This window comes from Cupressus sempervirens, chromosome 1 (assembly GCF_028749045.1).
Source record: "Cupressus sempervirens isolate cs-2001-9-10 chromosome 1, ASM2874904v1, whole genome shotgun sequence".
NCBI classification, from domain to species: Eukaryota; Viridiplantae; Streptophyta; class Pinopsida; order Cupressales; family Cupressaceae; genus Cupressus; species Cupressus sempervirens.
The window spans coordinates 572833435-572905523 of NC_143118.1; the positions used below are offsets into that span (position 1 = coordinate 572833435).

Sequence of the window (72089 nt, forward strand, 5' to 3'; positions counted from 1 at the left end):
TTCTTACTTTTTCAAATGATACATGTAGTCCCCACTTTATTGGAAGCATGTGTCCACCTCATGCACACAATAAAGTAGAAGAAAAAAAGAGAAAGAGGTAAAGATTTTGGAAAAACTACAAGGAGATTAAATATCACCAAGCTGAAGGACAAAAGCTCCCAAACCAAGAATATTAACTATTACATTCAATTGCAAGGATATATAAAAGAACAACAAAATCCTAAAGCTTACTAAGATTCCAAGTCAACTAGTTGAAGAGACCTCACTCAAGAAAATGTCTCAATCTCAAGCATCGTGTTGTAAAAGCTATAGCAAAAGCTCAAATGGTCACTTGAGAAAAGAAAGAGCAAAAATAAAAGATAAGAAAATACTCAATGATTTATCCCACTAGCATAGCTATAAGAGTATGAAAAGAAGAGAGAAGGGCCATGAATCCAATAGTCTAGTAAGTTATCTTATCCAAGTTTATTTTGTATGAGAGGAGGAGGAGGACGAGAATGAAAGAATGTAGAATTTTGTTATGCTAGTTCCATTCATCCCAAAGAAATAGTGAAGGAGAGTTGATGGTGTTGATTCCAAAAACTATAGTTTCTTTGAATCATAAGGATATGCCTAGTTCTATTATCAAGTTCAACATTTGACTTTGGCCTATGAATAATATTAATTTAAAACACAAATTCTCCTGCACTTATGACTCTACTAGACCAAGGTGAATATATCTAATCACCAATTATATCTTTAAACTTGACTATTATTTATAGAAAACATATAACTTCCATCTTGTAGGTCCTACTCCTAGTTGCAATCAACTTGGAATACAGCTAATCTTCTATTCCTATTCTTACCTTTAATTTCATTATCTCCTACTCTTAGTCCTCATACCTTTATTTGATTTTCCTACTTCTTCTCTACTTCTAACTCTAATATGTGCTCCTAGTTCGTCTTTATCTAATTCTTTCACTGCCACTTCTACCTTCACTCCTAGTTTTTGAATTAAAAGTAGGCAAAACTAGGGGGCTGACCCTTTAACAACAAACTAACCTACTATTAGTAGATAACCATTAAACAAAACTACCCCTTACAACTTAGTAAAACAAAAACAAGGTTTCGATTCATAATTAAAAGAGTATCAGTAGGCCTAACATACATACTGCTTGTGTAAAACCATAAAAGCTATAGTAATATATAAACAAAGGTTAACATTAGAAATTTTGAGATTAACTATTATAAGAAAAAACTAAAATGAAGAAAATTCTTTCATATCTCCATCAGTGGCTGTGAGCTAGCCACAGCTACGACCACTCCACTATCAACAGATTGTCGCAGATGAGGAGGTGTGTCCGACATAATGAGCTGCATGTCATACAATACACATTACATCTAACATGAAACATAAAATAAATATAATCAAATGAATTAAATTAACATGAAACACCTATACTTGTGTAAAGCTCGTATGATGTCTATGCTCTGAGTCTGTGGTAAAGGTTGAGGGTCCTGTGGAGAACTGATGCACATGCATAATTTTTTTTTGTCAATCCTTAATATGATTACATAATAAATATGTGTATTAATAAAAATTATTAAATCGATACATACCTCAAGACTCATGGAAGGGACAAAAAATGGGCCTGGAGGATCACTGCTTGGCCCAACAACACTCTGACCCTGAATTTTGAACAATGTCAATAGATGCTAATTAATTAATCATTCACTATACATATGAAATGTGATCAAATTAGTAAATTATAATTGTAATTTACCTATGTGTCAATGCCAAATGTGTCATTCAGGAACTGATCGGTGACAAGCCCATCATCTGCACCATCTCCAGCATGAGTGCCAAATGTGCATAGGGATCCGCATGAAGTGCACATGTGACCATGACACACAGAAGGCTCTCCCTCAACTAATGGGCTCGTGGAATGGATGAGGTTTTGCATCAAAGCATTAATGGTCCCTAGAGTGTTGGCCTCTACATTTTCCTTCACAACTGAAGGCATAGTCACATGCTCGCACTGTGGCTTGACCACAGGTGCCCTAACTACATTAGGGTCACGATGTGCTCTTGGCCTCCCAAATAATGACCCCCCACCTCTACACTGGGAGTCTAATATATCAAAATAATTGGGGATCTCCCCAAGGACAAACTCACAATATAATTTCTTCAAAAAATACATGGGGACCTCATGATTGTTGCAAGGAGAGGCATCAAAAACCATCCACCATCTATCCCAAAAATTATTTCTAATAGAATCATGTATGCACCAATGGATGGGAAATTGTTTAGTACCATCTCTAATAGTATTTTGTTCACCGGGTTTTCTAAATAATGCACATATACTACCTTTTGGTATTTCTTTTTTTTTAACATCTTCATATGACAATTTATTTGCATAAAATCTTTTTTGTTCATCCCTCTTAACCTGCCAAATATCTAACTGACCACTGACTGAGGCTATCTGGGTGTTAATGGATTCAAGGGATGATGCCAATTGAGCCCTCATTGGATTGGTTTGTCCAAATTCTTTCAACCGAGCAATGAGTCTTTCTAATTCAATTTTGCCTCTCACTATTTCATTTATTATATTTTCTTGTGTGCCTGGTGGAGGTCTTGCAATTGGTTCGGGTTGTGAAATTTGTTGTTCTTCTTGAGGAGGGTTTTGGTTTTGAGGTTCTTGAGGGTTTTGATGTTCTTGTGGATTTTTTGGTTGATTATGAACATTTCTTGATAAAAAATCAATTGAAATCCAAATAAATAAACAAATCTAAATGAAATTTGTAAAAACCCTACAAAAAAATATAAAAAACTTACAAAACAATATGAAAAATATATCAAACAATGCAAAGTTAGGTTTATATCACTTACGACATCGTCATGGGTGTGCTTGTGGTCTTGGATTTCATCGACGAGGAGGCATTTTGGCAAATGGTGGTGAAAATGTTAAGTCTTCAACTCGAGTACGCGTTGCTCGTTGTAGGAGTAGAAGAAAATACTGATGAAAATGATGGGCTGCGGGTTTGCAGCCCATCATATATACTTTTTATTTTTTAAATAGCATGTACGCTCTATTTAAAATAGGAAAAAAAAAACTACTTGTCACCTTTTTGGCACCACAACTCAGTACATATACCCCTCAATATCTTTCATAGTGAGTTCATGATGAAGATTCATCATTTGGTCAAGTGTATCCATCTGCATGTTTGAGATCCTTGTCAATTTAGTACATTTTTCTTCAAGTCTGTTTGCAAGATTTCTTTTGTCATCTTCCATCATGACTTTATCCTCAACTGCTCTTTTCTTTTGTTCAGTGATTTCACATAACATTATGGCCTGAGATTCATGTTCCATCTTGAGAGATCTTATCTCATTTGTTTGAACTTTTTTTTTCTCCATCAGTTCTGCTATTGCTACATCAAACTCTTTAGTATCTCCATTGGTACACAGTTTTGTGGTATCAATCTCCTTATAGTTTATATCATTTTTAGCTATAGCTATATCCTTCCTTCTCTTCAAGGATTTTTTTAATTCCTCCCTTGCTTCCTCTACTTTGTGTAGAGCCAATTGCACATCAATCACTTGATTATCAATAATCTTCCCAAGTTTGAAGACTTCCATCTTTAGATCTTTTTCTCCAAGTTGTTAGACTTCTTCTTGTGAGAACCTTGTAGCTATGATACCAATTGTTGGAATATAAACATATCAAACAGTTATGAAAAACACATAAACATCACCACATAGCACTTGAGATTTTGGTAACCCAGAAACCCTCTAGAAATAAGAAGGTAAAACTGGGGTGGGGATGATACCCACAAAAATTACTGCAGCAATAAGGTTTAACCACTTTTGATGGTCTGCCCTGTTAAAGGCCTACCCTATTAAAATCTTTACATTGTATCAGTAGTGACCTGGTTAAAGGATTTCAAACACTTTACAATAAGTGTTACCCTGCTAAAGGATTTTTTCGCCTATTTATAGGATTTACAAAATAGCTGCTAAGCTAACCTATTACCATAGGATTTTCTTTCTAATACAATTGCTGGAGAGTATTAGGTATAATAAACCTGATAACTTACAATCCTTCGATTGCTGAATATAGGCACTTGATCTACTTTTTCTGATCTTGATCCTCTGTGATTTGATACTCTTCACTCTGAGAATTAGTTTTCCTTGCACACCCTCATCCATCCACCATGGGGTTCAATGTGATTTTGTCTTCCTTATATAGAAATTCAAAGACTTAGGGTTAAGTATGGATCTACGATCCATATTGAATCTCTATTTCCCACTTATTCCTTGCACATTTACAATTGGCTTCATGCCTTCTCCATTTTTCTTATTGGCTGCATGTTGATTGCATGGAAAATACAAAAGATTCGATCTTATCTTTTAATCCTTCAAGATTCATCATATGTCAGCCATAAAAATGATTTACATCTAAATTTGTAATGTTACAAACTCATATGTGCATTCTGTGTTGTTCGGCACTTATTGATCTCTGATACTCGACACTTATATTAAACTAGCTTACTCGACACTTGTTGTATTCCTATATTGCTCGACATCGTCTATGAATCGGTACTCAAATGTCACTCGACACTTGTATCGTGCTTGGCACCTGATCTTCACTCGACACTTGAAGGCTGCTCAACACCTGAAGATCACTTGACATCTAAAGGCTTCCCTAACTTGGCTCATGTTGTGGCTTGACATACATGGTGTACTCAGCTCCCATGTAGAAAGTGATTAAGTGTGTTGGTACTCAAGTGTCAAAAACCATTTTGAGACTAACAATTGTCATGTTTTAATATTGTCTTATTTTTTATTACGTTCAAAGAAGGTTTTGAATGGCCCTTGAAACCTGTAAAAAATAGTTGGAGGACAGTTGATAGACAATTTTTTTTTTTTTTTTTTAATTCTTGTTTTTTTATTTTTATATATAATATTTCCACTACAAAGCATTATATTTTTATATTTTGAGCATAAAAATATTTTAAGTTTGCGTTATCATTAATAATTTTTTGTTAGTAAAATATTTTTATTTATTATTAAGAATACAAAGTTATTAAATGCTTAACATAAAAAATTTCTTCCAAAAGTGTATGGACATTGATTAAAGCATAAAGGAATTATGTAAGATATTTTAGTTGTAGTTGTCTTGGTAGACATGGTTCCAAAATCAAAGCATAGACAAGGCATGCGAACCATTTGACAAACTTGTAATATTGTTATTAGGATTTAACTGCATAGTTTTTGAATCAAATTCATTGACTCATGTTTCACGAGTGTTAGTTCACACAAACCCATCTCTCATGAGAATGAATGGAACACTTAGCCTTCATTGGATATAGGTGATGCTCACAAGGGCAAAGCACTGGGACTTTTGAGGAGGTCATCCTTCCCAGTACTCCTCCAGCTCAAATGGACTTAATTACATAGTTTCTTGCATGGTTAAACCCACATAAAAATTTCACTAAGTGTGGTGCCATATGAACCGTTCATTAGAAATCCCCTTAACCTCATCAATTAATAAGTAGGATCTATTGAACATAGCAAGTTAAATTGTGACAACACTATCAGGATTCGATTGTGAAGTTTTTGAGTCAAATCCTTTAACCCAAATGCTTGAAAGAAATGTGGTCATGGCATGTAATCTAATTTATCTGAAACAAATGTTGTCTCATGGCAATCAATGATTGAAGTATATGCATAACATAGGTCCGATGAAAATATAGATAGAAAAAATGTAGGGACATATGCATGCATACTTTTATAATTGAGAAAATGGAGTTGGTAGGTATAAAGATTTTAGAACCCTTGCCAGCATCCTCCTTGTCTGTGCCAAAACAAGAGTTTCAGAATAGGGCATGAACATCTCTCAAAGCATACACAAGGCATGTGATCTTTTTGATTTGATGGCTGAATTTTTTTTTGTCTCAGGGCTTACAATGATTTTGGAATATAATAGATTTAACAAAAAGCCTCTAGACACATTCAAAAACAAATTCCACAACATTTAGTAGTATATTGGATGCCTGTATTGAAGGGGAGCATTGGAACAAATTATAGACATATCCATTAAAATACAAAGTATAAGTGAATTTTTTGATGTAGTTGCAACTTCTCTGGTAGACAGTAATGCTAGCTTTGGAAGCATGGACAAGGCATGCGAATAATTTGCATACTCACATATACACTAAACAGAGATACACAATCAGACTGAGGCTGAAATGGAGATGCAAAAGTATTTAATTTTCATCCTCACAATTACACACACACACACACACACACACACATTAATTTTGACATTCTCAATATAGTTTATGACTATAATCAGAGTGAATTCTATATATAGTTTATGACATTTCTTTGAGGCATTCTATAAAATAGTTCACATGCCTTACCTATGATTTGACATTTTGCATGCATCCTGCACTCTCTCATCTAGCTAATGATGGATTACAGAGAGTGATTTGAAATGATGATGCTATAAAATACACACAATCAAATAAAAAATGAACTTATATGTTTAAGTTGTGATTCTCCCCATAGACATGCATGCAAAATTAACAATATCAGATTTCCAAAATCCATTTGTAATGCAAGTTCATTTTGGATTTGATTGTGTGTGTTTTTTAGCATCATCATTTTAGATCACTCTTTGTAATCCATCAGTTAGATGAGAGAGTGCAGGATGCATGCAAAATGTAAAATCATTGGCAAGGCATGTGAACTATTTTATGGAATGCCTCAAAAAAAATTTGACCAAGCATTGGTCAAAATTTTGACCAATGCTTGGCAATTTTCCACCAAACATTGGTCAAAATTTTGACCAATGGTTTGTAGTTTTCCACCAAGCATTGGTCAAAATTCCAACCAATGCTTGGTAGTTTTCCACCAAGAATTAGTTGAAATTTTGACCAATGCTTTGAAGTTTTCCACCAAGCATTGGTTGAAATTTTGACCAATGCTTGGCAATAATTGCGCCAACGATTTTGAAAGTTTTTGACCAACATATTGGTCAAAATTTTGACAAGAAATTTTTTGACCAATTGGTTGGTCCAAATTTTGACCAACCTGGGTTGAAATTTTGACCAATATTCATCAAAAAATGAGGTCAAATGTACTAGTGAATAGTCACTAAAACTTGTTGGTAGTTTCCAACTTGATTTGCAACATCTTCTTTAAGAAGAATTCCATCATAAAAGTATAAAAATGTTTTGCTATCACTATAGTGTACTTCTAACGTAGTTCTTCAAGAGCTAGTGCTATTTCCACAGTTTCTTAGTCATTTCTTCTATCGGCACATTCTTTGTCTTGGGGAGAAGGAACATAACGAATGTGGACATTATAAGAACCCAACTAGTGAAGAATAGGAAGAGTTCATATTTGAAATGGTAGAGCATTGAGAGGAATGCTTGTGCAATGACAGATGTGAAGACAAGGTTTATGTAGATCATGATGCTTTGTTTGGAAGATCTAGTCTCTAGTGGAAATGCCTCGCTAGGAGTGAGCCATCCAAGAGGTCCCCATGACCATGCAAAATTTGAGATGAATGTGTAGACCATGAGCACTATCACAGTTGCTGCACCATGAGATTGAGCTGTGAATAACTATAACGCTATTGTATTGAACCAATTATCGATGAGGAAGGCTATATCAGCAAACATGCTCTCACAAAATGGAGCATTGAATGTGCTAAGACAGAAAGGTTAATGTTGGTAAAAGATTCACTAATTATTCTCCAAGTATACTCTATAGTGCAATGTACAATGGTCATGTCTAATTGGGGGTTTTTTTTGGGCACTATGTACACTTTTCCTTGAAAAAATAGGCTCATAGTGCCCTACTATTGGATTTGTGTCATGGAAAAGTATTGATGGTATAGGATAAGTTGCATCTCTGTTAAAATGTAGATATGGTTTTCTATGTGTTAATGACCAGAGGCATATAGGGAGATTCAACCATTGTCCTAGCCAATGAACATAGAATGTGTCACCCCAAAGTCCTATTTTACCATCTAGATTTCTTCTTGCTGCTGAAATTCGCATCCTATGTAAGTAGGTGGTTGGATCATGTACAACATCAAAATCATACAATGTTAATGGGTGTAGTTCATGTTGTAAGCATCATAGAGCAATAGGACAATCATTATGTACAAAGTCCAAGAAATAGTTTACAAGTACATTGCAAAGCTCGTCAGGTGTGTATTGGCCATGAAGCAACACATATATTGTGTTAAATAAGCTATCACCAATAGTGTATTCGAATGAGTCAATGCATAAGAAATGGTGATTTTCTAGAGCTTGATCAATTGATAGTATGTGTGGTTGGCAAGCTAATTTGAATGATTTATATGTCTCTACACTAATAGGATTTTCTAGGTTTTGTTTTGTTTGGTATGATCTCTTTGGTGCCATATTGCTTCTTAAACCTGAGGAGGTATTAGAAACATGAGGTTTAAGCAAATAGAAGGCTGTTGCAGAGAAAGCATTCACAACTACAAAGAAGATGTTGTAATACTTATATATTTATTTGTATTTGCAAATGAGGTTAACTATGAAAAATATGCATGTATGAATATGATTGTAGGAGGAGTTTTATAAAGATCAATTTTATGCAAATAGAAGGCTATTGTAGAGACAATGTTCCCAATTAAAGAGAAGATGTTGTAATACTTATGTTTTTAGTTGTATTTACAAATAAAGTTAACTATGAACAATATGCATGTACGAATAAGACTATAGGGAAATTGTCTACAAGCATATATAGATACATCATTTTGGAGAAAGTGTAAGGCTATGAGAATGCACAACTTACCTGGAATGTTGTAGATGGATAGGTTGAGCAAATGTTGCGAGCATGAACAACCTACAAAAAATCACAAAACATGTGAGATCCTTAGTGTGTTTTATTAGATAACACGTGAATTAGGGATGCTTAAGTTAAATTTAAAACTAGCAATCAAATTCTAATAAACAAAATGACTGTATATACTAAAGTAGCCAAGAGAACTAGTTGACAAGTAACCATGTAGCTACAAAAAAATGGGTTGAAGGGGATCCTAAATTTGATTTTGGGTTTTGAAATGTCCATGGTGGAAAATACTTTGAAAGAAATCTCAATGTGCTTAGTTGAGTGAATAATGAAAATATGACATGGGAATTCTATATGCAGGAAAAATAGTAGACAAAGGAAGAGTGTATGGTTTCTAATGTTTTGAATATACATCAGTATTAAAACTAAACCAGATTGAACTAGAAAATGTGATACCACATATCTAGTATCTAAACGTGAGAGAAGCATAGATAATAGTTGAAGGGAGAATTTTATTATCTTTCCAAATACACCCTGACAACATATATTTCAATTAAAAGATGAATTATATAATCAGTCATGTCCTAGATTCCATATGTTATATTGTACCAATGGTATCTTAATTAAATATTTATTCTCAAAATGATTTCCATAATAATTGTTGCATATATATGATAAATAGAAACATCGATGTAGATGCAGCCTGGAAATCTGTAAAAGATGGATATTAATTCTAGGCTAGCTCTATTGTGGTTGTATCTAATCCTACAATGGATTACTTATTATCTATAACAATTCATGACATAGCTCTCTAGGTCAAAGTTGTTTTGTTTGTGGCCTATCCTTTTTATAAAATCCCCAATAAATGTATTAAGTTTTATCACTTTACTGTCAACCTAGGCCTCCTCTTATCACATAAGGTACTCACTCCCAATGTAAGAAAAGATTCATATATATCTAGGTCTATCTCAACAACATATTTATTCGATATTTAATGGAATATTAGACCAAGAAAAATATAATTGTAGGTACTTGTTATAAGAAGAAAAAAAATAAAAAACTGTTTATAAGTCATGACATAGCTCTCTAGGTTAGAGTTGTTTTGTTGTGGCCTATCCTTTTCATACTAGCCCCAATAAACTGGGCCTCCTCTTATCACATAAGGTACTCACTCCCTTTGTAAGAAAAGATTCATATATATCTAGGTCTGTCTCAACAACATATGCATTCAATATTTAATGGAAAATTAGACCAAGAAAAAAAATTGCAGGTACTTGTTATAAGAAGGAAAAAAATAAAAATTGTTTCATTGAAAGTAGTGAGCTTATTTGAGAAGACATTGGTAAAAAAAAAAAATAAAGATGGACTTTACACTTAAATTTACATTCACTTTAATATTAAGTAAGAATCTGTAGACCAGCTGGAAAAAAATGTGTCTATAGAAGAGCATATCAGCTTTATATGTTCATCATGATGTACATATACAAAAAAAAAAGTCATAATTAATATAGATTTCCTTTTAATGGAATTGGCTATATATACACATGCTGACATGTCAACTTTCAACCCAAATTAGAGATATGATTTCTTGAGCACAGTTCAAATTTACCATGAGATACAATCTAATAATTTGCATTGTATTGATGAGGGGAAATGGATGGAACAAATGGATAAATAGATACCCATACAAGTTAAGAAGAATAAGGGGAAATGGCTAGAATGAATGGATAAATAGACACCTATACAAGTTAAGAAGAATAAGTTCTCAAACACCCAAAATTTAAGAATATGGTAAAACCCATTGGACAAGAAAAAGAATTCAGAAAAACCTGAAATTTATTATTAGAAGTTTATTTATAACAGAGAAAGTTGTTATGTCCAAGCAAAGAGCCATGGTCCAGTGTTAAATTTCCATGCTAGTGTTTTAGGGCACTTCAGGGTATAGATTTTTTTTCACATTCAACAATTACCATTCTTAGCAGAAGTAGGGACATAGGTAGGTAAAGTTATGTCTTTTACTACATTTTATGTTCAAACATTAAAAAGAAGCTAGCCATTATGCTGGCCTATGCAAAAGATTATCTCTGAAATTATTTTCTCATTTCAAATAATTTTTGGAATACTATATTAACAGTGCTAAAACTCATGCAAAAAAATGAGACTTCTAGTACTAATTGAACTATTTGCCTCCATTTTTTTTTTTGCCTAATTGAGATTTTAACAAACAGTCACCATACTACTCATCCAACCCTTAAATACACCCATGCAATAACTTACCATAGCATATTATCTCGTAAAATTTCAAGATAGGCTTGTAAAATTTCAAGACAGGTTATTGTTGATTCTTTGATTTATAATTTTTATGATAGTTTTAACTTTAGAACATTATATGTATGTTCTATGGTATTTTGAACTAAAGTCCTATTTTTAGGTTGCAAACAACATGAAAAACAAGCTCCAAAAATGGAAAATTTATGAATTTCCAGCACTTTGGCATAAAGTTGAAAAATAGACTTGAAAAGAGCTCCAATAAAATCCTTGTATACAACACAACACTTAGCCCATGCAGAAATTATCACAATAAGCAGTTGACCCATAGATTAGAAGCTAAAAATTTGTATGAATGGATACCTGAAAGCTATCAAACCAAAAAGGGGTTTTATTTGGTAATTATCAACACTTAGTTGTTGAGATAGCACCGATTTGTGGAAAAAGGGTTTCAAGCCATTTTGCACCCATGTCTCAGAAGTTTAAGCTATACAACCATCTACATTTTCTTATTTTTATTTTCACAAAAATACCTAGATTTGAATCATAGCCATTAGAAGTACATTCGTACTGCATACCTAAAGACTAGATCTATTGGAGCAAATGGAAATGAGAAGGATAGGTAGGGACCATATGAAACAAAGGAGTAGAAATTAATGAAAAAAGAAGATTTGAAGAAAAATACCTTTCAAACCATGTTGAGATTGAGAGAAACTAAGAAGTAGGAGACGTCCCAAAAGCACAACCAAAAGCAAAGGAATTTTTCGAAAAATTGAACAACAGAAACAAAATAGAGAAAGAAAGAACTTCCAGCTTAATTTTATTGAATAGTAAATGTAGATTTATACAATTGCTTCACTCAACAACAACATTCCTAAATGACTGCTAATTAGATTGACAACAAGCTACTTTATGATTGAGAACACACACATAAACTTGACACTAACCGAAACTTATGAGCATCTAACTCAACGCATCTACAATAAGAACTTGATTCAAACTAAAACTCTTTGACTCAATCCTAAACTAAACTTGTGTTTCCAACAACTCAACAAGGCTTGCCACATGTGCAACGATTATTATTGACTACCACTAGAACATTTACTCTAACAAGAATTTCTAGAATGCTAAAGTAGAGAAAGTGATGATAATAAAGGAACCTCATTGCAAACGAGTCTTTTGAGAAAACAAGCAGTTGCCATGAAAATAAGTAGCCCCAAGAATGTCAGCGAGGCATGCATAGGGCATGTGTTGTGAGGTGTGCAAACAACATATGGAATGGAATCTAGGCTTTTTCAATGTAATTTGTGTTACAATATAACAAAAAGACTACTAGGAACCAATATAAATTAATGGGAAATCAGACTAAAAATGATGATAAATGAAAATGCAGGATAGATTTTAGTGGCCTTGCTTTAGCCTTTTCTCGAAACTCGAGGTAGCAACTAATTGAGAAATTAGGTGTAAACATTAGTCCCCTGCTATGGGTAGAAAGGACTAATAAAAGGATACAAACTAACTACCTGGAAGTTATAAAAGTATAAAGGGCTTTATCTTAAACACAAGAGAATAGATAATTCACGTGTCTTAATCAGTAGTAATAACACACAACCATGAGAGAGAAATACCTTACCATAGAAAACAATTATCTTTAATAGAAACAAAGACAAAAGATTAACATTTTTCTTGATGCCTAAGGGCATTTGGTTCAATGACAAAGTCCATGTTATAAGCACCTAAATGATGCTGAGTTCAAATCTTCTTGAATACAAAAAATATAAAATATTTTTCCTGATATATTTTGAAATGCAACAAAGAATTGGCATTCCTATTATGCACTATGGAAGAGCTTAAACTCATAAAATATGACAAGTGTAAATAGCTGGGCCATCTTGGAGCACAATGAACTAGTTTTAGAAACTCTCACAACACCCATCAATGATGGTTTTTTACTGTTGGAGGTCCAGTTGGTAATATCTTTCTTGATAAGATGTTCGGATGTTAGGTATAGACACCCAAATTTTACCATCTTAATTTCACCACATTCTATCATTGATTCATCCAAGTGAATTCATTTTAATATCATCGTATTGATTAGTTCATTGAATAAATCAAAGGTCCTCTAATTTAGCTTCAATCAAAAACAAGAAAACGAAACTGATGTTTCTAAATCAATTGAACTGATCTCAACTATTCATTTCCTTAAGAAAAAGCAAAAACCTCTAATTCCTCAACCCTACCATTAAATAAATTTACATGAAATCATCAAGATATTGTTGAAAGGGTTGTATGTTTGTTTCAGTATCCACAATCTCTCAAAAGCACGATCAATCAACTTGCCTACTCAATCTGTGTTTTGAACATATCCTAGACTTTATTTTCAACATTTAATAAATGAATAAGTTATTCAGTTTCATTCTTATGGAGAAGAATACTTATGCACGTTGACAACTACGAATATGACAATAGGTAATTGCGAGGGTTATTTTAGGTACCACATATCTGGGAGTATACCAAAACATATGATAAGAGATCTTGTGCAATTAATCAGATCTATTTTGCAAACCTTTTTAAAGCACACTGAGCATGAGAGTAATCCTGTAAGAATCATAAGTTGATGAAACCTAGAATACTATATTTAATTAATTGATTGCAAATGTAATATGATCATTTATCATTTTTTCTACAATAAATATAAACGATTGTCAACTTATAAGATAGATTCCGAATTTCTCACTTTTGAAATACATCTCTATAGGTTGCATTCTAATCTATATTGCAGAAACAACATAACATAGTTGGAATGTTTGGTAATAAAATATGCCTATTTACAATAATATGACACATTGCAGACTGCATACCTTCTTGTACTTGCTATGTTGCACTATAGTTTTTGTATGCATTTACTGGAAAATTACAATAATTTGGCATGATCGATGACATTTGTATACACATGGTTAACTTTAATTATCTTCTAGATACATTAAAGAACAAAAACTTTAAAATGTTATTATCTCACATTGTTTTTATTTAGACTTTTATATGTGTGTTCGTTACCATCAACAACCGCAACTGTGAAACAGTTCCAGGCTAATTACAGCGAGAAAGGTTATTACATGATGATTATTAGCTTTTATTGGTGGTGATAGCTATCAAGACAAATACTCAGGGATGCATACAAGTTTATTTTATTCAACTTATGTAACATCAAAATACTCAAAAGGAGATGACATATTTGTATGCGCAATCTACATCCAAGGTGCTTAGAATGAAAGAGATCACTTCCAAAAATTCACATATGGAATTCCTTGCAGAAATTTTATACACAAACTATGTATACCTCATTCAATAGAAGAAAAGCTAAATTCGGCATGCTCTTAACTTTTTGGTATCAGTATGTCTCTCAATACTAATGAGAAATTTTTTATCTAACTATTTCGGTCGAAGCTTCTAAATCTAAGAAGTTTTATATAAAAAGATTAACCCATCCCATTAAAGAACTCAAAATTTCAGTAGATCTTCATACAAAGTTATTTTAGTCAAAACTTGTCTATGACAATTTTCTGCCGGATAAATCAACCCAATTTTACTTGTGCTATTTTTGACAAAAGACAATGACTGAAAATAGTAATAAGTTTTTATTTTGGTTTTAATAAGTTTTTATATTAGTTTAGGTGTTTGTTTCAAGTTTTTATTTTGGTTTAGGTGTTTGTTTGAGTTTTTATTTTGGTTTAGGTGTTTGTTTTCAAATCTGGTTTAGTGTAAAAACAATATATTGGACTATTTCTTGGAGTCTGCCTATAATTCCAAGCTTAGTCATAAAATTATATCTTTCCACTCATCTTCAGAATGAAACAAATCATTCAAGTAAAATCTCAAAAAAAAAAAAAAAATTTGCAAAAATTTGATTTGGCTGAATTGAAATTTGTAGAAATCTAAATTTCTACAATTCCACCAGGAACCAAACAGACCCTTCAGACAGCAATATCCCTAAGGATTGTTGGATTGTCAAATCTGTCAAGCTTCTATAATAGAACTACGAGCTTTCAGTAAGAGTGGAATATTTTATTTTTCATGGCAACTTTCTGTTTTCCAATTGGGAAATGAACTCAAAAAGTAGAGGATTTTATCAGTATCACATAGTGCTTCTTAAAACATTTTGGCTTTTACTAAAATGACAGTAGAAGAAATAATGAAATAAGATTATGACAGTTGTTCTACACATCAAACATCCGTGTATGATTTAAACAGATCACCAAACTATATTTCCAGACAAGATAAATGGCGGTTCAACAACATAAATTTCAAAACAAAAGTCAAAAGGAACATAGAAATGAAATATCATAAACAACTTATTAGAGGAGGAAATAGTTATGAAGTTCGTAATCTTAAATGAAATACCATAAACAAGTTATTACAGGAAAACAGTTATGAAGCTCATAGTCTTTTCAGCTTGAATTTCAAATAACGATTATCCTTGCTAGTGAGGATGCTCTCCTGAGGTACAAAATATCTTTGAAGTACATAGATTTACTCTTATAATTTTCATTAACAAATTCAATTCAGGTATCCGAATTTTCATTTCCATTCTTTCAAGAAAAGGTGTGCTCTGAAGCAAGCAACTTATCACTGCAACTTCTTTATGGTCAAACTTATCAATATTTACATGTATTTTCTTGAGGTTGACATGTGGAGATGCAAGGCACTCCGGTATAGGACCTCTTGCCAGCTCCTGCATTGCGGTGTCATGAATCATTAACTTTACCCAGATTTAGTTATCATACTATAAAGCCATTATAAAGCCAGGTTCTACTATATTCCTTGTTGGTAAACAGATTTTTCACAGTAGAATTACCCAACGAAATGTGTGGCAAACCGTTCACAACAGTTGGATAGGCCCTTGATATGCGGCCTTCCTCTGCGTTTAGAGGGGCAGCTCCCTCGTATGATATAATTTTTAAAGGGTTTTCAAATAAAGAATTTAAAACTTCAAAGTTTCAGAGAAAGTCATCCAAGACGAATGCACCACACGCCCTCACGACCTTCTTCGGTAAACAAGATTGATAACAATGGTGATCAAGAACTACTCTTGAAGGCAACCAGTATTACGAAGTACATTCGTTATCATTCATAAACATTCGCATAACATCATGAGAATTTCTAATACTACATATAACAATTTGGATTTTAAAATAAGAAACCCCAAAGCACATCTCATTTCATTTTCTTGCACCAAGAAAGCAATAGAGATTTTTCAATTCAGAGATAAAAAGTGTACATACTTTCCAAAATTTATCCCTAGATCAAAATTTCAGCATAGTGTTCCCTTATTTTTCCAACCAAAAAGTCCCTTTACAAAGCCAAAAGGTGTACTTATATAGACATAGAGGTTAATAACTACCTATCCGTGGTTAATAACCACCTCCAAAATATGATATTTTGGAAGGTTAATTAACCTTAAGAAAATTAACCTATACAAGGAAACTCATAAAAACAAAACTTTAGCTAGAGTTCCTAAAAACGTTTGCATATATAATCACCAATTTTTCTAGTTACTAGCCCTATCTATCCGGACACAATTGATCTATCTCGGAAAGATCTGTAAGCATCTCGGATGAGCATCATTGATTCATAGTTTGGAATGAGCACATTTTCCATCCTGAGTTTGGCTGTGAGATATCTATCTTGGATTTCTTCTGACTCCTGCCGATAGGCTGAAATGTTACAATCTCCCAGCGTGACTGCAACCAGGCTAAGCTTCATCATAGTTTCAGCATCTGATACAGGGTTCTCTATTTCTGAATGAATCTGAACACTGAAGGAATCAAGGAGAAACTGACAATCAACATGCTGAAGATCACTTACTGGCACCCCACCTGTGATAGTGGAGATTAATTCATCTGTAATTTTTGCTTTCAGTTGCTCTAAAGAAGTTATTAATTTTTTGAACTCAGTGATCCCTTTGTTGATGTTTATCATCTTCCAACCAACACTTTTACTCCAGATACGTATTTGGTTGTCGCTTGGATCAGCAATAATTTTCTCAAGGAGTAGGGTGCTCGTATCCAGCTTGGCCATTTCCTTTAATTCATCAGCTACTTTTTGCCAGTTGGATTTATGTTCTTTGCTATTTTCCAGCTCCTTAGAAATTTCCTGTATTTGCGTGATAGCTTTCCCACATATCTCTTTTACTCCGGTTATAAGTTTTGAAGCATCTTCTATCATCCTGTTTATCCAAGCCTCGATCATCATACTATATGACTTTTGTTGGTCGATTCTTTGAACAATAGTATGATCTAAAATACCATCAGGACCTGTTAGAACCGGCGGGGTGGCCATGACTTGGGTATTAGAAGGATTTCTGATCGAATTAACATAAGCTACCATCATCTGAAGTTGTTCTTTGAGTTGCTCTTTGGCTCTTCTCTCTTTCTTCGCTCTTTGCAACATCTGAGCGGCAATCAATTCAAAATTTTGAAACTCTGTTTCCGCATTAGAAGGACCAAGGTCGACGTTTTCTAGAATGAAATCTGATTCAGATGCTTCATCAACATTCTTTTCAACTATAGGCTTGGCTAATTCCACACACAAATTGCCTGAAGTTTTATCAATAGCTAACCTGGACATCACTTTGGTCTTTTTTGCCTTAGGAGGCTTCTGAAGAATGCTAGAGACCATATCAAATGGAGGTGGAACCATTTGAACAACTTTCTTCCTCTTCTGAAGACTATCCTGGAACCATGAATGTGTAACCTTTGAAACTTGTTCGGCACCTGTTACATTTTCAGAAACCATCATTAAGTCTTCCGAATTAGATAACGGGTCATCTAACTATGTAATGTCTACTATGGGCACATCAGGAGGAGGAAGACTCAAGTGAGGAATCGTTACATCACGAGGGGATGCAACCGGAACATGTGATTCAACAATTTGAGGGCTTCTTTGGTCTTTTTCATTCCTTCTACCTTTCATTCTTGTCCTTTTCCTTTGGACTATAAACTTATCCGGCTGATTCAAATCTTCATCTTGATCTTGAGCATCTATATCCAGTTGTTGTATCTTCTCACTAGAAGTGGCCTCTATCGCCATCTGAGATGATTCTCCTATATTATTTCTCCCCTCTTTATTTTTAGATACACTAGTTGCTTTTTCGGTTCTGACCTTACTGATCCAGTCTCTTGTTCTTTTAAGAACAAAGGAAGACCTCTCTTTCAAGCTTTTCAATTCGGGAATTGACCAATCAATAGGAGGGAGCTCTAGCAATTCAATTTTCTCATAATAATAAGGATCAACCAAACCTCATCATCATCTATGCCTGTTACATCAATGTCTAACTTGAAGTCTATTACCTGTCGTACTGTAAGCCGCATCCAATCTCTCTTCCTGACTTCGAAGTCATTTTCACAATCTTCCCAAAAGTCTTCTAGAGCCGGGAAGTGACCGAGACTGGGATTTAACTTCAATTCATTCACAGTGTAGCCCTTACTATCATAAGGGAAACACATCGTGTAAGGATGCAAATTTATCGTGGCAATAGATATTTCAGTGTTCCTGGCATTTGATGCAGTGTCACAACTATAATATCCGATGCCGATAGGAAAAGTTATCTCATCTGTCCTCCTGTTCCTGCAAAGTTTGTTGATTTGATTAATTTGCCTGCACATTTCGATTAAGACTAATTTATCATCAAAAAATCTAGGTAACATCAACGGACATCCATCATAGGCGGCTAGCCGGATATAAGTAAACTTCGGAAATTGTATAAAAAAACTTCCATATTTTTGCACTTTCATCGCTGCTTCTGGTGAAATCCTGAGCCCAATGTTCCCCTAAATTTCCCTTACAGTTAGCATGGTGAATGCGTCATTCACTCTTCTGAAATGGTGTAGGCTATTATCATACTGAATTTGAGGAAGATGATTATAAATGATGGTCGTGTCATCATAAATGCCTTGCCAGTTAAGTCCTGGCCAACTTTTGGTACTTGCAATAGCATAGAAAAGATATGAGGTCATATAGAAGTAGTCATTTTCTTGAAGTCCCATGAGCTGTCTATGTAGTGAGTCACTGATAATTTCAGCCCAATCAATGCATTTTTTCCCTTTGCAGACCATATTAATGAATAAAAACATCCAACCTTCGAACTCGTGTGAATCTCGAAGACCAACGATCCTGCTCAACAAGGTTACCATGTTCGCCACATCTTCTTTCAGTGATGATCTGTGAATGGATTTGCCTAATTGAGATTTGCCCCTTCTTGGTTGGAAGAACCACAATCTTGTCACAATATTTAAACATTGGGTTTGATTGGCAGTAAAATATTCCTTGGCAGTTCTTAGATTAATGCTAGCATAATGCATCCTAGTGGGCAGTCGAAAAATGATAGCAATAGAGGCAGGGTCTAGGCGGGCAATTGTTTCATTGTTCGGTGAAAGAACTTCTCTAGTGCTGGGATGATAAGCCTTCATGCATTCCAACACTAATTCTGGGCATTGTACGGAAATGGGATGCCCGCCTACTTGGGCCAAGCCACTGTTCAATATTTTTCCAGCTAATGGAGTCCTTTCTTCATTTACAAGAGATGACCAGAAGTCTTGAAGACAAACATTTCCTAAAATGGTATCATTGATATCTGGAAGCGTACTTCTTAAAACAGGAGCATAATCCGGCCTCTGATACTTGTACTTCATGGTTTAATTTCCAATCCTCTTCTCAAATATGTCGAGTCACAAAGAAAGTAAGAATGCTGATTCGAACTCGGGTGACTTAATGAGTGGAGCTTCCAAAGCTGCAGGTCAGGAAAGAGTATTTTGTCAAACGTTTTGCCAACACCCTGTATGTTCGGTTTATGTTCACCACCCCTTTTTATCTTGGCATTACGTCAAACAAATCAGGGGAGATCTCAGGAGCTACTTGTATTCCTATGCAACTTGTTCATGGATCTTTTATCTATAGTGAGATTGTGTCAACGAAGGACGCAGACATCTTCCATCTCTTTACTCATTATTTCACTGCAAATGTAAAATCAAAATGTTTTGACAATCTAATGATCCCTCATCAAGCAGCTATATCCCTAACCTTCATCACATATATCTCCGGTGATCACACCTAATTAATTGATGGATGATAATGGAGGAATAATATCATCGGGACTTGGATTACCGCATATGGCTTTAGATGTATTCAGTTAACTCCAAGGTACTAGAAATACCAAATTTTGCAAATTTATAAAACCTTTGACTGCGGACCCATAACTGAATTATCAGGCTTAGAGGTAAGGGAATGCTAAATGAACTCCTTTTTCTTGTTTTGATTATCTCTTGACAAGATGTCACTAAGCTTGCTGATTGATTCTCTCAAACAAACTCTATGCTTGGCGATGGTATGAGAATTGATCTGAATGAACATGGGACTCGTGTTCCTCATACTTTATCATTCTGCGCTTAATTTGCTTCAGAACATAGACCATCGTCCATGTTTGCATATGTACTATGCCAAATGATTTATATACAATTCAACGAATACCTTGATTCACATCCATATTTACATACCAACCACGACGAGTCTAGACCATCTTAAATTTCATTCCTTGTAGAATTGGGCTTCTCCATGCTCACTATGAAATCTCGTGAGCTTACAAATTAATGTTGTGTATTCATGACCTTCATCCTTTGACCCCGGCTTGAAGCTCATCACGGTGGTGGCATTGGGATTACTGTTCCATCATTCATCTATCATGTCTCATCTCCTTGCACATGATCTGATGAAACATGCTCTTCAAAATACACGCTCCCATATTTCTAGTTCGTGTGGTGCATTGAAGTTCTATTTGCTTCACACCGTTCGGCTTGCCAACTCGTAAAGTATCCTGCTGCTATAGTAGGAGAAATAACCGCCGATTGAGCAAGCATGGTATGGTGTTTAATCGATTCTTTAAAGATGTCTTTATCATGCACTTGGTGAAGAGGACGATCTACACGTGGTTAGATATGTTCCAACCTATTTCCTTCATAAATCTGGACTCCCATAGTTGACAGCAAGCATTCAAACCTCAGTATTACACCCACTATATTCGAGCCAAAAGAATTTACATATGGTTTATATAATTGGAAATTTTCAAGTAGGTTAATAACCGTCTCATGGAGGTTAAGAATTATGTGTTTTTAATCACTTTCATTAACCTATTGGAGAGGTTAGGAAAAACGTATTTTTAGTGGTTAACATTAACCTTTTATATGGAGGTTAAGAAAAACACGTTTTTGATGGTTAACATTAACTTTTAAGAAGTTAAAGGTTAAGAAATACGTGTTTTTGGCGGCAATCATTAACCTTTTATATCTTGAGGCTAAGAAGCTGGATTTCAATGATCTCAAGTGCTGTGTGGAACTGCTAACAAGCTGGGGACATGGAGACTTAAAGATTTGCAGATTTCACAGATAGAATGATCAATTTAAGGCTTAAAACCAGGCAAGTTTTAAATACGAACCATGGCTCGTAGAATTGGAACAAATTCTATGGTCGGGCAACAGCTGGCTCTAACTGGGGACAAGGACTGACAAGGGATGAAGCTCGAATCCAGAATGAATAAAGTAGTGCCTTATCCATTGGGCTGTGAAATAGAGTCATTTGAGGGACCAATTTACAAAAGAGGGAACAAATATCAAAAACAGGACAATAGAAAGAAAGGCCAAAACAACACCAACCAACAAGAGCACACCAAAAATAGGACAACCTATATACAAAAAGGTGTACGAACACCTTCTACTGATGATAATGTTTTAGGTGTTGCCCATTATAAGGTAAGGGCAACTAGGTACCGCTCAGGTATGACAAGATAAAAGAGTTCTTTCCGCATACCTCTTTGATATGGAAAGGGCCTCTCCATAAGGAGTCAAATTTTCCATGTAATCCTTTTGGCTCTCTGCTTAGCCTTTCTATCAAATAACCTCTTGACACAGGATTGATGTTCCTGAATTCTATCAACAACCATCTCTCTTTCTTCTTCCAACTTTGTCAAATACAACATTCGTTTCTCAAGAGCATCTCTGAATTCAAGATTCTCAATGGCACTCTGTAATTTCAAGGTGGATAGCTCTAAAGGAAGAGGAAGAGCTGGCTCAATTCCATACAGGATCTCGAAGGGAGAAAATCCCGTTGCTCTCTTTTTAGTAGTACGATCTGCCCACAATGCATCGTACAGGTGCTTGTGCCAGGATCTTTGATTAACATCTATCAGTTTTCGCACAATGGTCATAATATTTGTATTGCTTGATTCTGCTTGACCATTTCCTTGTGCAAAATAATCAGAGGAATGAGAGAGAATAATCTCGTATTGATAGAAAAATGATGATATCTCTTGAGAAGAGAAGTTGGTAGCATTGTTGGTAACAATTTTATTCGGTACGCCAAACCTAACCAGAATGTTTTGTTTGATAAAATTGCACACCAATTCTGAAGTTGTTTGTTTTACTGGGGTCGCTTCCACCCACTTGGTAAAATAGTCAGTTGCCATCAAAATATGAGTATGTCCAGCAGAGGATGAAGGATGAATAGGACCTATGAAATCCAAACCCCATTGTTGAAAAGGTTCTTCGATCACCACTGGTTTCAAGGGCAGTGCAGCCAATTGAACTTTTCCTTTGAAGTACTGACAAGAATCGCACTTCTTCACCCATTCTTCTGCATCTTTGAATATCTCGGGCCAGTAAAAACAATTTCTCAAAATTTTGTAAGCTGTTACTGATGCGGAGTAATGACCTCCACATGCTTCATTATGAAATAACTGAAGCAACTCCTTTCTTTGTTCAGAATCAACACATCTCAGAAAAGTACCATCTATCCCTTTCTTGTATAAGGCGTCATTCCAAAGAATGTATTTTGCAGATTTCAATTTTAAGGTCCTCTTCTCTTTAGGTGATAAATGAGCAGGACATTCCCCATATGTCAGAAGATAGGCAATATTTGAAAACTAGTCATCAACATTACTAATGAATAAAACTAAAGGCATTTCTTCCTTCGTCCCTTCTTTAGAAGATCCTTCCGCAATTGCCTTACACAAACCTTTTCCCCTGACAAGCTTTGTAGGTTTTATATCGAGATCATATTCTTGTACTTTAGCTATCCAGGAGGCCCTTTTGTTCACGCCAATTTCTTGTTGTGTCAGAATAGTCTTCACTGCTGAGTCAGGGACAAACACCTTGGAGCGAGAGTTTAGGATGTAAAACCTGAATTGTTTCACTACTCTAACTAGAGCATAAGCATTTTTCTCAATCAAGGAGTATTTCAATTCATGTTTCTTAAGAGGGATACTCATGAATGCTATTGGGGCCTCGGTATTGTCTTTGTTAGGTTGGGTAAGTATAGCAGATAAAGTGTTTTCAGAGGCATAACAATACAAATGAAAATCCTTAGAAAAATCTGGATAAGAAAGGGTAGGCGCATGAGCAATTTCGGTCTTGATTTGTTCAAAAGAAGCCTTACCTTCTTTTGTCCATTTAAAATTAGTATTCCCTTTCATCATATCCAAAATTGACTTTGTTATCTCAGAGAAGTCTGGTATGAACCTCCTTATAAAGTTTATCTGCCCAAAGAAAGACCTAATTCTTGGTTTACTCATGGGAAGTGACAACTGTTGGATAGCTTTCACCCGTTCAGGATCTATCTGAATGCCCTCTTTGGAGACAATATGCCCCAGTAGTTTGCCTTCTGTCACCCCAAATATAGACTTCTTAGGATTCAGTGAGATGCCTTGAGTTCGACATCGATGTAATATTGCTTCTAGATGATGCACATGATCTCTTCTCTGTTTTGAAAACACTGTAAGATCATCAAGATACATAACAATGATGTTATTCTTGAAATCCTCAAATGAATGATCCATGGCCCTTTGGAAGGTGGCCCCAGCATTTATCAAACCAAAAGGCATACGACTGTAGGAAAACGTACCCCATGGAGTGGTAAAAGCTGTTTTATATTGATCTTCAGGTACAACATTGATTTGGTTATAACCGGAGAAGCCACCTAACATTGACATGAGTTCAGAGCCAGATACCAACTGCAAAATATGATCCATGACAGGGAGTCCATAATTATCCTTCAGTGACGCCTGATTCAAATTGCAGAAGTCAACACATATTCTTATCTCACCATTCTTCTTCCTAACAGGAACAATATTAGCTACCTATGTTGAGTGGTGAATGGGATAGATAATCTTTGCTTTAAGCATCTTATCAACCTCATTGAAAATAGCGTCTGCCACCTTGGGATTGAATTGTCTTTGCTTTTGCCGAAAGGGAGTTGAACCAGGTTTTAAGGGAATCTGATGTTTAAATTTCCCATCCATGAATTCCTTTAGATCTTCATAACCCCAAGCAAAAACGTCTTGGTAAGCATTCAATAACCTTGTAAACTCTTCTCTCTCTTAAGATGTCAAATCTTTCCCTATTAGAACCATCCTTGGATTTTCCTAAGAACCAATATTTACTTTCTCATAACCCGAACAATTAGAAAGTTTAGTATCCTCAACTTTCTCTTTCCTTTTGTCTTCTTTATTAAAAAGACTCTCTAGGGTGACTAATCCTCTCGGGATGACATTACCTTCCAATTGAATAACCTCAGGATTGTCTTCTTGTTTTCCATTATGATTGCACGATCCTTCAAATTTTAGGTCTGAAAATGGAGGCCTCCCTTCGAGAAATGCAATTATTTGCCCATCATCATCAAAAACTTTCCAGTGTCGATCATTATCAGGCACACTAGGTCTATGAATCATCTCTACTGTATAAACATCTCTGTTGAACTCAAGATGAGGGATAAGTAGAGACGCAGAGACTGCAAGACAATCTGCCTTAGAATTTCGTTCACGAGGAATAGCAAATAAGGAAAAAGCATCGAAATGCTCGATCTCATCCCACACTCTATTCCTATATGCCTTCAATTTCAGATTCTTTACTTGATATTGCCTACGTACCTGGTTGACAACTAATTCTGCATCTCCTGATACCTTGAGTTGTTTGATTCCTTTTTCTCTTGCATACTCGAGACCAAGTAGGAGAGCTTCATATTCCGCGGTATTATTGGTGGTCTCAAAAGCCAACTTGTAAGCCTTTGGAAATTTCTCTCCTTGTGGTGATATCAACACTATCCCAGCACCTGAACCGGAAGAAGAAGAACTTCCATCAAACTCCATTGACCATAATTCATTGGTTATATCAAGCATGAGAGGTTCAGTTACATCTCCTTCATTGGACGTCATCATGTACGTTCCATGCCCAGTATCAACATATAATATTTCAGCTCTGGGATCATCTGATTTCAACACTGTATATTTAGCTTTGGGTTCAGGATCAAGCTTAACCTTCTTATTTCCAATAGGGATAAGAGCATGAGACATGTCCACTTTGATTTCACCACCAAGATCTTTGCAAAAACTTCTGCTCAAAAGCATCCCATAACTGGCAGGAATATCAGCAACCAGGATGTTCAGTTTTAACTGCTTCTTAGGATGTACTGCAAGTGCTACTTGAGCATCTTTCAACTGGCCAACTAGCGGGACTTGTTTTGCCTCCATAGAATACACTTTTCCAGAGGGTTTATTCAGAGAGAGACCCAAGGCATGTGCTACCTTTGAAGGCATGACATTATCAGATGCACCAGAATCAATAATACAATTACTTAACTTGCATCCAGCTATATAAAGAGAAACATAGAAAGGCTCAGGTTTGTCTGACAAAGACATCGCAACAAAAGATTCTTTCTTAGTCATGGGCCCTTCCAAATTATCTTCCACTTCTAGAGAAACTCCTGATTCATGGTTGATAGTGATCTCAGGTGAATGTTTTTCTTTGCCAACATTCCTTTAAGGTAAATCTTTCATCTTTTATTTAAAAACATTCAAAATGCACATCTTAAAACCTTGGAACTTTAAAAATAATGTAACTTGTCCTAGAAGTTGGTATGTTTGTGTGAATACCTGAAGAAGAACACCCGATATAGAGAGAGACTGAAGATTCGGGAGTCTGTGAAGCAAGTCCAGTGGGGGAACATCTATCTCTCCTTCACTTTCAAATGGCTGATACTTGTAGATGTCAAGTTTATTCAGGGACTGGAAATCGCCTAGTATGTCAAGAAATCTTTCTACTGAGATAAGCCGATCAGGGCCAACAATGGATAGCTCCCTCACATGACTACCTTCAACATGCATTTTGAGCTTCTTGATGGCATGAGAAAGCTTATAGAACGTTACACCATTCACACTCAAATCCTTAATCTTGCACACACGCATTGTTTTGAGTTTGGGGCACTTGACAGATAAAGACTTCATGTCATATATTTTAAAATGTTCAATAATGGATGAAATAATTACGACATTACCTAGACCCAAATCTTCTCTTATTTCCAATTTTTGCAAGAAGGGGTAGAGCGAAATGAAGGAGACCAGAGATTCATCGGTGAATAAAACATCATCAAGCTCACAAGATGTGAGGTGGGGGAATCCCATGAAATCGGTGGGTAAACCAGTGAGGTCGTACCCACAGAGACCAAGGAATATGAGGCGTGAGCATGAAAATAGGGCAGGGGATGGGAGTTATTTGAAAACATTGTGATAGAGAGTGAGGTGTTGGACATTAAGGAGAGTAGCATATCTTACCTTAGTTTTCGATTCGTGACACGAATCCGATTCGGGCACGTGAATCGGATCCGTGGATTCGAGATTTTTTTTTTTCCCAATTATGATTCATGGAGGATTCGTGCATATATATATATATATATGCATTATATATACTAAAAAATAAGAGAAATATACATAATTCTAAAACTAAATCATTTCATAGTATGAATCTAGTATACTTGATCAATGACATTGATAATTAATCTATTTTCACAATTATAAAGAAAATCAACACATTCACATTGAATTACTGAAAGTGAAAGCTTGTAACATTTAAAATATAGATCATTAAACTTAAAGTCTATAACATGATTTACTCATAAAAGAGTCAAGAGTCAACACTAAAGTTTTTTATTTAATCATCAAATGGATTTTCAAGAAAATCCACATCAGAGGGGTACTGGTGAGCTGCAAGTGCTACATCTGTATTAGTAGAGGAACCCAAACCACTAGTAGTAGAGGGGATTGTTAACTCATAATCCTCCTCCTCATCATCCACATCAATCAAAGTGGATCTAGCAAGATCTCGGATGGTCATATCTAAATCAAGAGTCTCGGGTGCTACATCCCAAAGCTTTTCGGGCCCCTTCTTGTACTTAGGATCCTTCTGTGACAACAAGCGCAAATTGTTGTGAATGAACACAAGGTCTTCTGATTTTTTTGGAGCCAACCGATTGCGTTTGATTGAGTGGATAAAGGAGTAAGTACTCCAATTCCGCTCAACTGCAGAAGAGCTGGCAACCTAAAGAGAAATTAAAAATTATCAATACAACAATCAAGATAAATAAATTAAATAATAAATTCAAGGAATTGAGAATGTTAACCTTAAGCTTAATTTTACAAACTTACTTGGGATAGGACCTTTATGGCAAGAGGTTGGAGGTACGTGAAGGCTTGCCCATGAAGGTACCACCATTTGATGGCACCCATCCTGCTTTGGTCTGCTATGGCAATAGGGTCGAAATCCTCACCTGAGTTGAAAGCAGCAAATTCACTCCTCACAATTGCCCCAATCTCTGGATCTTGGAATATCTTAGCTAGTGCCCTCTTATACCCATCTGCAACCTCTGCATCTCTAAATGGCGGCACTCTACCTGTAAGGCGAAGTACATCTGCACTATAGTACCTGGGGATAACAAAAGACAATTGAACACTATCAAATATCAATAGCACAAACATTGGATAAAATAAGCACAAACATTTGATAAGAACTACAGTACCTCGGGGATAGAGCATATGCAAGGAGGTGCAAAGGTGTGGTCATCTTGTTCCATCGATGATGAACAATTTTTTCCACCTTCTTGTAAAGGGTGTCCTCAGGATCATTCTCCCTCCTCTGTATGACCTAAGATATGAAATATAAATAATAATTATAATTAGTGAATATGTCAATTTAAACTTTAGAATCTAGATATCTCTCAAATAAAAAATTGTTGTAAAAGAGCGTAAAACTTACCATTTTAATTTTTTCCAGCATACTATCCATGGAATCATAAATATCCCCAAGGCATGGCTTATCACTATCTGCGAAGCGAAGCATTGCCATTATTGGATCGGTGATTTCCAACACATAACTCACAAGACCCCACCAATCCTCATCTAGTATCATTCTTCTCACATTTAAAGCCCTTGCTGTATTGGAATTCTTCCAAATGCCCCATTGGGGGCTAATGACCATATGCTTCAATGCTTCTTTTACCTTCACAAGTCGTCTCAAGACGATTGTGTGAGAGGCAAAGCGGGTTTCAGCAACCTAAGAACATGTTAAACTCAAGTTAGTAAAACATTTAAAAATTAAAACATGTTAATGTAAACAACAACAAAAATTAATAATTGTGGAATCCAATAATATTCAATTATATATTAAATATAAAAATTTACCTTCAATAACTCCAAGTCCGAGAAACTCCTAAAAATTGCTTGTGACATGTGGTGATTTGTCACAAACATTTGAATCTCTTCAGCTTCCTCATATATCCTTTTCACCCAATCTATTTCGGTGCCAATTGCTTTCGTCACTAAATTGAGAGAGTGGACGGTGCATGGTGTCCATAAGATATGATCATATCTAGACTCTACAATTATCCTTGCAGCCCTGCAAACTTTTGCATTGTCCGTGACCACTTGAACAACATTATCAGGACCCACTGACTCTATGGCATCAATGAGAATGCGTGAAATAAATTCTGCATCTTTCACTTGCCCTTCACAATCAACTGCCTTCAAGAACATTGCCCCCTTAGGGCATACAGCAATAACATTGATCAATGGATAGTTTCTACAATCTTTCCAACCATCCGAAATAATAGACACACTCGATTGAACCCAAAAATCTCTTATTGGTTGAAGTTGAGCCTCTACATTTTTCCTCTTATCATGTAATATGGTAGTGCGCAACTTCTCATAACCAGGCGGTTTGTAACCATGGGGTACATCATTTATTGCTTCCACCATCTCCCTAAAATAAGGTGATCTAGTAAAATTAAATGAAACACCATTTGCAATTAAACAACGTCCAATTTTGTGATCAGCAATGTCTCTCTTTTCAATTTGGAATGCCCTATCTAGTGGGCCTCTCTTGTGGGTGAGTGGAGATGGGTCTTCATCTTCATCATTTGTAGTTGGCATAAGCAAAAAATGATGCATTCTTGTATTTGTTTGATCAAATGACGGTGTTGGTATATTTATTTTTTGGGAAGCACCGCGTTTTTCTTTTGCAACTGCTCTATCAGCATCATCTTGCTCTTTTGCTAATGCTGCTATTTGTTCAGCTGGTAATCCCTTCTTATCACTACCTTGACACATGTGAATTCCTTCTCTCGCAGGGCCCAAAAAATGTAGTTTCACTCGAGGATAGGAGCTTTTATGTTGTATGTTGCAAAAATTACATTTCCATATGTATGCCCCACCCCCAGGACATTGTGCAACTCTTGTTGTGTGTCTCCATAAAGGAGACCCCTTATCAATTTTGAAGCTTGGTGATGCAGCCCCACCCCCACCCATTGAGCCTTGACTACTCATTGTTCTATTCTTGCAATCTAGAAAAAGTGAAAGAAAACCATGCTTCACACTTGCACAAAAACTTGAAAATTTGAAAAACTAAAAATAAATCAATAATCTATGAAAGAATTCAAGAATATGGTTGAAATGCATACCTTAAACACTTCTTGCAAGGTATTTGAAGCTCCACAACCGATCTCCTTCGAATCCAAGCACTTCACTTCAAACTAGCAAGTATGAGAGAGCAAAATGAGAGAACAAAATAGAGAGCAAATGAACTCGCAAGTTCCTCCTGTCATTGCTGCGGATTCACGCGGATCCTGCCCGGATCCTCACGGATCCATACATGGATCCGGATCCGAATCGAACCCGAGCCTGGATCCGGCCTTTTCCAGGCGAATCCGTTAACTAAGTATCTTACCCATGTGCACACAATTTCATTAGAAAAAACCCAATCTATATTAGGCCCATCTATGTAAAACGCCTTTAGATCGCGTGAGCGCTGAAGCAAGATGTTGGAAATAATGTTCTCAGCCCTTGACAACGTGAGCGAGTCAAAATAGTCGCAATTAGCCCCTAGAAAATCAGGAGAGAAATAGAGCGTGGGCATGTGGGTGTACAGAACTCTCCACCTCTTGGAGAGGACGGAAGTTTTGACAGCCTCTCTAAGTGGGAGTTTTGATAGTATGAAACAAATAAGGGAATCAGGAAGTATGTAGAATGCATCCTGAGGAGACATAATCGGTGTAAGGAGATGAAGAGGAACAAAGTGAAGGCGGCTATTTGTAACATTTGAGTCCCAAAGAGGGATCATCAGAATTGGTAGTGGGCAAGTTCACTTGTCATCATTTCCATGAGTTTTAATCGATGTGCCGCCTGGTTTTTGGTGCAATTGCCTCTTCGTACATTGGGACAATGCGAAATCATAGGGGCGAAAAGGTGACTTGATAGGAGAAATTATTGCTTCACACTATTCATTTTTTAAATATAGATTGAGAACGTGTAGAGTCTTCGCGCGCGAGTATTACACCCAACTTGTGTGAAATGTTTCTTCCTGGCAGGACGATTAGAAAATGGCTGTGCAGTTTATTATTTCTACCTCACATGATAGTTCAATGACATGTAAATAAACTGTCCTGGCAGGCGAAAGTAATCATAGATTAGAACAATCTGAAAGAGTATTTGGGCAACGTCTATACAGCCACGAAAAAGCACTTCCTTACGAAGGAGAGGACTAAGATTTTTTTTGAGAAGTTAGAAAAAGTAATGTAAAGGAAGTACATTTTCGTGACTGTATCTTTGTGCATTTTCTTTATGATCTTATATTAAGTGAACGTTTGGTTTTTCATTTTCTATTTCGTGTTCTTATATTTATAAGAGTTAATCTATCATAATGGTTCATAAAAAAAAGTTATATGAATTACGATTCATCATAATTATCTGTTTTATATTTACAAGAGATTCTAATTATTTTATGATGTCTAATATTTGTTTAAATATTTTTCTGATTTGATAACTCTAAGGTCCATTTGGCAATGGGAATACAAGTGGAATAGGCATATATATATATATATATTCTTAAAATTTTGAATTTTCTATTTGGATGCACCAAATTGGAATTGGAATAGGAGTAAAATTGGAATATGTATTCCAATTTTTGTCCAAAAATGAGGATTTGTTATTCCACCTAAATAGGTGGAATAGGAATATCTATTCCTATTTCAATTTTAAATTTTTTTTAGAAAACATTAATTTTTGAGTCTGTGTATTCTGCATCAAATTCTGGGTGAACCAAACAAGAATAAGAATACGTAACCCCATTTTCTATTCGAGAATAAGTATTCTAGAATAAGTATTCCTATTCTCATTTTTATATTCCCGCAGCCAAACGGGCCCTAATAGAAGCTTAGAACATTCTTAGAACATAACTTATTAAGTCAATTTTCTAATTTAAACAAGTGCCACAAAGTGGCTAAGTACTTGCCTCTAAGCATAGATATTTCAATTTTGTTTTGTAATTATGATATGTTTTAGTTTAATAGTTAATTTTAGAACGAATAGTTTAAGTAAACATATAAAAATTAATTTAGTCAAAGTCATTTGAATAAATATTAATCTTTCAACAAGAAAAATCTTTTTTTTTTTTTTAAATTTTATTTTAACCAACATGTTTTGAATTAGATGCATAGAAAATTATAAAGTTTTTATGGAGAAGTATACATTTGAATAATTTATTTTTTATATATCTAAGTATTATATAAATTATTTAAATTTGAATATGGGTTATATAATTACTTTTTTACTTATTTCTAATTAATACTATGTATTAAAATAAAATAGATAATACATAGATAATAATTAAATTTTATATGTCATTAATATAAAAATATAAAAATTATATTAAAAATAATCTAATTAACATTATGTTGAATTATATGTAGAAAATAATAGAATGCATTTAATAATAAGTTTTCTTTGTTCTTATTGATTTCATTTTGAAATCCCAACACCTTTAATAATTATTTTTCTTTGTCTGTGTTGATGTTGAAATAATGGACAATAGAAAGAATTTCCAATTGGATCATGGAAAATAATTTAGAAAAATGATAATGTTAAAAATTTAACTTCTAGTTTAAAAAAATGTAATATTTATATTAAAAAAAATATAATGGTGAATTCTAATTAGTATATCAAATTTGATTTAATAAAGTGTTAATGGAAGAATTTTAAAATATGTCACAAGAGTACTTAGCCTATCGACAAGTACCGCATAGTGGCAAATTATATATATATATATATATATATATATATATATATATATATATATATATATATATATATATATATATATATATATATATATATATATATATATAAGAGGATTAAAAAAAAAAAAACCGCAATGCCTCAAAAAGTAACAACAAGGAGGCCAAGCCTCACCACGAAACCAAAGTATCAACTATACAACAAATCAAAACATGAAGAGATAACAGCTAGTGAAGCATATCATAATGGGTATCAACCCATGCAATCCAGCCAAGTGGACCCTCCATCTAGACAACATTCTTGTGCTCCTAAATTTGAGTTAACATGAACACATCTTCTTTTGTGGTGTTGACATTTTTTTTGATCTCTTTATTCAATCTTTTACAAGCTTGCTCACCTGTAAGTCATCCAAAGTTCTTCTCCATTCAAATCCATGCTTTAGCTTGTAGAAGAAGAAGGTAGCATGACCGTCTTTAAGGAATCTCCTCAGTTTATCTTTTTCAATCATCGTAGTGGTGTGGACCTGCAAGAAAATTTTAAGATGTGTGAGTTTTTGAAAAAACTTAGTAAGAACCCTCAGCTTACCTTGGTATCTCTTCTTGTTCCTGCATTTCCAAATCTGCCAGAGGATGTTAGAGGACAACATATTCCAAAATAAATTGGTGCTTTTAGGAAGACCAATGATATGACCAATAACAATATCTAAAATATTCACATTAATAGGATACATGATACCAAAATTATTCCAAATTTCTTTAGCAAATGTACAATAAAAAAGAATGTGTCTACTAGTTTCAGGGAGCTTGCTTAAGCTACAAATGTCAAAATTAGCATAATCTTTCTCAATAGGAAGCTTATCAAGCATAATAAGCCATTTAAACCATCTAATTTTAGGTTCAACAAGAATTTTCTACATGATATCAAAATACTTCTTCCAAACATCAGCTTCAAGAGAAGAGTACCAAACAGTATTAATATGCTCAATAATATCTTTATTTTGGTCAATAATTCTGTAAATATTTTTAGCCTTGAGATTAGCCAAGACAACTCCATCCGACCATTTACATTTTAAATGCTTATGGGAGTCAACATGGCAAATAGTAGGAAGATTATCAGAGGCTTGAACAATCATATTGTAAGTCTTCTTTTGAGAGTTAGGGATGTTATACTTCATTTTAAGCTCATCCCAAGGAATGAGACGATCTTGCTCAAAAAAATCAACAAATTGATTTAAACCCTGCTTAGCCCACGACCTAACAGAACATCCTTAGGAAAGGGCCAGGGGTTTGCCATTTAGGTGCAAATTCCACCAAATGGATCTTTCACCATGGAGTTGAATATTATTGAAATAGCCCTTGTTAGTGATGAAATTCCTGACATGGTCCCAAGCTTTCCAAATAGATTTGAAAATTGTAGAACCTTGGACAATGAACAAGAAATTACCAACAATAAGATCACCAAATGAGAGGTTTTTCCAAGATCTAGCTTTCTTAGGAAAACATCTTTCAATATTATGCCTAACCAACACCTTCTAAGGACTATTTCCCTCCATGGAGTGAAAGATCTATTTAGCAGATAAGGCAATACCTTGAATTTTAAGGTCCTTAAGCCTCAGCCCCCCAAGGATCTTCTTAGTATAACACCAAGCCCATTTAACAACATACATCATTTTATTACCTTTAGCAGCAAACCAAAGAAAATGCCTGATAGCCTTTTGAATTTCCAAAATTTGATAATTGTTAAACAACCAGGCATAGGAGTAGTAGATACTATATGAAGACAATATCTTTTGATAGACTTGTATTCTGCCAGCAAGGGATAAGGTTCTATTATGCCATTTATTAAGCTTTTTATCAATCTTCTCCTTAATCCAAGACCACGTATCTTTAAGAGCAAGTTCCATAGAGAAGGGGATGCCATGATACTTAACAATCTTGTTGGGGCCACCCCATTGGAAATTGTACTAGGAAAACCAACAAGGGGGTTGCTCTTCCCATCGCAAGAAAATGGATTTGGATTGAGAAATATGAGTACCCAACATAGAGCAAAATAATTCAAGCTTGTCTTGAAGGGCTTTAAAGTTTCTTTCAGAAAGCTTAAAGAATAGGGCTATATCATTAGCAAATTGACAGTTAATAAGCTCATCATCATTAGGGAGATATAGACCACAAACCTTAGGAGACAAAGAGTTATCCCTGAGGATATACAAAAGAGCTTATGAGGCAATCATGAATAGTGCAAGGGCTAAAGGGCAACCCTATTTAATGGATCAGCCAAGAGGAAAAGGGGTGGAAAGGGAACCATTAACCTCAACTTGAACAGAGGCATCATTAAGAAGCAAATAAAAAAAATTATAGAAGAAAGGGGGGAAACCAAAGGCTTGTAGCATCATGATGATGAACTTCCATTCAAGCCTATCATGAGCTTTCTCAAAATCAAGAAGTAACATGGCAGAATTCTGATGGGAGCACTTAGCCTACTCCATGCTTCCCAACTAGTAATAAGATTCTCAAGAATGTATCTACCCTTGACAAAACCAGTCTGAGTAGCACAGAAAAATTTAGGGAGAATATTCACCAATCTGAGAGCTAAGATTTTAGACAAAATCTTATAAGAGACATTAAGAAGCGTAATCTATCTCCAATTCTTTATAAGGGCCTTGTCACCATCTTTGGGAAGAAGCTTGACGATGGCCCTATTAATTTCATGACCTAAAGTGCTATTAGATATGGCTTCAACATATAGCTCTTGATGATCTTTACATATCCAGCTTATATTAGCCTTATAAAATTCAATAGGAAACCCATCAGGCAAGGGGCCCTATTAGTATTAAGGGCTTTAACAACAGTCTCAATCTCCTCAAGAGAGATATCTTTAGATAAACAAGAAATATCACTATAATCTAATTTATTAGGAATCAATGGTTCACACTTATTTCTAATATCCTTAGGCTCCTTGGAGTCCTTAGAGGTGAACAACTCCTTGTAATAATCAACAAAGACTTGGATGATAACCTCAGGATTAGATATCTTGGTTATCAATTGAGAGTTTATCAATGGACTCTTTGCAATGTGTATGCTTAAGGAGATTAAAGAAAAGCTTAGAACCATATTCCCCATATTGGAGCCAATGGGACCTAGACCTGACCTTAGCATCATGAATTTTGACTTGTTGATGATTCGTGAGGGATCCTTAGTGACCATGGTTTGAGACAAGAGGTCAATGTTAGAAGAGTCCTCTTGAGTATTTCTTTCAACATCTTGAAGATCATAACATAATTGCTTTTCAATATATCTATAGTCCTTGGCCTGCTTTTGACCAATAGTCTGAAGGAAACTCTTCCAAGCAAGAAGTTTGGCATTCCATCTATAAAGATTGGAAAGGTGATGAAAATTAACCCTATTGACACCTCTAATAATTTGGATGGTAGCAAGGATGTCCTCATCTAGGAGGAGACTAGATTTCAAAATGAACTTGCAGTTACTAACCTTATGAGGAAGAGGACTAATGATGAAATTGACTCGAGTGAAGATGAGGTGATGGTTAGAAAGAGTAGTAGTAGTAACATGAACAATATTACCAAGTCTATCAGGGGGAAGGAGAAAGAATGTTTGTTAGCATAAAAGCAGTCAAGTTTGGAATAAATCTGGGACTAACCCTGCTGAAAATTGCACCAAGTGTGCCAAATATTAGGGTTAACATCTTTATTACTAGTAATAGGGTCAAAAAGATTTTTAGAGTTTAAGAATCTACTCTAGTGAAATTTTTCATTATCCTTCTAGTAAAAAGTGTTGCCCCCCACTTTATCATCCTGAGATTCAATCATGTTAAAGTCTCCACCAAAAAACCAAGGGATATTAGGGAGATTGATCAACCAATTCCATAGAGCATTTCTTTCTTTAGGGTCATTAATGGCATAGATAGAGAAAATACCAAGTAAACTATTATCATGCTAAATAGTAAACCAAACAACTCTCTGGCAAGCGAAGGTCCCATTATCAGTAATGAATTTTCCCCATTTAGGGTTAACAAGGAGGGAAATTCCTCCTCTTTCTCTATCATGATTAGTGAAAATTGATGGCCTCCTTCCATATAAAATTAAGGTTGGATTCAAGCATGAATCCAACAGCTTTAATTTCCTGCATCATAAAAATAGCCATAGATTGGAACAAGTTAATCAGACACTTAATGACAAACTTCCTATCAGGAGATTCAAGTCCACTAACATTCCACGATAAGAAATTCATTGATAAACATTACTAGGGATAGAACACGTAGCTCTAACTTCATCTGCTCAGGGTAAAGCCTTATTCAAGGTCTCTCCTAATTTCTTCCTAGAAGGTTTGTTCTTGGAACTAGGAGGCCTACCCCTACGTTTAGCTGATAAGGCATCAATTCTAAGATCTTCTTCATACTCGGATTGGGAATCCACATCCATAGATGGAATGCCTAAGGAACCATCAGGATGTAGCATAGCAGGGATAATCTCAAAGGAACAATAATCCATGAGCTCTCTAAAGACTTTTGGAGTGAGCTTCTGAGAGGTATCCTTAGACTGGGAGTTTCTACTAGTGTCTACACTCTGAGGTTTATCTTTATTTTGCACCACCACAGGGCTAAGAACCTGAGTAGCTTGAGGACCAACCATATTATTAGGAGCAATGATAACAACTCTAGGGTGAGTATTGTTGTTGCCCTTATGTTTCTTATTATGAACAACAACAAATCCATCATTCGGGTTTAGATCAAAAAGTAAGTTTGAAGAACGGATCAACTTGGGACCAGACTGAGGATGCTTAGAAAACAAACCTGAGGCAGGAGGCAGTTTAACTGAATTGACCTCAGACAAAATCATGTTAACATTGGTGGGAAGAGGAACAGAGCTGGTCGATTTGGAGGGAGGGTTAGGGATAGGCAGGGTAGGGTTTTTAGCAAGGTTTTTCTTAATAATAGGGCAATCCTTCGTGAGGTGCCCCTCTTTTTGACATAGGAAACAAGCATTTAAACCACCCAACATTTCTATCGAACAAACATATGATTCATTAAAAATATTAGCCAAAATATTAGTAGAGATCTCTTTGCTAGGAATGAAAGAGATTAAAATTCTAGCATCCATATGAGGAACCAACCTCACAGAATCATCCATAAGAATTGTTTTCCCTAGTGGTTCCAACAATTGTGGTAAAAAAATGCCATAGAAATGGCAGGATATTTTTCACAAGAATCCACCTAGGGGCTGATAGGGCTAAGACTTCATTGTGAACAACATCAAGCAACCAAGCTAGAACCCTAAAAGAGGTAGAACCCATGATCCAATACCATTTCTTAAGCACTTCCTTTTGAACATCCTGGTTAACAAAGAAAATCACATACAAACCCTTTTGTATTTGACGATACAACAAGATGTGAAACCCTAGCTTAATATTCCAATAATTATGAAATCAATCATCCATAAATTTTCATGGAGGACATTTATCCAATTCAACAATCAAGAAAAATATAGTAGTATTTCTTAACCTAGTCTTTTCCTTTACAATCTCATCCAACATGTTTGGATTAGGAACAATATCAAAGGGAGCTAGGGAAGCCGAGGAGGACTTACCATTTTTTGGTGGCTTCATTGGTACAAGGGCTAGCAAGCTCAAACCTGGCCTTTGTGTTGACAACAGAGGATTGAGCCACTGCTTCAGAAAAGACTTGGGTCGACTACTTGAGCAGGTGATATGACCAGGGTTTCCATTAATACTAGCATCAATTGCCACTGCTAGAGATGTGCTACCGGGTATGAGATCAACTAGCTTGCAGAGGGAATTAATGTCTAGCATACTAATATCATTAAGGAGACGGGATGGAGAGATATCACTTGAATTGAGGGTATGCACAGAGACCTCTAGCTATCTCCTGTCGCCCCCATCGAAGTTGCCAAATGCCACCACCGTATCAGTGGCCAGAGCCGTAGAGACAAAGAAACCATTGTCGCTAATAAAAAAGCCTTCAATTGTAAAGATTCAAATATTTTTGTTAAAAAACACAAAGCTCCTCATTTATCCATCCATAGTGGCAAAATTTGGTAAAATTTAATATAATTTTGGTGATATTTAATTAGTATTATAAAATTTGATTAATTTTTAAATTTTTAAAATTATATTTTTACATTAAAAATCTATTTTTTGATTTAGAAAAAAATTTAGAAAAATAATTTAAAATAATTAATAATTAAATATAAATTCCATCATACTATTATAACTAATGAAGTTGTATCTTAAAGTATTAATATTTAATTTAAATTAAAAAAATATTATTCATAAAATATAATCACAAGGTATTATAAAAGAAAAATATTTTATTAAAATAATTGTGTAGTATCATATTATTATATAATAGTTTTACATAACAATATATCGGATACTGCTTCCTCAAAATCCCCTCCTATAAGACCAAAATTTATAAGCCAATGAAATTCAAGTAAAATAAAGTTTTAACTTTTAAAAATTAAAAATCTCATTAATAAACATTACAAAAATTAAAAGTTAAGATTAAAATGAAAAATACTTACATCTGATTGGCTGATATAGAAAAGTTTAATAACTAGTTAAGTACAATTGATTACAATAGTATAGCCTATGACAAATACAATAAGAAGTCTAGACATGTACATGGAACTAAAATATTATATTAAATCAAATTGTAAGATAAAAGAAGACATATTAAAGATATTGTAGTCTCAACATTGAGTTGTTAAATGTTTAAATATTGCCACTGTACAATATCTACATTGGTGTACAATGCTAGAGTTTCAATGTAAGAAATATGGTATTACCCAATGTCTTTATGAGAATGGACCACATACATGTTGTTTTCACTAATTACAATACAATCATGATACATGCAATTAAAATATTTAGATAAGCCTTGTTATTGTAATTTTTTTGAATAATTAAAATATTTCTAACAATTTTTTATTCATTTACAAATTTTATATTTCATACAAATTATATGATTGCTTGAACCCATTTTGTGTTGTAAGAGCCTTTTTTTTTTAGGTTCTCCATAAGAGCTTTTTTTTTTCTTTCTGAGGTTCTCCATAATGCAATATTTTCGGCTAGATTCAAGATAAAATAGGAGTTATGTGGTACTTGCTATGCTAAAAGCTTTAGTTTCTCTCACAATAAATTTTGGAAATTCATTTTTATATTTACAACTATGTAATAAAATATAATGATTCTTTTTATATTTACAACTATGTAACAAGTGTCAGGCTTGTATTTGCCATAAATTGTAATCAATAGAAATAGAATATAGGTAATAAAAGTATGAAAAATGAATCAATTAGTGTGTGGAATATAGTTTGTAGAAAAAAACACATTTAGAGTGTAAATAGGGTAAAACAATTAGAATTATAAGACATATAATTAATCTAAAAGAATTAAAGTTTAGATATATTAATGTCCGTACTATGGGTAGTGTTTCTTGGAAATCCACTCCTATAACACCCAAAATATATCAGCCAATCAAATTTTATTAAAATAATTTTAATGAATTTAGAAACTAAAAAACTCACATATATACTTTTAGAAAAATGATAAGTGACAATAAGAAATAAAAATAATTGCATCTAATTAGTTGAAATCAAAAATATTAATCACTAATTAAGTTCAACTGGTTGCAATAGTATAGCCTATGACAAATACAATAAGAGTATAATGATTTTTTACACTATTATTTTTATTCATTTATATTTATACTTGAGAACTTCTGAATTTTAATTTGTTTTTAGTTTTCACAATTATGTTTTACTTATATAATATTTTAATTAGCTTAAATTAAATCTATTAAAAATTATATAAAATATTATAATTTATATTTGATACTAAATACAATTAATAATATCAACTTAAATGAACAATGTTGGGAACATAAGAAATTAGAATTAGTTATAAATTGACTCCTTATCATAGGCCAAAGATATCATTGTGAGACCAATGCTTGTTCGAGATAAGGTTTTGCCCCAGTACATGGATACATTTGAAGACTATTTCTACATGAATTATATTGTCCTCTAGCAATTTTATAGAGCTTTTATAAAATATAAATACATATGATGATGATTGCATTAGTGGTTGACATTTAGCACAAATGTATTAATAGATGTTTCTAGGGTTTGTTCCATTTTTTATGGAGGAAATTCACATGTTTAATTGAAAAATGAGAAAAAAAATCTACCAACACACCTTTTGTTATATTTTAGAAAAATTATTGATAGCATGTTGTTTTTTATCATAATAATCTAACCCCATCATTGGCAAGGGAAAAATTACATATAAAGGTATACATTGCTAGAATGCATTTTACTACACAATTAGACATTATTTTGTAACCATGATTATGGACATGCTAGGTCATTAGAGGGGAAGAGTTTCTAGGGCATTCACTAAGTATATAAGACTAAAGAATTTGACTCTTGATTTTGAAATTAGTCATAATTGACTATGCCAATTTTTCTATAATGCACACACCATAATAAGGGATTTTAGAGATAAGGTAAAATCACAAATCATTCTATCTTGGACACCAAAGAGGTTGGATTTTTGTAAGGCATTATAAACTCAAAGAATTGACAAAATTCTTATTCAACAAAAAGGAATACTTCTTATCTTTTGTATTATTTTTTATAAAGTTAGAGGTAACACTTAAAGAAGGTATAAAAAGTTTAGAATTAAAGTTATTAGAATACATAATGCCCCTAAATGTTAGAAAATAGGTTGAACATACTACAATGAAACTTAGACAAAGTGAATAAATCTAAAATCTTAAGACTAACCAATATAATATTTAAACCAATTGCACTTTCATCAATAAGATAAAATCAACAATACTATATGATGACATATAAATTATATGAAGAAACACTTTTGGAGAGGAAATCCACATGAAAATAGGGCTTATATGTTATTATATTCAATTGAGAGATTACACCAACAATACAATTTGATTGATAGTAGTATCATTATCCAACATGTAAATTGTAATGTCATTTATATTTCAGATTACATTGTGTATTTAAAAATAATTGGCTTCCATTTTGGATCACACCAAGTGATCCATCATCAAGATAAAACTTACCTCTTTCTATGATTCTTGGATTTAGTTGTACATTAAATTAATTTGTATATATTTGTTAGATTTGTCTGTCTTTCCTATAGCTATTATTTTCTTGCAAGAAGGCAATTAGCCTTGAATATAGAGATAATAATAATAGTAAAGAATACATAAAGTAATGCCTTGAATATATAGATGATAACAAGAGCTCTAAGGAAAGTTAGGTAACCAAGAGAAGATGAGGGGGAGAGCAAGTGACAAGGGGGCTAGGGTTTCTAGCTCAACAAATGCTTACAATGGTGAGGGTAGGGAGTCTGAAGTGGATGAGGGTGATGGATGGGGAGCATTCTTTGTGTCGGTTCCCTCTAGCTTTTTTTGGTGTTGTCATGTTTTAAGGGTGGATCTCATTGCTGCATGGTGGAGTGGTCTTTTTGATGTTCACTGGGTGTTTTTGGTTGAAGGATGGTTTCCTTCCAATGACTCTTCTCCACATTCTAAAGGGATTTGGTTCTTGTGGGTGGTGTTTGGAGATGAAAGGTCACAAGTTGGTGTTTGGGGTGTTAATGGGTTGTGCATTGGTTGGACCTATGTAAGGGGTTGGGGTTTGTGGGTGGAGGTTTTTTTTACTAGCACCCATGTTCACCACTTTGGGTTTTGGATGTATGAAGTATTTTGTCCTAGGTGTATTGCTAGTCTTTAATTTTGTTGGGCTCTCTTGTATTTGGAATTTGTTGGAGATGGGGATACATATGGGTTTCATTTAGAGGGCTATATGCAATGGCTTCATGAACAATGCTTTTCCTTGGGGCCTCCTATTATGGTTCATGGTGCCCATGTGAACCCTAGGGTTTGTAGGGGCTTGGACATTGATGGATTAGTCTGTAGGGGAAATATGGTCCCTATCCTTGGCGTTAATTCTATTGACGAGGGTGTTTTCCCTAGATAGGTTTACATTTTCAAGGGTTTTACTATTGATAGCTGCCCTTGGCTGGGCATTTTTGTTCATTATTTGGGGATTCTCTTACCCCTTGGTGTTTGTTGCTTTGGGGATTCCTTTGGTTTCTCATGCTTTGAGGTGAGTGCTCCCTCTATTTGGGACTCGAATTTGGTTAAGGTAGTCATTTCAAAGCTTTGGATGCATGTGTGGTGGAGGTTTCCTTTGTTCTATTTCTTCACTTTCCTGCTTCTTATTGAGGTGGAGGACCTTATTGAGGTGGGGGGAAGCTTATGGAGGTAGCTGGTTACTAGAGGAAAGTGGTTGTGAATGTGGTCAGCAGGTACTCTCCCATTGTTTGTGAGTTTCACTTTCTTATTGTAAGAGAGATGGCTAGAGAGTGCATGTATGGATGATGTACTTCAAGTGGTGAAGAAAGGATGACTTTGCAGCTAAACACTTTGGTGTGGAGATGTGAGTTATGTCCTATGGAGATGGCCTAGGTCTTACTCTTAGCTTCTAAGTTTGCTACACCTATGGAGGTGGAGCAATCTCTTATTAAGGTGGAGATCATATTTGGGCATTCGAAAGAAGAGGAGACTCCTATTGATATACTGAATACTTGTGCTACTTTTAGTAGTTTTATTAGTGGAGGAAGGGAGAGTTGCTCTTATCTCTGGGGCTTGGTCTTCCTCCTCCCTGCTCCTCTTAGTATGGTGTGTCAAAATTTTTTGTGGGGGATGGAAGATATTTTAATATGTTTGCCAAGGTTGGAGCCTTACCTAGACCTATGGTTGGATGATATGCATTGTGTTTGCCAAGGGTAGAGGTATAGTCTTGTTTGGTCCCATTTCTTTACTTATTATTTTGACAGGCGTTAATGGATTGAGTTTTGTTCACTTGTTCTTATGGTGATGTTCTATCTTAGTTTTTATTATCCTTCTGATCATGTGATTGTTGGAAGTTTTAAAGGGCACACTCTGGTCTTTTATTATTGTTTTTGGTTTAAGTCTGCAACTATTATGGGGGCTTGTCCCAAGTCTTTCATTTTTAGCATTGACTATGGTTGGTGGGTTAGTCACTTGTGGACCTTTCTCTTTGACAGGGGGAGATTCGGCTTGTCTAGATCTTTCTATACTAGGCATTGGTAATGTTTTACTCTTGGTGTCAAGTGTTTTGTTTGTACTTTGAGTCAATACCCATTAATTGCTGCTTTTCTTAATAAAAAACAAGAGCTCCAGGGAGCTAGAGTCCACACCTTTTGTGAGAAAAGTTAATGTACTAATTATAATTTAAAGTAGAATATATTTAATTAAATATTAATATATTCCTATAATTAATTTAAAAATTAAAACAATTATTATTATTTTTATATATTTTAATTTCTTATAATAATTGCATAATTAAAATGATTTCATATAAGTTAAAATAAAAAGCTTTAATAAAAATAAAACATGAGTAAAATAAAACTTTTTAATGCAGAATATAATCAAGCTCACTCATCGATAATGTTTATAATAATTGAATCTAAATATAGTAAAAATATTAAATAAATTAAATTTAAAAAATAAAAGCATACTTCAAATAAATTATTTACTTATAAGGAAAACTAAATTTGAAATCTATTAAGAGTTAATATATAATACATTTGAAAGTTGAAGTTTTGATTTTTATAAAAAAATTATTAGTAAAACTAAACCTTGGAATTTACAAATAAAATGAAATCTATTAAAAAGGTAAAATAGTTTTAAATTGCCATCATATGTGATATGTTCAATATTTCCTAGTTTTAGGTTAAACTATAATTATAATTATTTTATGAATTTTTTAAATCAAATAAGTAATCATATTTAAAAAAATAGAATCATAAGTAGATGTATAATACTCCCAAATTAATATATTTTTAAATGACATGTAAATAAACTGTCTTGGCAGGTGAAGCTAATCATAGATTAGAACAATCTGAAAGAGTATTTATGCATTTATTCTTTATGATATTATATTAAGTGAATTTTTGGTTTTTCATTTTCTACTTCGTGTTCTTATATTTATAAGAGTTAATCTACCATAATGGTTTCAACCCTAATTCTAACTCTTACTCTATCCCTAACCTTTATTCCAACTCTAATTCTAACTCTAACTTTAGCTCATATTCTACCTCTAATTCTAACCCTAACCCTAACCCTAACCCTAACCCTAACCCTAATTCTAACCATAAATATATTTTTAACCCTAATTATAGCCCTAACCTTAACCCTAATTCTTACCCTTACCCTAACTCTAACTCTATGTCTAATCCTAATTATATTTATAACCCTAATTCTAACCCTTACCCTAACACTAACTCTAACTCTAACTAAAACTCTAGTTCTACCCCTAGCCCTAACCCTAACCCTATATAACCCTAACCCTAATCCGGATTCTAACCCTAACCCCAATTCTAGCCCTAACCCTAACCTAATTCTAATCCTAACTATAACTCTAATCCTAACTCTAACCCTAACACTAACTCTAAATCTAATTCTCACACTAACTCTGACTCCAACTCTAATGCTAATTCTAACCCTAACCCTAATCCTAATTGTAATTCTAACCCTAACCCTACCTCTAATTCTAACCCTAACTCTAACTCTAACTCTAACTCTAACCCTAATCCTAACTATAACTCTAACTCTAATTTTAACCCTAACACTAACCCTAACCCTAACTCTAACCCAAACCCTACCCCTAATCCTAACCCTAACACTATATATAACACTAATCCTAACCCCAACCCTAATTCTAACCCTAACTCTAACTCTAAACCTAAATCTATCCCTAAGTCTAACCCTAAGTCTAACCCTAACCCTAAATCTAACCCTAAACCTAACTCTATCTCCAACTTTAACTCCAACTCTAACTTGATCCCTAAGTCTAACTCTAATTCTCACCCTAACCCTAACCCTAACCCTAACTCTAATTGGGGTCAAGTTTAACAAATGCCTACAAATAATTAAAGAGTCATGCAAAACTGTAATTAAAGTTGTGGAGAATGCAATATTGCCAATTCACTATGTTGAGGAAATAGAAGTAATACATGTGAAAGATGCATAAAAATTGCCATGTGACACATCTGCAAAAGTGGATGGGTTTCCCTCAATGATGAAGGAATTCTTTTGCAACCATTCTTTAAATAAAGGTTGCAAAAGAATCCAAATCATTGAAGAATGTGACATGTATTTACACCATTAAAGAGGATTTTTTTTGTATATAATTTATTCTTGTCTTTGGTTTCAAAAGGCTACTTCTAATTAATTTTATTGGCGGTTTTGTTTCCTCGTTGTTCTATGTAACTTTTATGAAGAAGAGAATGAAGAAAAATAAATTTATTGTTGTACAAAAGATTTCTTCGATGGATGTGGCTACTAAATATGTTAATTAAGAAAGAAAATCACAAGTCTACATAGATGTCCTTAATGATAGACATATTTATCAATTATAATTCTTAATCATTGCAATAAAACTTGAATTGGCATTATTAAAAATTCAACAATATATAATGTTCTCACATCATCGTGGAGAAATAATTTCCCTAAAATTGATTCATATCTATTTGTTCACACTTTTTACGTCATCTAAATAGATGTGTTGTGACTTATGATTTCTCTTTCATGAATAAGACACAATTAAATTATTTCCACTATTGAGTCATTTATGTAACATATATCCTCATCCAAATAGAAACCAATATTTGGTCATTGTGGTCATCACAATTTCAACCATTTCTGGTCAAAACGGGTGCCTCATCCGACCAAGATGCAAAACTGACGACGATATCCTATTTGATCATTTCATCATAATTTTGTAAAGGTCTGGTCAAGCTTTCAATCATCCTTGTTAAGGTTGAGAAATTGACATTTACATTTTTTGATATGTGGTTATTGAACCTTTGACCAATGTTGGTAAAAAGGGGTGGCCCATATAATGAGGATGCCAAACCCACAATAGTGACCTTGTTGATAAGTTGGTCATAAGTTCGACTACTTCTGGTTGAAATTTTGATCACACTTTGTTAGGTTTCAACTAAGATTGGTTGAAAGTTTGACAAATATAGAAGGTTTTAAAAGAATACACCTGAAGGTAAATATCCTTACTAATTAGCAACAACATCTTGGTCGGTGATTGGTTTAGATATTTATCTTTAGGTGTTACTTTGCATTCTTAATACCCAATCCATGAGAAGCCAGTCCATGTATGAGTATGGAACAACCTGGGGCTAGAGAGACAATTGAATGCCTCAAGAAGGCATAGCTACAAGTCAGTTCTTCCCAAGTGTTGAGGAACACTAAAGAATTCACAACCAATATGGATGATAATAACAATTTTTTCTTGGAAGACAAACTGAATTCCATATATCAAAAGCATTTGCATGTGCTAGGTTGTTTTTGAAGAATGTTGATATATCGTTGGAGGTCATAAGAAGGTAGTAAGTTTGTAAAATTACAAGAACATAGTAGAGATAAGGAAAAAAAATTTCCACTTTGCATGTTAGGTTTCTATGTAATTTCTTGTGTTTTTCTCTCATTTATTATTGTATTTTTATTTAGCTATATATAATATTTCTATTTCATGCTTAATGCACTATTCTAGTGACCTCACGGAGCATAGAAACCAAGTAGAATGCATGGAATAACCACCACAATTTTTTTTGGAAAATGTGTTTGTTGCAAATTCTTTTCCGAATAAAGTGATTTTTTATGCTTAATTTTAGTTTACATTTATGACAAGATAACAAGCAAATGACATGATATTTTGCATAGAAATATTGAGGGTGTACTACTAATGATAATATGTCTTCATTCAATTTTCATAAGATAAATTCATACATTATAACAAAACTTGAATTAGAGATGTATTCTATGTTGGATACAATTGATTAATTATGTGTTGTCTTTGATGTTATAGAAATATCATATTAGTTGACAGTCAATGCATGCTGAGCTCACTTGGTTAGTGAAGACAGTTTTCCTAGTCTACCGAGCGTTCCTAAGTTTACTCTTGATAGAAGGCAATATCTACCAAGCTCACTCGGGTGTCGAAGGAAGTTATGCAAAAAAGAATGCTAATCGATCTTGTTCAGTTAATGAAGGGAAATTTGAATTGAGTTAGTCTTAATCGAGTTCACTCAGTTACCAAAGGGATTTTGTAAGTTCACAGTGTTAATCGAGCTTCTGTTGGTTAACATAGGAAATCACTTTAGAATCAGTTTCTATCGAGCTGGGTCAACTACCAAAGGATTTTCTTATTTTAGCATGTAAAGCTTAATTATTTTATCTATTGATTCTAGCCAACTAAGGTGATGATTATTGATTATTTTAATTTGCATTTGAGTTGACTTGACAATCTGAAAGGTATAAGTAAAAGGTCAAATTGTGATTTCAAAGTGTGAGATGCAAGTTGAATAAGTTGAAAGAGATAAGAAGAGAGGAAGTGAACTTGAAGGATAAGCAAGTATCCTTGTGGAGCAGAAAACTATTATTCGATGAGGAAGGATCAAGTATGAATTAGAACAAAGATTTGTAATCAGCAATTTAGTTGCATCACAATCAAGTCATTTCATTGTTACTTTCTAACCATTGTAGTAGTGATCTAAAATCTCTTAACAAAGTTGGTTTAATAGCCATTTGTAAATCCTCTAACAAGGTGGTAATTTCATTGAATTGTTTCAAGACATTTTGCAAGGCCACTTTTAATAGGGTGATTAAATGCTTTAATAGGGTCACACCTAATAGTGTGTTTTGTAACCTTTAACAATGTTGGCTCCTAACAGGGCTCACTTCAGAAGAGTGAAAAATAGTAACTAATTACATTTGGTGATTTTTTCCAAATTGGGTTTTCACGTTAAATACTGGTGTCTCATGTGTTCATGTTATTTCTTTCATGGTTGCAAGTGATTACTGATAACATCTTAAGATCTACTAAAGTAATTCATACTCTGCATTTACCAAGTTACAACATTTTTTTTTATGCTTACCGAGTATCAATAGTAATCAATTTTATCAATCTGAATTTTAATTGACATCAAAGGGATCTGGAATTTATTTTAGTAGTAACTGATTCACCCCTCCCCTCTCAGTTACTTCTCTTATATTTCCAAAAATTGGTATTACAACTTTTGGTGCTTGCAGAGAAGGTTTCAAGGACCTAAGCTAAAGATCAGGATGTCTTATAAGAGAGAGATTCCAAAGCTGAACAAAGACAACTTTGCAGCATGGCAAGGACTTATGAGGCTTCGCCTGGCTACCATCAGTGATTCAAGATGCAAATATCTTGATGAAGAATATAAAACTCCCACTAGAACATTATCAGTTGAAGATATTTCTGAAAAAAAGAACCATAACATCATGATGATTGACATTGCATCTACTCTCAGTTATGTTGAATTTGATGAGGTCAAAGACTATAAAACTACTTTTGATATGTGGAACAAACTAAAATAAATCTATGGAGGAGATGCCAATGTAAGAAGAGCCAAAGTAGAAAGCCTTAGAGGACAATTTGATCAAATGAGGATGAGAGAAGATGAAAATGTTGCAAAATATGTGGAAAGAATTAAGGCCAGTGTTAGTGCAATCAGAGCATCTAGAGGAGAAATCAAAGAAGAAACTATTGCAAGTAAAATACTCAGAACTTTGCTTCCCATCTATGCAATTAGAGTATCTTCTATTCAAGAAAAGAGATGTGATCCAAAAAACAAGATAGGCTTGGATGTCCTATTAGGAAGATTGACAACTTTTGAACTAGACAACTTTGACAATTATGTTCCTACTTCCAAGAATATTGAGTCTGCATTTGAAGCTAAACTTCCAATCAAAGAAAAAGGCAAGAAAATAAAAGATAATCAATCAGAAAATGAGGAAGAAAGTGAAGAAAGTTTTCATAGTGATCTTGAAATTGTTGAAGCTCTACATGCAAAGAAATATTCTAGGATTAAAGGAAAGTAAAAATGTAATATCCCTCTAATATGTTTTTCTTGTGAAGAAATTGGTCATATTTTTGTTAGGTGTCCAAACAAAGAAAAAAAGGGGGAGAAGAAAAGCCACAAGTACAAAGGCAGGAAGGAATTCAAAGGTCACAAATCCTACAAAGACAAAGGTAAGATAACTTGTTTTATGGCTAAAGATTCTGATAAAAATGAAGATGAAATAGTGTAATTGCTATAAAAGATGAATTTGATGATGAAGGAGATAAGATGACACTTGTCTCTCATGTTAGAAAAAATGAAACGTGGATCATAGATAGTGGATGTTCTCACCATATAACTGGAGACAAAACTAAGTTTGAACATTTTGAACACTATGATGGAGGTAGTGTAAGGTTTGGAAACAATGAACCTTGTTGCATAAAAGGAAAAGGTCGTATTTCATTAAACAATGAACTTGTATGTGACAATGGGGTAAGTGCAAGAAGTTGGGTCTCACTTTTGGGCAAAAAGTAGAATTTTTTTTCTTATGTTTGAAATTTCTTGTCAATTGATGTCAAAATTTGAGGCATTTAGAGATTGAATATAAAAAAACTTCAGAAATAAAATTTTTGTGTTCGGAATCTAGTTTTTGAATATGTAATTTATTTGTATACCTATATGATAGATTATGTTTTTGGTATGGATATTTAAGAACCACTTTTTCAAAATGTCTAATTCAGGACCATACCACACTCGTGTATGGACACCATAATTTGACACAAATAAATGAATTTTCATTAATCCTTTTAAAGGGAGTTACCGAATACACCTAAGATTGATGACAATATTTTTTCTTAATTTTTTATTGAATAATTTTTTTATTATTAATTATTAATTGGCTATAAAGGTAAACTTTAAAACTTCTCATGTACGGACACCATAATTTGATCAAAATTTCACTTTTTTTTTTAAATTATTTTTTTATACCTCAAAAGAATTGTATGTAGATTGATGACATATAAATTAATTTAAGAAAAATTATAAAATAAAAAAGTTATTAAAGTTTTAGTGAACTTCACTATTTTACATTTAGGTACCACATTTCATTAAAAAATAATGCAAAAATAGTAAATAAAAACATAGCACTATAAAATTTATATTTCTAGAATCAGGACAGTGAGAGCTCTAATGGGTTTTTGTTTCATAAAAAAATTTGATTGGGAAGACCCTCTAAAAATTATGGCAAGGCATAAATTTGTTAGTTCAATGCCTTAGCCAAATCTTGAGAGGTCAAGGCATAGGCTTGGTCTCACCAAGCCTATCCCAAACCAAAATTTGAGGTAGGAGAAAAAAATCCTACCCAATGTGCTAAGAAATGGGTACCTGTTATTTAAATTCAAAAAATGAGTACCCATTTTGAAAAAGTCAAATCGACATACAAAATCCCCCCCCCCAAAAAAAAAAATTTAAATTTTAGAAATGGGTACCCATTTCTAAAAAATATAAAGTTTTTATGTTTTCAAAAATGGGTACCCGATTTTTGAAAATAAAAACAGGTGCCCGATTTTTTTAAAAATGAGTGCCCATTTTTTAAATTTTGGATCGGGCACCCAAGCCTAAAATGGGTACCTATTTTTAAAAAATGGGTACCCATTTCTAAAAGAGTACGATCTCAATCTGTAGACTTTCATGGAATTGAGACCCAACTCCTTGCTTCTACCCAATGCTGATTGGGTTGAAGGACTAAAACACAATTTATTGAGTGTGGCATAATTGAACAACATTGGATTCAAGGTAGAATTCATGAATGGCAAGGCAAGACTATTGGATAGCCAAGGAAATCTGATTGGATCAGGCAGGCAAACAAAAAGTAATTTATTGTATCTTGATCTTGGTGATTGTTCATGTTTCATTGCTCAAGTAGAAGAAAGCTAGCTATGGCACAAAAGACTATGTCATGTAAACTTTGATAATATGGTCAAGATTAGGAAACTCAAAAGAGTAAGAGGTCTTCCTAGTCTAAAGAAACCTGATGTTGGATTATGCAAGAATTGCCAAATTGGTAAAATGGGAAAGACTAGTTTTAAAGGAAAAAACTATCAATCAAAAGATGTCTTGAAAATTGTGCATACTAATTTATGTGGACCCATTGGAATAGAAACTTATAGTGGAGAAATTTTTTTCATTCTTATTGTTGATGATTATTCTAGAATGATGACTGTTATGTATCTCAAAGAAAAATTAGAAGATTTTGAGAAATTCAAATGGTATCTGGCTAGAGTAGAAAAAGAAACTAGAAAAATGTTGAAATACTTGAGATCAAATAGAGGTGTTGAATTCATCTCAAATGAATTCAACAATTTCTACATTGAAAGAGGAATCAAAAGACAGGTATCAACTCCTAGTACTCCTGAGTAGAATGGAATAGTTGAAAGAAAAAACAAATCTATCATGGATTGTGCAAGGACACTAATGATTGAGAAGAATATTGCTATCAAATAATGGAAGGAAGCTATCATCACTGTCATTCATACTTTGAACCGAGTTCAATTGAAGAAGGACTCAAACAAAACTCCCTATGAACTATGGTATGACTAGAAATCTAATGTAAGTTACTTGAAAGTATTTGGTAGCAAATTTAATATCTTGAAAGAATATAGAAAAGGGAAAATTTGATGTAAAAGGTGATGAAGGTATATTTCTAGGATATTCTTGTAGAAGTAAAGCATACAAATGTCTAAATTTGTCCACTCACAAAATCATAGAAAGTGCACATGTGAGAATTGATGAGTTTGCAGAAAAGACTAAAGAAGAAAGCAAAAAGGAACTAGAAGATTATAAAAGATTTGTCTACTATGAACCTGATACATTGCCAAACACATTTGACAAAAAAGAGACCTCATCTCCTGAGCTCTCCAAGTGTCCATCAGTTACTGAGTTGCACGAAGTGCAAACTGAGTCACAAGGATTCGAGTCACATTCAAAGGCTACTGAGTTAGTGCATACCAAGTCTGAAGAACTTGAGCCATAGATAAAAGGACCTGAGCCAGAAGTTGAGATTCAAAATGAAGACAACTCAATTCATTCAAAGCTCAAAGAACTTGTATTGGCTAAATATGTCAAAAGCCATCATGCACTTGATCGGATCATTGGAGACAAATCAGATGGAACAATGAAAAGAAGAAAACTAAAACGTACATGTTTACTTGCTAAATTTGAACCTACAAATGTCAATGATGCATTGGAAAATGAAAGTTGGATTGAGGCTATGAATGAAGAAATAGAATAGATAGAAAAGAATAAAACTTGGACTCTTGTACCTAGGCGCAAAGATAAAAATGTGATTGGTACAAAATGGGTATTTAGAAATAAGATGAATGAAGATGGAAAAGTGTCAAGAAATAAAGCAAGGTTGGTATGTAAAGCCTATTCTCAAGAAGAAGGTATTGACTATGGTGAAGCTTTTGCCCTTGTTGCAAGATTAGAAGGTGTTAGGACTTTACTGGCTTATGCAGCTCACATAGGACTCAAAGTATATCAAATGTATGTTAAATCTGAATTCTTGAATGGAATTGTTGATGAGGAAGTCTACATTGAATAGCTAGAAGTTTTTGTTGATCCAGACAAAAGGGACATGGTCTAAAAATTACACAAAGCCCTATATGGGCTAAAACAAGCTCCTAAAGCCTGGTATGAAAGACTACATAACTATTTGATACAGATTGGTTTTCAAAGAACAAATGATAACAATAGCCTATATATCAAGGAAGGACCAAAAAAGAAGATTGTGTTGGCAGAAATATTTGTGGATGATACCCTATTCACAAGAAATGATGACTTATGCAAAGCATTTTTAGAACAAATGAATAAACAATTTGAAATGTCCATGTTTGGTGAAATAAAATTCTTTGTTGGATTGTAGATATAGCAGAACAAAAATGGTATCTATATCACTCAATCTAAGTACATCAAAGAGATACTCAAAAAATTTAGAATGGAAGATTCAAAACCAGTTGGAACCCCCATGTGTACTGGACTTAAGCTTACCAAAGATGATGAATCCAAAGAAGTAGATCATACCTTATACAAATCAATGATTAGGAAATTATAGTATGTCGTACATATAAGGCCTGATATTGCTTTAGTAGTTGGAATAGTAGCAAGATTCTCAACTAAACCCAAAGAAAACCACATGATGGCAATCAAAAGAATCTTGAGATATCTGAAAGGTACTAAAGACTATGGCTTATGGTACAAACTTGGAGGCAACCTTGACTTAGAAGTATTTACTAATGCTGATTGGGTAGGAAATCATGATGATACAAAGAGCACTAGTGGTGGAGCATTTTTTCTTGGTAAAAAGGTTGGTATCTGATACAAGCAAGAAGAAAAACTACACATCTCAATCCATAGCAGAAGTAGAATATGTAGGAGTAGCAATGAATTGCTCTGACATTGTTTGGTTCAAACAATTGTTGGAAGGAATGAAGGTTGAAATCAAAAAGCCAATAGTGATGCATTGTGATAACCTTAGTGCAATTGACATATCAAAGAATCCGATGATGCATTCTAAAACAAAGCATATTGCTATAAAATATCACTTTGTAAGAGAATTAGTACAAGACAAAGAAATCATATTGGAATATGTGCATACAAAAGTACAAATTGCAGATATATTCACCAAGCCATTAGCTAGAAAGATGCATTTTTGTATCTAAGAGGTAAGCTAGGGGTCATTCCCCTATCTGAAGCTCACTAAATAAAGTTTAGTGATGCATCAATAGGAACTAAGTTGAAGATCAATCAATTGATGTAGTATTGACAAGGACATATTGCAAATGACTCTGTACTCAAGGTACATTAATACTAATTGAAATTGTCTTTGGGGTGTGTTGTCAAAGAGGTAGAAGTTTACTATCATATTTTCAAAAATTTTGTAGAAGGAGAAGTTAAGTAGTTCCTTCATATAGGGAGAATACTTTAGGAGAATTTTTCTATATAAAATCAAAGAGGGAGAAAATTTTTGATAGAGGGAGTCTTGTTTTCAAAATTTTATTGTGTTATGACATGTTGTGTTGAAATCAATGCCAAAGAGGGAGATTGTTGGATAAAATTGATTAATTGTGTGTTGTCTTTGATGTTACAAAAATGTAATATCAATTGACAATTAGTGCATGCCAAGCTCACTTGGTCAGTGAAAATAGTTTTCCTAGACTACCAAGCGTTCTCGAGTTTACTCTAGACAAAAGGCAATATCTATCGAGCTCACTCAAGTGTCAAAGGAAGTTATGCAAAAGACAATGTTAACCGAGCTCATTTAGTTAATGAAGGGAAAGTTGAACTAAGTTAGCATTAATTGAGTTCACTTGGTTACCAAAGGGATTTTGTAAGTTCATAGTGTTAACCGAGCTTTTGTTGGTTAACATAGGAAATCACTTCAGAATCAGTTTCTACCAAGGTAGGTCGGCTACCAAAGGATTTTCTTATTTTGGCATGTAAAGCTTAATTATTTTATCTATTGATTCTAGTTGACTGAGGTGATGAATATTGGTTATTCTAATTTGTGTTTGAGTTGACTTGACAATTTGAAAGATATAAGTAAAATGTCAAGTTTTGATTTTAATGTGTGAGATGCAAGTTGAATAAGTTGAAAGAGATAAGAAGAGAGGAAGTGAACTTGAAGGATAAGCAGGTATCCTTGTGGAGCAAAAAAGTTTTATTCAATCAAGAAGGATCAAGTATGAACCAGAATAGAGATCAATAGAGATCTGTAATCAATAATTTAGTTGCATCACAATAAGGTCATTTCATTATTACTTTCTAACCATTGTAGCAGTGATCTAAAATCTCTTAACAGAGTTGGTTTAACAGCCATTTGTAAATCCTCTAACAAAGTGGCAATTCCATTGAATTGTTTGAAGACCATTTGCAAGGCCACTCCTAATAAGGTGATTAAATCTTTTAATAGGGTCACACCTAACAGTGTGTTTTGTAACCTTTAATAGGGTTGGCTCCTAATAGGCCCCACTTTAGAAGAGTGAAAAATAGTCACTAGTTACATTTGGTGGTTTTTCCCAAATTGTGTTTCCATGTTAAATCCTAGTGTCTCATGTGTTCATTTTATTTATTTCATGCTTGCAAGTAATTACTAATAACACCTTAAGATCTACTAAAGTAATTCACACTCTACATTTATTGAGTTACAGCAAAAAAAAAATTATGCTTATCGAGTATTGGCAATAACCAGTTTTATCAGTTTGAATTTTAATTGACATCAAAGGGATTTGGGATTTATTTTAGAAGTAATTGATTTAGCTCTCCTCTCTCAATTACTCCTCTTATATTTCCAACATTATAAACTGCAAAAAAAACTTAGAATGCTTAGTTCTGATCCCATGCAACCTTCAAGCATAAGTAACAAGGGCAATTTGTATGAATTTCCTTATAGTCTTTGAAATCATATAAGCCTTCTCTAGCATGGATAGAATGTTTACCAATAGTACGAGGAACCCAAGATGGAAGACACAAAATTGACTAGGTGTAGGCATAAAACCTGGTACAATCTTAATAATGAAGAAAAATGTATGGCTTTTCTATAGTATGGTAATTTAACTAGAAAACTCAATTCTTTGCCAAATATTGCAAGCAAGCTCTCAAAATGCACTACTCAACAAGATTTTTTAAGTTGTACCTTACAAAGTGATTCAAGAATAAAATGATTATTAGATTGGTTTCATGGTATTATTGTTGGATTCTTTCCATGAAGAGACTATGAATTACAACATAACTTTTATGGCCTTGATTCTTGGTTTCCCTTATGCACACACTTCAATAATTTACATCTATTGTCACTGGAGAGTTGCTTACACTTTGGTACCCCATACCTTCTCTTTTTTAAACTAATAGAAGGGGAGAATAAAGTTAGCTCCTCCTAGAATACTGATGCATTTTCCACCAATTTTTCTTGTGGTAGATAATGACCAATCAGGAACAAGTCCCACACTTCCAAATTTTCTAATTGGTTCATGCTATCATAACCAGTGTTCCCTATATCCCACTCAAATAATTAATATTCATATGATTTTTAAATTCATTTAGTATTTAATACTCACTCATATTGTAATGACCTATACCACTTGAGTTTCTCTTTGAACTAAATCAAAAATTACTAAAATGATGCAATTTTCATAGCAAATTATGCACATTTGACATTGTCAGGGTGTTCCATACAACCATGGATTTCATAACTTAGTTCTCAACAAAAATTTTCCTCTGAATAATGGCACTGAACTGCAACACCAGTATTTAGTACAGAAGCCATAAATCAAAAGTAATCTCCAAGTCACTAGTTAGGACTCCTCAAATTAATTTAGGATTCCAAACTTATGCAATGATGAAATTGCTAGAATCTAAAATAAAATGTAAATGAAATGACCTGTAAGTAAGATTAATAATTAAGTTGAAACAATTTTATCCTTTAATGGGTGTGAAAGAATTGACAATCAAGACGACTTGCACATACTGTGCAGCTGTATATGATATAGTGGTAGTAGTTGGCTATTATTGTAGAAGTTGTGGCTATTGCTCAAAGCTAGCAATAAATTTTAGAGTCTTAAGACTATGATTGGTTTCCCCTTCATTGTGGCTGCTATGCCTCTTGCATAGTATTTGTTGTCATTATTATGGACTTGTGATAGATATGATGGTGGTTGGAACCATATTCTTTGGGATGCCCAATTGACTAGGATTGAGTTGTGCCAAGCTTAAGAGGTCATATAGATTAATGTTGTGTTATACAAATTAGCCAGAATTTGAAAATGTGACAAAAAAATTAAATAGGATAAGGTAAGGAATCTAAGTATACATTATCATGGTTATCATTGGCTCTACTAATCCAAATTATAGAATATAAGAAAAAGACTATAAAATATGGACATGGCCATTTTAGATGGTATATGAAATTATTAAATGAGATTTCAATGGTCTATTTATGTGTAAGGGCATAATCAATCATCATGCAGATGTTAAGAGTTGAATATTGGTATGAATTTGTAAGTACTACATGAGGCATTTTCAAAAATTCTAAAAATATCATTGAATGGAACCTGAGAAATGTCTCCACCACCAATGAAGTCAAAAGCACAAAAATTTCCGCACAATCCTTTATCAATTTCTCCTCTTTCTGAGTCATTCTAATCATTTTGAATATGTCATCCTCATGTCCCTATAACTTCTAGGGTAGCAATATTTCTTCTTTATGACCTTCTAATCTACATCTTGATCAATACATAATCTCCTATGTCTACAAAAGTAGGATTTCTCAATTATGATCCTTCAATTCATTACTACATCCCTACCTAATATTTCAAGGTAACATCCTTATGGGTTGTTGGATTGAAAAAGACATCAAATTCAAACAAGAAAGTGTGTGAACCATAAAAATTTTATAATTAGAAAAAAATTAATTGCAAATTTATTTTTTCCAATTTAGGAATGGGGAACAGAAAAGTAGGGAGGTCATTGGAATTGTAAGTTGCTTCTTTTGTAGTGTGGGCTACACCAAATCAATTCTTAAATAAATGATTGAATTATTTCTTTCACATGTTTAGCATCCCCATAATATTTAAGCAAAACAAAAGACTATATTGTCTGTAAAAGAAAATAGAGCTTCAACAAGAGTCACAGAGGAAATAGTTAGGATGTTTAGAACTTCAAAGTCTTTCTAACCTTTAAAGTTTCAAACATCCACAATTATCAACATGACCTATAGCCCTGAATATCCCCTTATTTCAAGCTTTTTCAGAAGGGGGTAGAGTGAAATCAAGGAGAGCAAAGATTCATCCGTCAATTAAACATCATGAAAGTGACAAGATATGAGGTTGGGAAATAAGTCAGAAAGTACCCAGTTAGATGAAGGGTGACAAGGTGGGAACATGCAAACAGGGTAGGGGGTGACATTTCACTAGAATCACCATGATCCAAAGTTAGGTGTTGGACATTATAGGAGGTGACATATCTTACCCATGTGCACACATTTTCATTAGAAAATGGCCACTTGTAGTTATCTAAATCAAAATATGGGGGTTGGATGCAAAGCACCTTTAGATTGTGTGAGTGCAGAAGCAAGATGTTGGATATAATATACTCAACCTTTGACATGGTGTAACGTACATCCCTCTCTAGAACATTAGGCCCCATAATAGATTCCATGGAGAAAGTGAGTGTAGGCATCTCTCTGTATAGGAATCTCTACCTCTTGGATAGAATGCAACATTTCACAGCATCTCTTATTGGGATCTTTGCCAATATGAAAGAAAGAAGAGAGTCTGGAAGCATGTAGAATGCATCTTAAGAAGCCATAATGATCACTTACAATGCAAGAATACAACCGATACAGCTGGTGAGATTATCTGCTAGAATACAAAGAAATAGTAACATGAAAGTCTCAATTGTCGATGGTGGCAATTAATTATAGTGTGGGATTGACACATCTGCACCTGGGCCTGTGTAAAATATAAAAAAGAAGTTTGAAACATAAGGCTACATAGCACATGCCAGTCAAAATTTTGATAGAATTAAAATAATTTAAAAATATTTACATAAAAAGAATTAAAAGTCTACTAATATGTAGTGTGTATATGTATAATGTTAAAATAGGTAATATTAAATAATTTAATATTAATTATTATTATTCTATTTCTATGTGTGAATATGTAAGAATGATGATATTAATTTAATAAATGTTTTTATTTTATTAAAAAATAAAATAAAATAATAATTATAGTTAATTATTTTATTATCTCATATTATTAAGATTATATTAATCTTTATTGACATAAAAATTTCAAAGTTAAACAATAAAGAAAAAGTGAAAAGAAAATCATTATAGAGAAAAAGCATATTATTTCATTTTGCACAAAGCTATGACATCAAAAAATGCCTCTATCCAGGGAGCTAGGGCAATATGCTACAGTAATTTTACTACTACTTTCGTTGATATAGTGGTATGTAAGAACACTTTTGAAGCACTAGTTAAACTCCAAGAAGAACATAATTCCAAGATCGAGAAACCAAAACAACAATTCCCACAGATTCCCCTTCTAAAGATAGAAAAATTATTTCAAAATGACAAAATTATAAAAATTGTTAGAAAGGGAGTCACCATGAAGAATGGATAGAAAATGGTTTGAAACCCTAAAATAATTAGGAAAAAAAGGTTTTCAAAAGATGGACTTGGTCTAGATAGCTTAAGGGCAAGAGATCAGATGAAAAACAAAGTCTCAGAGGCAAAAGCAAGGATGGATAAACAAAAAGTTTCTATGCAAAAACAAAATTTGCAGACTAGGCATTAAAGGAGATTACGTCATTCCCACTAGATGCTTCAAGTGTTGACATGGTCAAGCAAAAAAATTCTTAGTTTGTCAGAATTCTGAAACCATACATCATATCAAAAGCAAATAGGGTACCTATAGCATCCACAAGAAACCCTATCTGACAATCATCTCTTCAATCCTTCCTTAGAACTTGACCCATATATCCCTTTGCATAGGAAGACTACTTCTCAGAAACCAAACCAGATTAAGTTTGGATCTTTTACATCAAAAATCTTAAAGGATAAAATAATATTTACTAACCATTCCCATAAATTCTTCAAATGTAGAGTAAATACACTAGTAGATACTAAAATAATTCAATCCATTGTCCCAAATTTTGGTAAATCTCAAATTCAAATTATCAGCAACCAACACTCAAAACAAAGCTGAACTTAATGTCAAGAAGTTGGGATATATGGATATTATAGTGGTCTAGGAAGGAAAATTCCCAAATTGGTAAGTTGGATACAGGGAGTGTCCAAAAAATAGGTAAGTATCTCTATCATATCAAATATATCGATTTATTTTCATTGTAGTAAACATAATATTAGAAACAAGATTATCACTAATTTTCAATGGTTCTTTAAGGGTTATTCTTTTTTAAAAAATCATGGGAACCAAACCTAAATGAACATAAGGTACCAACATGGCTTATTTGCATATCAATGCCTCCTAAATTAATTCAAATCCAAGTATTAGAAAAAATTGGAAGAAATTTGGGCAATCTCATAGGATTAGAAGTAGGAGATCATGTATCAAGTGATATCAAATTCCTTCTGGATCTAGATATAAGATCTATGGAAATTAACAAAAAAAATTCATTACTAATAGGTCTATATATAACTTAACATTTGCAAAATATGAAGGAAAGATTAAGAAAATCAAAACTTGGATTCATCTAAACCTCAGGAATGACTCAAATGAACTTCAAATCAGGAAGAATTTTTAGGAAAAAGTAAGGGTAGGGAGGAATATAGAGATGAGTTAGCTACAAAAAATGTGAGATGAAAATAGGAGGGAGAGAAGAGGGAGAATATATAGACAAAGAAGAAAGAGAAAAGATAGAAAGAACTACAAATTTTTAATTAGATCATATCTTAGTCACAAATATTTCAAAGTGCTATCAAAAAATGAGAATCCTATAGGATTGTGAGTTATGTCAAGAAATAAAATACAATTAGAAGAAACATAGACTAGTCTAAAAGTTTATGATAAGAAAATTCATGATCTATTACTAATAGAAGCATACATAAAGGATCAGTTAGAATTATGGGAGACTATACAAGGATTCTAAAAAATTTGAAACAGAAGGAGATCAGAGGGCTTTCAATAGATCTATTCAAGATACAAGGAAGAATGAACTTCAATCCCATTTAGAGACAGAGGAACTAGCCACAATAGAGAAATAGGACATAACTACATAGAGTAAGATTGTTAATATTGATAATATAGAAGATAAAAACATTCATAGGACATAATAAGAATGTTCAATACAAAAGGAAGATGATAAAGGAGAAAACAATAAAGAAGATGTGACAAAAATAACCTTCAACAATAGATATAGGAAGTCAATATTCCACTAGCTTCTTCGAATCATTGGGATAATATGACTATCAGAAAGAAGAAAAAGAAAAGATCATACAAATTCTAGAAAACTCTAGAAAATGAAGAAGATGCTTGGGTAAACAATGACAAAAAAAAACAATAAGATCAAATGATAGCTATTCAAAGAGAAGATATTCAAATGCCAACTGAAGTAGAAACCATCCTTGACAAGATAGAGATTACTAGTATAGAAGATTAGAATGAATGGGTGAAAAGGGTGATGAGTAATAATGATGAGATAGTCAACAATTAAACATGGGAAGAATTAAATTTTAATAGAAGACCAATGTTTGGAAAGATGACAACTAATGATATAGAACAAGGGAAAGAAAGGGATAGGGACCAAGACCTAGATGAAACTGAGTTAGAGGAAATGATTTTGAAGGAGATATAAGATGAAGAAAAATATTTAGATGGAGTTAATATTTCTGAGAGCATAATAAAAGACCAAAGTTACTTGGAAAATCTAGGAACAACATTGAATCAAGAAGGTCAAAAAGTTCCAAAATGTGGGAAAGGAAAAAAGAAAAGGTGGAGGAAGTCACTACATGAGTTAAGATCAACAATAGGACAACGTAAGGATCAGAAAAAGATTATTGAAATTATAAATGTAGGGAAGGGGAAGAACCTTCCCATAGACCAATGAGGATAACAACATATAATGCTAGAGGGTTAAATGCCTCTTGCAAGAAATGCTTGTCAAAGTGTAATTTAAATTTATTCAAATTGGATATTATATTAATTTGGGAAACCAAACTAAACAAAGAAGAAGGTAATAAACTAGAAAAAAAATTGGGTAGTTGGAGTTTAGATTTAGTAGTATCTAATGGAGCCTTAAGAGGCATTTGAATAATATGTAACCCTTGGAAAATAGCATATACGAAAATAATCACAAAGAACAATTGGATGGGGAGTAGAATTAAAAGTTTTAGATATAACTTACAATTTACTCCCATTAATGTTTATGGGCCAACCCAAACAATAGATAAGAAATAAATTTGGAATGATATCAACCACTTTATGAAAGCTAACTACAATGAGTCTTTTATAATTAGTTGAGATTTTAATGCAATCTTTAAATTGGAAGAGAAATATGGTGGGATACAAATAGTAAATCAGGTAACTACAAATTTCAAAGATTGGGTCCAATACAACAACTTAATGGACATACCCACCAATAATGGGTTATACACTTAGAGCAATAGAAGAAAAGGTTTTTGTTATATAGGAGAAAGATTAGATAGATTTTTAGTCAAAGGAGACCTAAGTGACATGGAACTAACATTACAATCCTCCATTCTACCCTATGCAGGCTTAGATCATTTTCCTATCAGATTTGAATTATTAGAACTGATGAAACCAACAAGGAACCCTTTCAAATGGGAAAAAATGTGTTTTATGGATGGAAATTTCATGGAAAATATTAGATGATGGTAACAAGAAGGAAAATTTAAAGGATAAAAAATGTTTTATTTTGTCTCTAAATATAAATTGTTAAAAGAATAAATTATAAAATGGAATAAAATACATTTTAACAATATTTTCAAAGAAAAACTAGAAATTGAAGAAGAGCTCAAAATACTAAACGAGGAAACTATCAAAAAAGGAATGGATCATGATAAATATAATAAAGAAAAAGAATTATTAACAAAATAGGAAATTATACTAGCAAAAGAGGAAATATATTGGAAACAAAAATCAAGAGAGAACTGGCTAGAGGTAGCGGACCAAAATACAAAAAAAAATCATAATAGCATTATAAATGATAGATCGGTAAACATAATCTTTAAAAAAAATAGCGTAGGGAATGAAGAAGAAGATACCACAAAGATAGCTGATATATTCACATAATAATTCAAGAATGTTCTATATAACTTAGATTGTTCTAATTTGAATGCACAAGAATCTATGCTGAAAACTATTCCCCTATTGGTCACTCCAACAGACAACCAATTTTTAAATAAACCCTCCACTCTAGAGAAAATCAAACAAGCTCTTTTTTTATCTCAGTCCAAACAAATCACCAAGACTTGATGGCTTTCAAGCATTTTTCTTCCAGAAATGTTGGGATATCATAGCAATAGATCTCTAGAAAGTATTAGAAGCATCTAGGAATATTGAGTCAATTTTGTCAGAGATCAATCATACCTTTTTAACATTTATACCTTAAAAAAAAATTATGAGGGACCTAGAGATTTTAGACCTATAGAATTATGTAATATGATATATAAAATATTATCCAAAACCCTAGGTTTTAGACTTAAGAGCATCCTCCCTAAGCTCATTTCTGAAGAACAAATTGGCTTTGTACCAGGAAGATCAATTTTAGATGGCACGATAATCATTTAGGAAACTATGTACACTCAACAAAACTAAACAAATAAGTGTGTATACTAATGAAACCAAATATACAAAAAGCTTATGATGTGATAGGTTGGTGGTTCCTATGTAAAACATTAGCAGTGTCTGGGTTTTCTTGTCAATAGATAAACATTATCTTCAAATTTATATCAACTCCAAAAATTTCACTTCTGATAAATGGCTCTCCAAAAGGTTTTTTTTAATATCTCTAGAGACATCATACAAGGAGATCCTATATCACTTTTCTTGTTCATCATTATGGTAGAAGCATTTTGTTGAGCAATCACAAAAGCATAGATAAAAAGGGAAAATTAAAGAAGTAACAGTGACAGAAAATATCCTAAATGTTTCTCATCAATAATTTGTGAATGAAACAACTCTTCTAGGGGAAAGTATAATAACCAAAACACACAATTTTAAACAAATTATACACGAATATATGAGAGCATCTGGGCAAAAGGTAAATGCAAAAAAGCCAGAGATATTCTTCATCAATACAATATAGAAAGTGGAGGATGCTATATGGAATGAAATGGGATAGAAGAAGGGTTTCTTCCCATGTAGATGTCGAGGGATATATTTACATAAACATATGAAAAGTTCTAAAACATGGAAAAATATCTTAGAAAATTTTGACAAGAAAATGAAAAATTGGAAAGAGAGATGGTTAACCAAAGCAGGAAGAACCTTGAAAATCAAATTAGTTATATTAGTCACCCCAACATACCAATTATCCTGTCTACCTTTACTTAAGAATGTTAATAAAAAATTAGAAGGAAAACTTAGAAATTCATTCTAAAAAGTATTGGAAGAGAAAAATAAATTAGCAATAATAAAATGGGAAAAAATATGCAAACCCAAAGAATTGGGAGGATTAGGCATCAAGACCCTTAATTGGCATAATGAAGCATTAGGAAAAAAATTAGTATTGCAAATGTACCAAGAAAGAAATAGTAATGGGCTAAGATCTTTTATCATACACATTTGAACTTTGGTGATTCAACATCTTTATTCAAAGTTATAAATCCTCCCAGAGTGTTAGAGGTCTAGAAATTTACGATGAATTGTCAACATCTTATCAATTCTTAACCTAGGATTCAAGTAATGGTAAGAAAGCTTTATTATGGGAGGATTCCTGGGATGGTCACCCTCCCCTAGACTTTCTCAACATCCCTATAAGCATCAAAAAATCCTTAGTGAATCAATGGGGTAAGCAGTTATTTAACTACAAACAATCAAAAAGGGTAAATGGGGAGGACTTATGGAAGTGGAGATCCCTAGAAGGTACATAATAAATAAATGAAGAAAAGCTTATCTTTGAGCAGCTTCTTAGCCAATGATAGATCAATCATAAAAATAATGAGGATAGACTTATTCGGGGTGCTTCAAAATATGGTCAATATAGTGTTAAGAAAGGATATAGAGTAATTATCTCATCACAAAGATGGGAGAAAGTGAGCACTCCTCTCAAGCTATGTTGAGACTCCACATGCTTGCCAAAAGAAAGAATGTTTCTTTGGGTAACATCTCAAAAGAGAATACTAATAGTTGAAAAAATTAGGAATATGAGATTCAAAGGACCTTCAAGATTCTCAGTTTGTAAAGAAAATTTAGAAACAATAGAACATATATTATATCAATGTCCATATATGCAAGTTTGTTGGAGTTGGCTTGGAAAAATGTTAAATTGGTCATCACCACTACCAAAGAAGTTAGAGGATCACCTAATTACTTGGTCTAAAGGAAAAAAATGTAAGGTATATGGTAAATTGTGGAATATCTCTCCTTCTATCCTCTTATGGGAAATATGGAAAGAAAGAAATAGACATATTTTTGTAAACTCAAAACTCAAATTTTCCTCCCTTCTCAATAAAGTTGAAACTTGTATATCGGAGGTTATGAATAGTCACTTAACAAATGATGTAAAAGAAGAAGGGTCATTTTTAGATTGGGATGTAGAAATGAAGAAGAATTGGATCAATTTAATAAATTTTCCTTTAACTTATCATAAGAAAAATCTACAAGCTCGAAAAGATTGTAGATGGGAACCACCACCAACTGGATGGATAAAACTAAATTTTGATGGAGTATCAAGAAGAAATCTAGGGGAAGAAGGGATTAGATGTATCATATTTTCAAAGTCATGTGAGTGGATACTAAAGAGAGCTAAACCAATAGGCATTACCACAAATAATATAGATGAATTAGAAGTACTATAGGAATGGCTCAATCAGAGCTTGAAACTAGGAGTAAGAAGATTAATCATTAAAGGGGATTATCAAATAATCATCAATGTATTAAGAAAAAAGGATGAAACTGAATTGGAATATTAAGTCAAAATTGGAGATAGTTCTAAATATTATGGATAAGTTTGAGGAAACAAGGTTTCTTCATATTTATCAAGAGAGAAATTAAAAAAATCACCTAGCAAAAAGGGGTGTAGATGGAGAGGACATTAGTATTCTAGCATCAAAAAACATTAGGTAGTTTTAAGATCTTTCTCTATTTTGATAACAACCTAAGTTATCAAAATCAACTCTTATTAGCTACTTTTATTTTTTTTTATCCTTTACCTATCTTTTATTTATACCCCTCTTGGATCAGAATCAACTCTTATTAGCTACTTTTACAATATCCCATTATATTATAATAATAAGAATATAGTATATTGCATGAATATTAGAACCTTTATATATATCTAACTAATCTTTATGAATCCCTAAACATGTGTGTCATCATGATATAATATGGATCTTACATTTGTGGTTGCATTCATGGTTATTTATCTAGAAACTTCTAGACCCCTATCGAAGACTGAGTTAATAATTGGGTCTATTTAAGGTTTCCTGTTTGTTTTTTTGATCACTTTCATTTTTCCCTTCAAACCTTAGGTTAATATGGAAGTAATTATATCTATGTATCATATATAAGAAGCCATAATAATGGTGTTTATGGGTTCAATAAAACTAGAGCACTGGAATAGGATTCTAAATCCAATTAGTGATATAACTAGGGTCACTATGTGTAGGGTTTTAGGGAAAGGCCCTTCTATTATGCATATACTTGGTGAACTAATAGTAATGTCATGGGATCCTTCATAGCCTACATGTTCAGGGCTAATATAGGTCAGTAGGAGATCATTCGGCTTTTCTACAATATTTTTGACCCTATCTAGTTAGACGGCCTTGAGGAAGTAATCTTGTGTGTCAAAAGGAATTTGGAAATTCCATTTGCAGAAATATATATGGCTAATCCCCCAGGAAGTTTGGAGCAAGTTGATGTAACTAGGCATCCCATTTTCTATATCAAAGATGTTAATCATTTCAACCTTATCTAGCCTAAGATGAAGGGTAGTATAATTTTTTTTCTATGGTGGAGGGGTATTGTCAAGGCCCAAGATAATGTATGGCTACTTCATCATCTGCACATATTTTACTCCTACATCGAGCCTAGAGTTGTTGATACAAGAGCATCTTGGGTGTGAGGTAAATCTTGCACCACCAAAAAATATTTGTATTTTAAGCCTTTTAATTTTAGTTAGGATTAGTAGACAGGGGGGTTACTATTTCTCAGAGATTACTATTTTTAGCAATTTTTTCGTACAAGCTCAGAATGTTCTAATTTTATACATAAAGGTATAAAAAATTGATGAATGGACACTTACACTTATTTAGGCATGTAGATCAAAAGCTAAGGTTTTCGAAAAGTGGTTATAATAGTGAATCAGAGCAACGGTTTGAGAGTTATGGCCTTCCAAATTTGGGCTACCCAAAATTTCTAAAATAAATGTCAAATGTGTATTTTGCTAACTCTATATGTATTTTTAGGATTTGTTAGCCCTAGATATTAAGTTTGAGTGTTAGAACATTCTTGAGTGACATAAAATTGTTTATTTAAGAAAGGCTCAAACATTGTCTAGGACAACTTTGGGTGATAGTTCGCAACTTTGTCTTGCAGATAACCATAATGAAGGTGCCCATGTGGATTAGCATATTGTAATTGTGAATTTTGTAATTTTGCATTTGCAGTGATAATAAGAAGCCCCCATTTTCTTCTTACAATTGATGTTTTTTCTTTGTTTCTGTTATGTCTTTATGGTATTAAGGGGAGCACCCTTTATCAAGTGGTATCAAAGCTAGAGTTTTTGAGTTTGTGGATAGATTTTTGACTGTAAGGTAGTTTGCACCAAGACTATGGTTTGGGCTAAGTGTGTAGATAGATTTCTGATTGTGAGGAAATTTTCATTAGAGTTTCAGTGAAAGCATGAATATGCCTCCACATAGAGAGCATGGTGGAAGAGATATAGGTGTTACACTTGAGGGTTTTAAAGCCCTCCAAAGAAAAATGAAATCATTGGAAAAACAAATACACAGAGCAATAAATCTTGCCATAAGAGATGAGAGTGAGGATGATGATGAAGAAAAAGAAAATACCAAAGTAGAGGCAGTTCTAAATCCAACGTAAGAGAGGCTTTTTAAGACCATCTCCAAGATTGGAAAAAGACCTAAGTTTGAGGTTCCCACATTTTTTGGAAATCTTAACCCAGAGGAGCTGATCAATTGGATCAATGAATTGGACGAGTAATTTGAGTATAAAAATATTAAGGATCCTTATAGAGTCAAATTTGTAAAGGCAAAACTAAAGGGACATATAAAGATCTAGTGGTAGGAGATTCAGTTGGAGTGAAATAGAAGGGTAAAGGAAAAAATCACCAAATGGGATCAGATGATTACTAAACTTAAGTGAAAATTCATCCCTAGGTATTATTAGCTTGGTCTTTTGAAGAAAATGTAAGGGTTGGGTATGTACAGGATCATGGTGTACCAAACTATGGCCTTAAGTGGCAGTGAGAAATCAGCAAATCAAGGTTATGTCAACTTGACACATAATTTTAAAGTGATTATGGACTTTATATCAAAAAGTTGTCAGAAAATAATCTGTATGAAATTGAATGTAGTTTCTAAACTACTAGGTCTTATCAAGAGAAAAAAATAATTGATTGGTCAAAAGTTTAGATTTTAACGTAGTACTACAAAAAATTTATTTTGAAAATAAAAAAGTAGGTGTATGTCTGACCACCTTAATCAAAATCAAATGATAATATTTTTTTAATATAATTATAGATATAAAAATTAGACTCATGCTCGAATGTGACGCATATTTTCTAGTATTTATATTCCAAATAAATAATTAAATATGAATTTTCTACCAAAACATTTTTGAAAAAAATCTCGTGTTTGACCACCTTAACTAATAGAAAATTTTACCAAATTTAATTTTTTCTTAAATTTTTCTTATACTAGGCGAAGCATAGAATGTGACACAACTTTTAGATTTAAAAAATATTATGTCAATCAACACTTTACAATAATCTTCATTGATAATAAAATAATAAATACTTATCAAACTCAGAATTTGATAGAAATAATATCGATGGAATCTCAAGAGTGAGATTAAAAAAACCTTTTCGTTTAATTCAATTTTGATCAAAATAACATTGTTAGATGGCTACCTAAAGTCTGAGGGTCACTAAAACCCTCCTCAAACATGTTTTTTTGGGTTGATTGGGTAGGGTTGGTAAATACCAGGCCTAATCAGATATCCGATTCGAAATTGGATATCCGATATGGCTCGGTGATTGCCCAACCCTTTTTGGTAGGAAATTTCAAGAAGCAAGCTTTTATAAATTTTAAAAAGGGATGGAAACAAATTTCAAGGGAAATAAACATAACACAATAACTTTAGACAATTTTAGAATAAATTATATATTTCGTGAATGTGTGAACATTAATATTATAATTATTATTACATTATACTAATATAGATGATTATTATTATTAAATATAATATAGTTTTCAATATAATATAGTGATATATATTATTATTATTAAATATATATACTAGTATTATATGACAAAATTATTCTATATAATAATATATATTGTTGTTATTATTATTAAATCTATAATCTAGTAACATATATGATTATTATTGTTATATAATCTAATAATATATTATTATTAGATTAAAATATATAATATAATATAATTATTAAATATAATATTGACATGTAATGGGTCGAAGGCGATCATAGGTCACCCTATGACCCCCTTTGACCCATAAGAACAATTCAAATATGTCCCTAGGGGTCATAGGAACCCTAGGGACAAATGTCATCCTGTAATGGGTTGAAGGGGGTCATAGGTCAACCTATGACCCCATTTGACCCATATGAAGCATTCTAATATGTCCCTAGGGGACCTAGGACCCCTAGGGACATATTTCATCATGTAACGAGTCAAAGGGGGTCATAGGGTGACCCATACGAACAATTTTAATATGTCCCTAGGACCCCTAGGGACATATGTCGTAATGTAATGGGTCGAAGGGGGTCATAGGTCACCCTATGACCCCCTTTGACCCATAAGAACGATTCTAATATGTCTCTAGGGGTCCTAGGAGCCCTAGGGACATATCTTATCATATAATGGGTCGAAGGGGGTCATAGGTCACCCTATGACACCCTTTGACCTATAAGAATGATTCTAATATGTCCCTAGGGGTTCTAGGGACATATGTTGTCATGTAATGGGTCGAAGGGGGTCATAGGTCACTATATGACCCCCTTTGACCCATAAGAACAATTCTAATATGTCCCTAGGGGTCTTAGGACCCCTAGCGATATATGTCATCATGTAATGGGTCGAAGAAACTATGACCCCCTTTCACCCATAAGAACGATTCTAATATGTCCCTAGGGTTCTTAGGACCCCTAGGGACATATGTCACCATGTAATGGGTTGAAAGGGATCATAGGTTAACCTATGACACCCTTTCACCAATGAGAACGATTCTAATATGTCCCTAGGGGTCCAAGAACCCCTAGGGACATATGTCATCATGTAATCGGTCAAAGTGGGTCATAGGTCAACCTACGACCCCCTTTAACCCATATGAAGCATTCAAATCTATCCCTAGGGGTCCTAGGACCCGTAGGGACATATGTCATCACGTAATGGGTCGAAGGGGGTCATAAGTCACCCTTGACCTATGACCCCATTTGAATCATAAGATCAATTCTAATATGTCCCTAGGGGTCCTAGGACCCCTAGGGACATATGTCATCATGTAATGGGTCGAAGGGGGTCATAGGTCACCCTATGACCCCCGTTGACCCATAATATTGATTCTAATATGTCCCTAGGGGTCTTAGGACCCCTAGGGACATATGTCATCATGTAATGCATCGAAGGGGGTCATAGGTCACCCTATGACCCCCTTTGACCCATAAGAACAATAATAATATATCCCTAGGGACATCTGTCATCATGTAATGGGTGGAAGGGGGTCATAGATCAACCTATGAGCCCCTTCGACCCATATGAACGATTCTAATAAGTCATAGGTTGACCTATGACCCCCTTTGATCCATAAGAACGATTCTAATATGTCCCTAGGGGTCTTACAACCCCTAGGGACACATGTCATCATGTAATGGGTTGAAGGGGGTCATAAGTCAACCTATGACCCCCTTTGACCCATATGAAGCATTATAATATGTCCCTAGGGGTCCTAAGACCCCTAAGGACATATATTGTCATGTAATGGGTTGAAGGAGGTCACAGGTCACCCTATGACCCCCTTTGACCCATAAGAACGGTTCTATTATGTCCCTAGGGGTCCTAGGACCCCTAGGGACGTATCTCATCATGTAATGGGTCGAAGGGGGTCATAGTTCACCCTATGACCTATGACCCCCTTTGACCCATAAGAATGATTCTAATATGTCCCTAGGGGTCCTAAGACCCCTAGGGACATATGTCATCATGTAATAGGTTAAAGGGGGTCATAGGTCACCCTATGACCCCCTTTGAACCATAAGAATGATTCTTATATGTCCCTAGGGGTCTTAGAACTATTAGGGACATATTTTTTCATTTAATGGGTCAACCTATGGCCCCCTTTGACCCATAAGAATGATTCTAATATGTCGCTAGGGGTCTTGGGACCCCTAGGGACATATGACATCATTTAATGGGTCGAAGGGGGTCATAGGTCAACCTATGACCCCCTTTCACCCATAAGAATGATTTTAATATGTCCCTAGGGGTCCTAGGATCCCTAGGGACATATGTCCTCATGTAAGGGGTTGAAGGGGGTCATAGGTCAACCTATGATCCCCTTTGACCTATAAGAATGATTCTAATATGTCCCTAGGGGTCTTAGGACCTATAGGGACATATGTCATCATG

At 33.7% G+C, this 72089-nt stretch overlaps 3 protein-coding genes across 3 annotated transcripts; all 3 read right to left on the reverse strand.

Annotated features, from left to right (window-relative positions):
• Positions 1–15566: 15566 nt before the first annotated feature.
• On the reverse strand, positions 15567–26375 carry LOC149578710 (uncharacterized). The gene is made up of 2 exons (XM_089801060.1): positions 26058–26375; positions 15567–15818 (listed from the first exon to the last, which is right to left on the reverse strand). The coding sequence occupies exons 1-2, from the start codon at positions 26367–26369 to the stop codon at positions 15567–15569; spliced, it is 564 nt and encodes a 187-aa protein (XP_089657186.1). The 5' UTR covers positions 26370–26375.
• Positions 26376–27861: 1486 nt separating this feature from the next.
• On the reverse strand, positions 27862–28762 carry LOC149578711 (uncharacterized). Its single transcript, XM_089804570.1, has 2 exons — positions 28213–28762; positions 27862–28101 (listed from the first exon to the last, which is right to left on the reverse strand). Exons 1-2 carry the CDS (start codon positions 28432–28434, stop codon positions 27913–27915), a joined length of 411 nt encoding a protein of 136 aa, XP_089660696.1. The 5' UTR covers positions 28435–28762; the 3' UTR covers positions 27862–27912.
• Positions 28763–30051: 1289 nt separating this feature from the next.
• On the reverse strand, positions 30052–30495 carry LOC149578712 (F-box/LRR-repeat protein At3g59250-like). The gene has a single exon (XM_089801073.1). It carries the CDS (start codon positions 30493–30495, stop codon positions 30052–30054), a length of 444 nt encoding a protein of 147 aa, XP_089657199.1.
• Positions 30496–72089: the final 41594 nt, after the last annotated feature.

Bases quoted from the DNA above. Each gene is read 5' to 3' on its own strand.
- LOC149578711 (XM_089804570.1), bottom strand. From the start codon at position 28,434: ATGGTCATTAGCCCCCAATGGGGCATTTGGAAGAATTCCAATACAGCA. The intron at 28,102-28,212 runs GTAAGTTTTACG...TTCATATCTTAG, and splicing joins TGCTGGAAAAAATTAAAATG to GTCATACAGAGGAGGGAGAA.
- LOC149578712 (XM_089801073.1), bottom strand. From the start codon at position 30,495: ATGTCTCCTCAGGATGCATTCTACATACTTCCTGATTCCCTTATTTGT.
- LOC149578710 (XM_089801060.1), bottom strand. From the start codon at position 26,369: ATGCGTGTGTGCAAGATTAAGGATTTGAGTGTGAATGGTGTAACGTTC. The intron at 15,819-26,057 runs GTATTCACACAA...ACCGCAATGCAG, and splicing joins TATCGGGTGTTCTTCTTCAG to GAGCTGGCAAGAGGTCCTAT.